This window comes from Dipodomys spectabilis, unplaced genomic scaffold (genome assembly GCF_019054845.1).
Source record: "Dipodomys spectabilis isolate Male_0828 unplaced genomic scaffold, ASM1905484v1 ptg000436l, whole genome shotgun sequence".
NCBI classification, from domain to species: Eukaryota; Metazoa; Chordata; class Mammalia; order Rodentia; family Heteromyidae; genus Dipodomys; species Dipodomys spectabilis.
The window spans coordinates 10,868,031-10,940,119 of record NW_024871113.1 but is presented as its reverse complement, the minus strand read 5'-3'; positions in this window follow the sequence as shown (position 1 = coordinate 10,940,119).

Genomic DNA, 72,089 nt, shown 5'->3' with positions numbered 1-72,089 from the left:
AAGTGGAATTTATTTTCTGTAACTGAATATGTTAAATGTTAAATTTTTCAGGTTAAAGAGAAATATCATTGAATGGAAATTGCATTTACACAAAGGAGTGAAGAATTCAATGAAGAGTAAAACTGAAAATATGGAATACTGTTCCAGATTTTTCTTAACTTTAGAAAGTAAAAATGACTGGAGTTTTATTTATAAAACACAGAACCAACTTTTTTGTCAAAAAACAGCACAAGCATTAAGAACAACAAAATAGATACACATGGTTTGTAAAGCTATCACATGTATATCAAGCAAATTTTTACACAAACTTACTATATATACACATGTTTATATTCAGTACTTTACATATATATGTACAAACTATAATTTTACCAAATGTTTGTTAATAGATTATGTAAATATTTTAATGAATCAGTGAAATATGAAAACAAATAGACTAGAAAAGAATGAAAATGTTAAAACTGTCTAAACCTACAGTTAAGAAGTTGAATAGTGGGCTAGGAAGGTGGCTCAGTGGCAGAGTGCTTGCCTTGCATGCATGAGGCCCTGGGTTTGATTCCTCAGCACCACATAAGCAAAAAGAAAAAAGCTGAAAGTGGCACTGTGTCTCAAGTGGTAGAGAGCTAGCCTTGAGCTGAAGAGCTGAGGGACAGCGCCCAGGCCCAGAGTTCAGGCCCCACGACCAGACCACCCCCCCCCCAAAAAAAAAGTTGAATAGTGAAGTCCCAGCTAGTGTTCTGTATAATTCTCTTACATGGATAAACATGTTCTCTCCTGATGGCACATTGGTTACATGCATGAACTGCATATATAATTTCTTGATCTTTCTAACATATATTTATTAAGTAAAGGAATTCTTTAGATCTAGTTAAGATTTAGTTATATACATGAATTGACTAAATCATACCTTGTACTTATTCCAGCAAGGCAACAGTATGCTAAAAAAAATAATATGTCAAAATTTAGAACCTATACATTAAATCTATGCATATAAATCTATAAGTTTAGAATCTTACATCAAATTGTCTTTTTATAAACCTATTATTTCTCCAATATCAAATGTTATATCATTATTTTATCAATAATGATAGTTACATTACTTAAACATGACCAACATTATCTAAATGATTAGATACTAATCATATATAAAATATCATGTATGATATTTCATTTGTTAAATTATATATTTTTTTAAAATTTATTGAGAAATTCTCTGTCTACTGGCAATGCATATTGTAAAGAAGATGTGGTAAATCTTTCATTTTGAACCTTATCTACTATTGTTTTCCTACTTCTTTTGATTCAGTTTTTACCTTGAGATCTTTTTCAAATTTAAGAACAGAACCTGTGAAGTTATGTATGGAATAAACCACTCAGATTGGAAGCCAGCACACCTATTCACCTGTTCCTTTAAACACAGTTTTATTCAGGTGTGCTATCATTTTTGATACTCATTTTTTTGTATTTGGATTGTTAATTTATTATTTTTTAGCTGTCAGTTTCTTAAAACTGGAGAGTTTTTAAAGAGAGTATAAGAGATAAGACTCACATTATTAACATAATAAGCAAAACATCAGTTTAAATGTACAAGCCCTGCTTAATTTCTGTTAAATAAAGTACTTAAATTCATTTTCCTATTTTTTCTAGGGCAATTTAATAAGGGCTTACACTCAAATTTTCATACAAGAATAATTATATTACCTTTACTATCTAGTGATAAAAGTTCAAATAACAGTCAAAGTTCTCTTTTATTTTGTCTTGTTTCTGTGGCTTGAACTCAGGGCTTCATATTCTTGCTTGACTTTTTTACTCATGGCTAGTGCTCTCCACTTGAGCCACAGCTACACTTCTGGCTAAATAGTGGTTAATAGGAGAGATGAGTACCTCAGTGTTTTTTTTACCAGTGCTGGCTTTGATCCAAAATCCTGAAGTCTTGCCTCCTAAGTAGCTGGGATGACAGATATGAGCTACCAGTACTCAGTTGTTAGTCAAACATCTCTTAAAAAAACATGCAGTTTTCCCTGAGCCAAAAGAAAGTCATTTTCGGAGGAATAATTCATTCACTAGTACTCACAATGACTAGTGTAGTCTTTTCTGAAGGCCATGGTTCCAATCTGAAGACTTTGGGAGATCCTGTGTGAATATGGATCTAATGAACTACTTTAGAGAAGGAGGCAGAGTCTTTGTTCCTATCATGTGATAACAATGAGTCCTGATTCAAAAAATTCTAAAATTATTAATTTGAGTCACTGTAACAATTGATCTACTGAAGCATATTGTGCAATTTTAAGTGTAATTAGATAATTAATAGGGATGTAATAAAAGAGCCAAATGCTGATTGAATACCAAACCAAATATCTGAGCAAACATTAAGATTTGAACACTGTTTCTTTGGTTTTTACCAATCTCATTTGACCTGAAGGCAGTATTATTCATCTTAGGGACAGCCATGAGATATGCTATGTGATCACATGCAGATGTGTATCCATGTATGTGTTTGATGAACAAGTATTCAAACAGCTTAGAAAAGAAACAACATTTCACTAACAATATGTAAGTACTGGCAAAACCAGCTACAAACACCAAATATAAATGAACTGAAATTCCAAGTGGTTCAAAGCAGAAGAAAAAAAATAAAAGCAAGAAAATCATTATGTATCACTATGTTTTTTTAGAGGAAATTCTAGCTATACACAGATTCTATCTATACACAGATACAAAACACTCACATAAACACACTGACATAGGTAAGTGGTACAATAAGAATATGAATATCAAAACAACTTCATTAGTATGGGACCACTTATAAGACATTTTTATTTATACTCAGCAATATGTTTATTAAACTTCATTTCAAAAGTGTGTCCTTGGTTTTCCAAACTTAACTTTACCTTTTCTACAAAGATAAATGCCAAAGGAATGAGGAAATTGGGTTTGAATAAGCAGATCTATATGTTTGAAATAGTCTATCTTTATTATACACATTTTGGAAAAATAAGAGCTCTTTTTCCTTTCAGTCTAATACTATAATTGAAGATAGAATTAATGAAACAAACTCATACCAGTATTTGAATCAAGAAAGCATATTGAGGTGAATTTTCACATTAAGAAATTCCTGAATGAGACATGGTAATTTTTCTGCATGTAAAGCTAACCTATCTTGGTACTATAAACACTATAAAATTGTATCAAATTTAAAGTTCCTTTCTCTTAACAGGTACTATCCTATGTATGTAACATCTCAAAGCATGACATTTGGTCTTGTCAATTTCTCACTCAATGTCAACCAGTTTTATGTCCTACAAGCTTCAACCCCCTGGTCATTTCCTAATTTCTGGCCTGTGGCTCTTAAACTTGGGGCCTGGGCACTGTCCCTGAGTTTTTTTACCCAAAGCTAACATTCTACCACTTTGAGCCACTGCACCACTTCCAGTTTTCGGGTGGTAAATTGGAGATAAAAGTCTCACAGACTTTTCTGCCTGTGATGGCTTTGAACCCCAATCTTCCAATCTCATCCTCCTGAGTAGTTAGGTGTGAACCACCAGAGCCTAGTTCATTTCCTAAATTTTACTGCCAAAATCTTTCAGTTAGTACATTGTTGGCCTCCAACTTAAGACTTTCTGGCATCTAGTGATATGATGGAGAATTAGAGATAAATTATAGTATTTGACTTGTACTATATCAGGTGAAAAATGAATGCATTTAATGATATGTGGGGGGATTAGAAATGAACTGTAGTATTTGACTTAAACTGTACAGTAAATGATGAATGGATTTAAAATATGAATGTACCTAAGCTTCCTTTGGATAAGACTTTCTTGGTACCTAACTGGTTATTTTAGCTTTTATAACCCTACCCCTGCCTTTTCCTGAACCATGTGTGCCCCAACTAAGCTGAGCCACTAACATCCTTTGTTTTGTTCCTTAATCTTCTCACTGAATCCCAGGTACTCCCAGCTCCAATGAAGCGAATGAGAGCCTTGGGTGGGTAGCTCATACTTAAAACTGGCTGTCATCAGTTGAAATGTGAAAAACAGATTTATTGCTATGATTCTACTTCCCCTTCTCCTCCCCTTCCCCCACCCTTGCCAAGTAATGTTTAAAAAGCCAATGTGGGCTGAACGCCAATGTCTCACACCTGTAATCCTAGCTACTCAGGAGGCTGAGATCTGAGCATCACGGTTTAAAGTCAGCTAGTGCAGGAAAGTCCGTGAGAATCTTACCTCTAATAAATCACTTGAAAACCAGAAGTGGCGCTGTGGCTCAAGTGGTAGAGCACTCGCCTTGAACTGAAGAGCTCAGGGACATCGCCCAAGCCCAGGGTTCAAGCCCCACACGACCGACCAAAAAAAAAAAAAAAAGCCAACGTGGGTCAGCACCCAAAGCCATCTCCTGAGACCCCCTACCTCAGGTGCCATCCTGCTGCATCAATACTCCATCTCTCAATAATCTTCTAAGTTTTAATTGCAAATTGTGTGGTCTTGCTGTTGCCATTCCCCCACTACACTAGGGAGTCTTCACATCAGAAGAGAATGTTCATTTTTAATCTCACCTATTGAATTAACAATTTGTCAATAGCTACATGAAACTAACAAAAACATTTCAAAACTGTAAAATCATCTCAATTCCTTAAAATCTTATCTACCACTTTAGCCTCACCTCATTGACTTCTTCTATTTCTCTTACATCTTTTTCTTTTCCACTCAATTGTCTAAATTACTCAATAATTGTTTCTTTTTGCCACTAGTATTTAGATATCTTCAACCTGTTTCCTGAATAAAGCTACTGAGAGGTGGTTTGAATCCATTGTCTAACAATTCACCCATTACATTATTAAATGTTAATAATGTTCCTTTCCTTCTAAAATTTTTAAGCACTATACTATGTATTGCTCATTGTTAAAACAATGTCTTTATAGACATTAAACACTATGAAACCTGAATTTGTGTCTTGTTTATGTGGACATTTACACATTTGATAGTTCATACACAATATAAGATACATTATAAATTAAATATATAAGTTAAATGTTTATTTTTGTACTTAAGGATATTTTTTTTACATAAAAATTTTAAAAAGTTAAGAATTATAACAAAAACAAAGGCAAAGTAATGTTTATCAAAATGAAGTTCTAGTAAACAGATTATATATTGGGAAAATGCTGAATTCTTTAATATTTGTGAATTTTGTCTTGTAAATAGTGCAAATACTGTATAATCACCAACATCAGGCTACTAACATGACATTCTTCAGGCCAACCTAGAAAGAATATGCAAATATTTTGCTCTCACTGTGCATTATTAAACAGATTTTCCTCACTACTGCCTATATATATATATATATATATATATATATATATATATATATATATATATATATTTGGTTTTGGGGCTTGAACTCTGGGCCTGGGAGCTGTCCCTCAGCTCTTCAGCTCAAGGCTATCACTCTACCACTTGAGCCACAGCACCGCTTCCAGTTTTCTAGTGGTTTATTGAAGATAAGGGTCTCATGGATATTCCTGCCTGGGCTGGCTTTGAACCGCAATCCTCAGATCTCACCCTCTAGAGTAGCTAGGATTACAGGCATGAGCCACCAACGCCAGGCTGGCCTATAATTTTATATCACTATTTACCTCTTCCTTGGTGCCAGTAGTTCATACTTATCCTATCTACTCAGGAGGATGAGAGCCAAGATTGCAGTTAGAATGTCACCCCGGATGGAGGTGAGATTTAGTGAAACTTCCCTTTAAAATAGGAACTCTTTACTTAGGGTCCTTGACTTGATTGTAGAATAAGAATTTCTGGACAAGTCACAATGGTGAGAAACCAGATAAAGCTTTATTGGATAAGTAAACCAGCAGGCAAGCAGACAGACAGACAAAACAGACAAATAGAAGGACAGAGGCACACTCTAGCAGTGTGGATACTCTCATAAGGAGATAGAGACAAAGAGAGACAAACACAAACAGACCCAAACCCAGACCCAGACCCAGACCCCACCCCACACACACACAAGGAAACACCCAGAGAGACACACTGCTCCTTGGGCTGTTGGGATATTTGTATCCTAAAGATAGGGGGTCTGACAATAAGTTATTCAAAGCTAGGTGCTTTGTCTTTGCTCTAATCACACTGTTGTTAATTCTTGGGGTGAGGAATGCATCCTTCAGGAAGGAATGTATCCTTTTGTCTCTGCAAAGATAGCATTTCCAAGTTTCTAAATATATTCCTCAGTTGCTTGCACCATGCCTCAGTTACCTTAAGTTATCCTATTTCATTTCCCCTAAAATGACTTTTGTTTCTGTTAGGTTTTTAAAAAGAGGTATCCGAGTAAGAACAGCACTAGCATGCACGTGGTATTCAGGTAAGGGGTGGGTTTATTCAGTAGACCTGCTGGGACCAGGCAAGATTGGCACTCCACGTGGCTAGGAAAGGCCTGGGAATGAGAGAGAGCTGGGAAAGAGAGGAAAGAGAGAGGAAAGAGCTAGAAAAGAGCAGAGAGAGCAGAGAGAGAGCAGAGAGAGCTAGAAAAGAGCAGTGAGAGAGATAGAGAGAGCTAGAAAAGAGCAGCAAGAGCAGCAAGAGAGATAGAGCTACAAAAGAGCAGGAAGAGAGAGGGGTAAGAACAGTAGCACTCACGTGGTATTCAGGTAAGGGGTAGGTTTATTCAGTACACCTGCTGGGACCAGGCAAGGTTGGCACTCCACGTGGCTGGGAAAGGCCTGGGAATGAGAGAGAGCTGGGAAAGAGAGAGGAAAGAGCTAGAGAGAAAGCAGAGAGAGCTAGAAAGGAACAGAGAGAGAACTAGAATAGAACAGAGCAGAGAGCTAGAAATGAACAGAGAGAGCAGAGAGCTAGAAACGAACAGAGAGAGCAGAGGTAAGAACAGAGAGAGAGAGCTAGAATAGAACAGAGAGAGCGCGTCTGGGCCTGCGCTAGGCCTTATCTAGGGTATGGGCGGGGAAAGGTGTGGCCACATCAAATTCAGATGTGACCTCAGCGGATGCAGATGTGACCTCTTCCAGGTGTCCCAGTTGTCTAGGTAACGCAGGTACTGGGTGGAGACTTTGCTGCGAGGAGAGTGGAGTCTGGTAGCCATCCAGGAGAGGACCTTACATTCCAGCCTTTTAATAATCATGAAATAGGGCGAGGATTCTCTCTGGCTACTTCCTGCTGACAATGGGTGTCGACAATAGGGGTAAAAGGCTGGAATTTGGTGCCCTCCCAGAGAAGGCACGTAGCAGCAGGTGTCCCTTGGTGGCGTGAGTCCTTAGATGAAATCTGGAGAAGTCTCCTGAGCATTGAGGAGCTGGAAAAAAAAATACTAGAGAGCAAATAAATGGCAAAAGGAAGGACTTGGGGCTGAAAATGTTGGTAGAAATGTCCCTAGCTACTTCTGACATCTGGCAACTAGGTAGAGAAGTCAGGTGACAAAGGCAAGAATATAAATTCCTGTTCAGTTAACAGGTAGACAGGTATAGACATTGGATGGGCAGGCTTCTTACTTCTACTGACCTCCCGGTTCAGGTTAATTTTGAAAGGGCAGGCACAAAGTTGCTCATTTGACATCATCTCTTACTCCTCTCCATGGTCCCTTGTTCCCCAGACGGGCTGAGTCTAGGTGCTCATTGCTGGGATGGCTTGTCCCAGTTAGTATTCAAGGAGGTTTGAACTCAAGGCCTGGGTACTGTCCCTGAGCACTTCTGCTCAAGGCTAGCACTGAACCACTTTGAGTTATAGTACCACTAGTATTCAAGGAGGTTTGAACTCAAGGCCTGGGCACTGTCCCCAAGCACTTCTGCTCAAGGCTACTGCTCTACCACTTTGAGTAATATTACCACTACTATTCAAGGAGGTTTGAACTCAAGGCCTGGGCACTGTCCCTGAGCACTTCTGCTCAAGGCTAGCACTGAACCACGTTGAGTTATAGTACCACTTGCAGAGTTTAGCTGGGAGATGGAGTCTTAGGGATTTTTCAGCCCGGGGTTGGCTTTGAACTGAAATCTTTGCCACAAAAGCCCTTTATTATTTCCAATTAAGGCAACAAGGAGATCAAGTAGAACAAGTAGAGCTTACCTGCTCCTATCAAGAACTGACCAACAAATATTGTGCAATGACAAAACTCATTAGATATGATGAGAATTTTAGCATAGATATGCCCAGTATTTTAGAACCATGTAGTCAGTAGTAGAATACACAATACAGAACAAAAAAGGCAAAACTCAAAACCTAAAATTTTGGCAACATTTAGACATCTTTGCTAACAAAGCACATCAGATGGTTGGGCCTCAGTTACCAGGGCCTGTGAAAAGAGCAACTTGTTAGCAAGGCACCTTAGAATATATGGAGTAGTAAACTTAGTGGAAGGTTAAGGGTCAGACGAGGCCAAATCCTTAACCCACCACGTGGCCAAGATGGCGAATTCAAGATGGCGAATTTCTGAAAGAATGCAAAGAAAGCCTGAACAAACAGATCAAGCCTACATTGGCTAGCCTTTGAGAGGGAACCTAGAGGGGAGTCCCTGGGACCCAGCCTGCATTGCACTCTTCAGGGCACAAGCCCAAAATGTTGTAGAAAAAAGGGCAGAAAGTTGGACATGAATGGCAGAGAGAGAGCAAAGAGAGCCTGAAATTAAACAGACTTCTGACCATTTACCATTGCAGTAGCAAAAACTGTGTACTTCTGAGAATGGCATAAAATTAGGCTCTCTGGCTTTCCAGGGATCGCAGGAGGCATTTCAAAGGGGTTTCACGGCTCAGGCGTGATTCGCAGCACCCCATTAAATGAGTAGAGTCAGTCTGGTGAGTGAAGGAGAGCTGACCAGGCAGAAGCAGCGTCCTGACTTCCCCCAGCAGGAAGTAGCCAGAGAGAGTCTTCGCCCTTTTTCATAATTATCAAAAGGCTGGAATGTAAGGTCCATTCCTGGACGGCAAACAGACCTCGCCCAGTACCTGCATTACCTAGGCAACTGGGACACCTGGAAGAGGTCACATCCACATCTGCTGAGGTCACATCTTAACCTGATGTGGCCACACCTTTCTCCCACCTGACCCCACTTCCCTTTACCTGGACACACCCTTCCCCACCCCCTACCCTATATAAGGCCTAAACCGGGGCCAGACGTTCCTTTTCCTTTGCCAGCCGCGTGGAGTGCCAACCTTGCCTGGTCCCAGCAGGTCTACTGAATAAACCTACCCCTTACCTGAATACCACGTGTGTGGTGCAGTTCTTACTCGGTTACCTCTTTTAAAAACCTAACAGTTTCCTTAATCTTAAGGGAAGTACAGGAAGGAATATCTCCTGTATTTACTGTAAGCTGATCATACCTCCTTTTCCTTTATTCTATCTGGCTTCATTTCTCCTACAATGACTGTGTTCCCTTAATCTTAAGGTAAGAAGATGGACAAGCTTTAAGCTTGAGTCTTTGAATCCCTGACAGCCAGTTGTCATACTTCATTTTCCTTAGGTTATCATGCTTCAAGAAGTCATCCCAGGCAGGAAAACGCTTATCTCCAATTAACAAAACAATAACAAAAAAAAAAGGGAAAAAAATGTCAGTAGTAGTGGTGTGGTTCAAGTGATAGAGTACAAACCTTGAGCAAAACATTTCAAGGACAGTGTCCGGGCTCCAAGTTCAAGGCAAAAATTCAAGGACCAGCTTTTAAATGAATTAACCAAAAACAAAAAAAACAAAAAACAAAACAAAGCAAAAAAACACGACCACCACCAACAAAAACAGTCCTATTTATTTGGTGTATGTTGAAAGTGAGAAAGTTATAGTGTCTTCAAACTTAATAAGCCACTAAATATGTTTCCTCTGTTTATTCTAAAGTGAGGAAACTGAGTCTAAATAATGGCATAGCCTTCGCTATCCTGGCTAGGTGATGGGGCTGTTGCTATCACAGCCATTCTGGTGCCTAGTCAAGAGTTGGGAGCTGTGCACTAGCTCTAAGGCCTAGAAGTGAGTGAGGCAGGCCATCCTTTGAATTGCAGTTGCCTCCAGCAATGGGCAGAGTTAGGAGGGTCCTGCTTTGAGGAATATGTAGATTCATTGTGTTGTTTAGCTCCAGGGGAGCCCTGATCCTGGTGCTGTGTTTACCTATAATGCTTTGCTGAGGCTTAGTCTCCACCCAACATGTGGCTGTTGTCTTTAAAAGTTTGGTTCCAGCTTTGTTTGGGGCTGCAGTTCTCTGCGATAATTGCCTGCCTGCAGTCTGCTAGCACTCCAATAAAGACTCCAAATTAGAATTCTCAAAATGTGGCTTTTCTGTTTCCTCGTGAATGGATTTGTATCTAATTTATGGTAAAACAATTCTCGTTTGATTTTTCTGACCTCTTAGAATGCATATTTTTTTTAAATAAAATGTTTTTTTTCCCCCCACAAACCTAGACAGATAATACATTGACATCATTAAATGCTTTAACATGAGTGAAGTCGTCTCTGATAAACTAAAAGGGATTTATTTTGCATGGATTTTTTATTAGAATTAAAGCATGTATTAAATTTTTAAAAATTTTGTGGTATCAGGGCTGGGAAGGTGGCTCAGTGGTAGAGCACTTGCCTTGCATGCATGAGGCCCTGGGTTCGATTCCTCAGCACCACATAAGCAAAAAAAGAAAAAAGCTGGAAGTGGTGCTGTGGCTCAAGTGGTAGAGTGCTAGCCTTGAGCTGAAGAGCTGAGGGACAGCTCCCAGGCCCAGAGTTCAAACTCCACAACTAAAAAAAAAAAAAAAATGAGGTATCTTCAAAGGACTCTAAATATAAGCTTTGGTATTTATCCAGATGAAATGGACTATTATGGAAAGTAGGAAAGTCACCAAAAAGTTAACACACAAATAAACACATACTTCAGACTGCCTCTGCTAAGCACCTTTTGGTAAATTAGGCAGACACATTTAGCAGTCATTTGTTCTGGTAACTTGCTTACAGCAGTAACTTCATTTTAGCCCTGTGTCATCCACCCTTGGATATTCCAGATATAAGTGCTCTCAAACTAGCTTTGAAAGAAAGGAAATTCATGGCTTATGGTCAAGCTTTGCTTCACCTTTGAATGGTGGTTGCTAAATCTAGAGGAAGCTAGGTCCAAAGAAGTGTAAATGTTACATCTTCAAAATCACTAAGATTTTCTGGCATATTTCATTCTCCTTTTCAGAACTTTCATCTAAAGTCCTTTTCTCTCCTTGATAATTTAATCATTGACTTTCTGTATCACTTGTAAAATTTCTTGTAATTTATTGAAACATATTAGAAATTCCCAGCACTGATAATGAACAGCCTCAACCTTACCTTAGGCAGCAAACAAATGGATGGGATAAAGGTTACATTTTAGTGGCATAATAAAATAGATCTTTGTCAACATAAAACTAAAAGAATGAGTCATCTATTAACTTAAAGCAAAGTAAAATCTTAAAAATAAAACTGATCATTATGCACATATGCCACATAATGTAAGTGAAAAATGACTTTTTGGTTTTAACTGAATGAAACAGCAAGCCAGTGATATTTGCCAATCGGCAGAAGTTTTGCTTGCACTTTTATGTTTCAGTAATCTAAAAGTGTCAATGTGGACTTCAAATGGCTAATTGTATAGTTAGCAAATCATTTCTGCCAAAATATTTTTGGCCAAAATATTTTTAGTAAATTTTAGCTTATGCTATGTTCTATTATTTTGTTCTCTTACATAATTGAGCCTAATTTTAAATGGTATTACAGTTAGATTGTATTAGTAATTATAGTACAGTTGGTAAGGCCTCAGACTATTGATCCTAGGGATATTTGTACTTACCTTTTATTCAGTGTACTGTTTTCAAAATGATTTATTATTGCCTGAGGTTAGTGTTGATAAAATGAATGCGCTGAACTTAGAAGGTCCATTAACAGCCTTTTGGGACCAGCCTGAAAAGCTGTTTTGATCTTTGTATTAAGATCCTTGTAAACACAGTAATGAAGGAAATAGATTCTTGTTTCCTATCATTTCAAATGTGAATGGTTTTGTTTTAAATAACTAGCAGGAAAAATCAGAAGACAAAGGACAGAAGAGAAAAAAAGGTAGTAGAGAGAGAAGAAAGAAATAAAAACAGTAAAGGAGGGAGCTGAAGACAGAGGAAGAAGAATATAAATTTATGACATAGATGAAGGCAAAAAGAAGCAATAGAAAAGAAGAAGGGGCAACAGGTGGTGGTAGAATTTTATAGTTATTTTAATTGATGTTAGGCACTATAACTTTCTAACTAAATCCATATAAATGGACAGTTAATTTTTTCCCCTGTAAGACCTATTTCCAAATAAAGATAAAATCAGATTTTAGGTATGATAAATTATAATAGACTTATCTCTTTATTTTTGAGGCTTACATTTATTTGTTGATTACCATTGACTGATTGCAAAATATTTAACTATTAAAAACTTTGAAAACTTGTATTCTCTAAAGATATTCACAAATACTAGATTGTTATAATTTTAATCCTATAACTGTCTCCTGGATGCCTTAACTACATTCCAATTACAGAAAAAAGATGATATTGAACACAGAAAGGAGTGGCCAATATTTTATGCTATAAAGCAGTTAAATAAATAGGTATATGAAAGGATCCATCACATCCATCCCACAGGACCACGCAGAGGCAGGCAGGCACAGGAGAAAGATTATTACAAGGTTTATTAGAGAAGCCATATTTGCCCTGGAGAGAGAACACATGGCAGCCTCCACTATCAAGGTAGCAGCAGTGTCTGGGGGGGGGTAGGAATTGAGGTAGATGGGAGTTCAGGTTGGTCTGGGTGGAGAGAGGGAGGGGCCAGCTGTATGGTTGGAACTTAAGGGCAGGGAGAAGCTCAGGTCTGGGTGGAGCCGAGGACCAAAGGTGGGCATAATGCTTACATTCCCTGCTCTGTTGTTTAATAAAAATAGGGGGTACCAGGCCAGGGGGTATGGGAAGAGGTTATTTCTTCTGGAGCTACTTCCTGCTGTAAAGGGGCAAAGTAGACAGGGTCTCTGCTCATTGCTTGTCTGGGTAACATCTAAGAAGCATCTGCTTGACAGTTTGGTTGGTAAAGTTCTTTTCCATGACAATAATTATCTAACATCTAAGACAATTAACAAAAGACATAATTGCTGTTAAGGCAAAAATTGCTGTTAGCAGCCTAAGAGAGGAATATGCCATGGAAGGACTGATTCCTAGAAGGAACTATCAAAGACTTGAAATTGCTTTTATTGTCTTGGTTTGGAGACATAGCATGGTATCTGATTCCTGGTCTCCTGGAGAAGGGGGGGAAAGACTTTTCCTGCTTTAGGTTCACAGTAACCTAAGGAGGAGATAGCAGAGATATTTAAAGGTACCAGAGCCAGCGTGTGTCATGGGCTCTTTTGGCTCCTTCCTGCTGGCCTTGGAGCATCAAGGAATCCCTGGAACTTGAGTTTTTAGGGTCCAGGTCTTTGCTAGGCAAGGCAGGGCAGTGTAAGTGATGTCTCCAGTTGTCTGTAGGAACAGGATGGCCTTGACTTGTACCCAAGTGGTATCCTGGGCGGGGGATGTTATCCTGTTGAAAGAGACTTTTGGAAAGATCAGGCAAAAAGCTGACAAGATCAGTTAACATAAATGACATAGGAGAACATACATTGGCATGGACCAGAAAAGTTCCATTTGGAGTATAAGCACAATTGCAGCCGATTACAGGGAAGGAAGAATAACCAGACTTGGGGCAAAGAAGGCAGAAAGAGTATCTCTGGCCTTTTGGGCAATTGAGTAGGGGAGAGCATAATGGACTGGGTGGAAGTACTAGTCAGAGGCTACTATAAATTCAAATAGCAGGTAACAAAAATTTTCTGTCCAGTTAGATGGTAGTCAGGTATGGACATTAGGTGGGCAAGCAACTATTTCTCTCTATCTCCCGGCTCTGATTAATTTGAAAGGGCGAGTATAAGGTGACTCCATTTAGGATATCATCTCCTCTTACTCCTCTCCATTGTTTTCCATTGTCAGGGCTGACTGACTTTGTCCTGACAGGTGTCTCAGTGTCCCATTGCTGGGATAGATTGTCCCAGTTGGTATTTAACGGGTTTGGACTCAAGGCCTGGTCACTGTCCCTGAGCACTTCCGCTCAAGGCTAGTGCTTTTCCATTTACAGTCACAAAGCCACTTTTAGCTTTCAGCTGGATACTTTGTGGTGAGTCTGGAGCGATTCCGCCAGCCTGGCTCTGTGCTGATTAGCTGGGAGATAGAGTTTTAGAGGGATTCTTTGTACCTGTGTTGGCTTTTTTTAAAACTTTTTTTTATTGTGAAAATACTGTACAGAGGAGTTGCAGTTACATGAGAAAGGTAATGAATATATTTCTTTTTTTTAATAAGTTTTTTATAGTGAAAATACCATACAGAGGGGTTACAATTACATGAGAAAGGTAATAAGTACATTTCTTATCAAGCACTGTTCCCTCCTCCTTTGTTCTTCCCCTACCATCCCTTCCCTCCCATCTCCACAACTACACTCCCCACCCCACCCCGGCCTAAATTGTAGAGTTTGTTTTTCAACATAGCATCTTGTACATATCATTGTTGCAATGAGGTAAACTGTATCCCTATTTAAAAATTTGTTTTTTTTCCCTTCCCCTCCCGAAATTATACCAACATCAAATACAGTGAAAATAGGGATTATACTGTGGGGGAGGGACATACAAAGCAAAAAAAAAAAAAAAAATCACGTGATACCTTATAAATACATTAGAAACAATAACAAGAAAGAGAAAACCACTTGTGTCCTTATCTTGGGGCTTATTTCACTTAACATCATCTTTTTTCTTCTTCTTCTTCTTTTTTTTTTTTTTTTTGTCTGTCTTGGGGCTTGAACTCTGGGTTTGGGTGCTGTCCCTGTGCTCTTCAACTCAAGGGGAATGATCTACCACTTGAGCCACAGTACCATTTCCAGTTTTCTAGTGGTTTTTATTGGGGCTAAGACTCTCCTGGACTTTCCTGCCCTGCTGGCTTTGAACCATGAACCTCAGATTTCAGTCTCCTGAGTATCTAGGATTAGAGGCATGAGCCACTGGCTCTGAGCTTCGCTTAACATCATCTTATCTGTCCTTTTCTGCTTGTCTCAGATATATACTAGTTATTGCAAATAAGGGAAACCATGGGACCGATGTTTCTTTGGGCCTGGCTTACTTCACTTAATATAATTTTTTCCAAGCCTTTCCATTTTCTAACAAATGGGGCAATGCCATTCTTTCTGATGGAGGCATAGAATTCCATTGTGCATATATACCACATTTTCTTGATCCATTCATCTACTGAGAGGCATCTAGCTTGGTTCTATGTCTTAGCTATGGTAAAAAATGCTGCAATAAACATAGTTGTGCTGGTAGCTTTAGTATGGTCTTGTTTGTGATCATTGGGGTAAATGCCCCAAAGTGGGATTGCTGGGTCATAGGGGAGCTCTTGTGGAGTCTTTTAAGGAACCTCTATACTCTTTCCAAAGTGGTTGAACAAGTTTATACTCCCACCAACAATGCAGTAGGGTTCCCTTTGGTCCACACACACACACACACACACCGCATCTGTTGTTAGATTTCTTGATTATAGCCATTCTAACTGGGGTGAGGTGGTATCTCAATGTTGTTTTGATTTGCATTTCTTTTATGGCTAAAGAAGTTGAGCATTTCTTCATGTGTCTATTGGCCATTCTTATTTCTTCAGAGTTTATTTCCCTTTAAGTGTTTAGCCCACTTATTTATTGAGCAGTTGTTTCTTTGAGGATTAGTTATTGGAGGATTTAGGGGGTTTTTTTGAGTTCCAGGTGTATTTTAGATATGAGACCCTTGTCTGTTGTATGGCTAGTGAAGATCTTCTCCCAATCCGTGGTCTTTCTATTCATCTTGTTAGCTATGTCCTTTGCCATGCAGAAGCTCTGCAACTTCATGCAATCCCATTTGTCCAGCCTTTCTTTGATTTGTTGTGTTTCTGGGTCTCTATTAGGAAAATTTCGACCTGTGCCAAGGAGACCAATCATTTCTCCTATTCCTTCTTGTAATATTTTCAGAGTGTCTGCTTTGACTCCGAGGTCTTTGATCTATTTGGAGTAGATTCTGGTGCAGGGTGAAATATGAGGATCTAGCTTTAGTTTTCTGCAAGTGATTAACCAATTTTGCCAGCACCATTTTCTGAAGAGACTGTCTTAATTCTATTTTTTAGCTTCCTTATCAAATATTAGATGGCTATAGGTCTGTGGGTTCATTTCTGGGTTTTCAATTGTATTCCCTTGGTCCTGAGGTCTCTTCTTATGCCAGTACCAAGTTGTTTTGATTACTATGCTTTGTAGTAGAGTTTGAAATTTGGTATTGATATTCCTCCAGCACTAGTATTTCTGTTAAGGGTCATTTTTACTATTCAGGGTCTTTTATTGTTCCATATGAATTTTGGATTGACTCTTCTATTTCCTTGAAGAATGAGGTTGGAATATTGATAGGTATCACATTGAATTTGTAGATAGCCTTGGGAAGTATTGCTGAGATGCCTTTTAACTATGGACAAAGAAGTCTTTTTTTTAATTTCCAATTAAATCAACAAGTAGATCAATGAGATAGAGCTTGCCTATAACTTGTTAACAATTGACTAACAATTACTTGCCAGAGTTTTTAATAAACCCCAGTAGATGTTTTTTAAACTGGGACTGGTTGGCACTCTAAGTACCATCCATTGCATCTGGAAAGCCTGTTTAATGTGGTTTATATCTTGGGCTACAGCAGGGTAGCCTGTTTAAAACTCTGGTTTATAAAAGCCTTTTTCTGGCTGGCTGAGGAACCTGATTCAGGCAGATCTTAATAGAGACATAATCACAGGTCTACAAACTTTTTACTTAATACTTTAAAGAAACCTTTAAGAGAATTTTTTTTGGGTCAAGTCATAGGGCCTGAACTGTGGGTCTGGGCACTGTCCCTCAGCTCTTCAGCTCAAGGCTAGCGCTCTACCACTTGAACCACAGTGCCACTTCCGGCTTTTTTCTTTTTGCTTATGTGGTGCTGAGGAATCAAACCGAGGGCCTCATGCATGCAAGGCAAGCGCTCTACCACTGAGCCACCTTCCCAGCCCCCCTTTAAGAGAATTTTAACTTTAAAATTGGGAGGTCCAGCCACTCCTTACAACTTCCCAAATTTTCACAAAGGGGACACAATTTTTAATCCCTTTTCCTAAATTTACTTTTAATTTGCAGTTAAATGCTTCATTGAAACACTTGGGCTACACTCTCTACCTCTATGCCAAAGATTACACTGACTGCAGGAAATTAGCAGTTTTTCTTACTAGCACTGTAGTATCTCTTTTCCTTTAGAAATACATCCAATTGTAAAATACCATAGAAGTCAACTTATACCCCCCCCCCTTTATGGTCTAACTTGTGGAGATTAACATTACAGAAACAAATATCTGAGGTGGCTTGTGTTTTACCCCAAATTAGCAGGCTTTTAGTCATGTGTAATGGAGCAAGGCCAGAACTTGGTCAAGGCTGTGGCATCTGTCTCACCTCCTGCTGGTTACCTGCAAAAATTTCTAAAGAACTGGTTTGTACTTGCTTTTGCAGGCTGGTGCCACTAGTTTCACTCTGGTCCCTTGATCTTAAAGGGAGTTGATAGCCACAGGGGAGATAATGGAGAATTAAAACCTTAACCTTAGTTTACTAGCCATGATCAAAAGAACAATATTTAACTCTTAGCATAGATGTACATAGGATTGACATAAATCACAGCCAACTTATTACCATTTTCACTTACTTTGTAAAGGAAACCATCTTTTCTAACTCCTTTCCCAAGGCCTTTTAAAAAATTCTCTATTTTTTCTTAGTCTTATAGTCAGTTCACAAAGTTTTAAAGCAATTTAGATTAAATCACAGCTTCCATTGACAAAGATTTTTAGTAATCAGAATACTTGGTAACCTTGAAAACACAACCATTTACATATAGACCAATAGACAGACAGATATGTTTGTGCACAGATTATAGAGTATGCTTAGATTTTAAAATCGGCTGTTTAACGTTTTATGGAATTACTTTGCCTAATTATGGTGGAACTACGTGGTCAGTTTAAAACACAAAACTTTGCCAACAACAAGAAACTTTAGTGAACAGGAGACAAGACACGAACAGACATGAACATGACATGATATAGTGGTGACAGTGGTAAGTTGAGACAGCATGAAATCAACTTGGCACAAAATCAAGTTGGTGTGAAATAGCAGCTGAGCTCCCATGATGCCAAGATGGCACACCCACCACATGGTCAATGCTAGAGACAGCTAAAGATTCTGACAGTGAGGGTGCATTGCTTCTGGCACAACTGGAGCTTCAGGTTCCAACCCCAAATACAAAGGTAGAGGAGGAATCCCATAGGGGAGGGATTCTGCAGGGGCGGGGCCTCACAGAGGGAGGAGCCCTTCAGAGGGGGCCACAGATGAGGGGGTCCTGCAAAAGACTCTGCAAAGGTGAGGGACCTCATAGGGGAAGCTGCAAAAGAAGGGGTACATTGAAGGAAGGCCACAAAAGAGGGGCTACCTCACAGTGGAGGCTAAAAATAGGGCGGGCCTCACAGAGGAGGCTGCAAAAAAGGGGGTACCTCATGGAGGAGGCTTCAAAGGGGGTGCCTTGTTGGAGAGGCTGCAAAAGAGAGGGTGCCTCCCAGGGGAGACCACCTTACAGGGGAGGCCACAAAGGTGGTGGCTTGTGGAGGAAAGGGGCTCACAGGAGAAGGGGTCTGCAGAGGAGGAGTTTAAACTTAAACTCATCCATACTTTTTTACCTTCAGTTGGAAGGGAGAGGTTAAGAGAGAGAGAGAGAATTCTACCTGTTCGAGCTCACGTAAGTGGAGTTTTAAATTTGGGGCCAAATTTGATTGTAAGGAAATTTAGTTCTGTTCTTTCCTATGGTAAGTGATGGTGAACCAAAATCTGACTGTGAGCATCTCTGGCAGTGAATTTGGCTCAAAACGTGAGAAACAAACAGTGGGAAATGTCATCATATTTCTCCGCAGAGCCCCTCAGCCACAGAGGCCATCAGCTAGGTACTTGGCCAAGTTCTTTGGGGGGGGGGCTGAGGCCCCCCGACAGAGGCTAGGAGCCTGAAGAGTGATCACTTACCTGGAGGAAGGAGTTAATTAGCCGGTGTTGGGCAGCAGGTAGAGTGCTTGGTCAGGAGAAAGTTACCTAGTTGGTCCTCTGGCAATTGGAGTGTAGATCTCAAGCTAGGTCTTGGGGAAGCTGGTCGGACCCTCATCCAAAGTGGAGGGGGGTCGGGGAGCAAATCCACTGGGGAACCTATCCCCTTAGAGCTGCCAATGAAAGGATACATCACAGGATCCCTCATATCCATCCAAGGGGACCATGCAGAGGCAGCCAGGCACAGGAGAAAGATTATTACAAGGTTTATTAGAGGAGCCATATTTGCCCTGGAGAGAGAACACACGGTGGCCTCTACTATCTAGATAGCAGCAGGGTCTGGAGGGTAGGAAGTGAGATAGATGGGAGTTCAGGTGGGTCTGGGTGGAGAGAAGGAGGGGTGAACTGTACCGTGGGAACTCCAGGGCAAGGAAGGGCTCAGGTCTGGGTGGAACTGAGTGCCACAGGTGGGCATAATGCTTACACTATAAAGTAATGGGAAATTTGAGTTTTGTGTTTTTGTAATCTGGCATAAGTAGTAATCTGTAATCTCCCATTTATTGTTCATGTTATTTAATTTTAAGTGTCAGATAAATAGAATGTAGAAATAAAATATTCCATTAGTAAATTAAAATTATGTACCTCAGTACAATTGTAAAAACCTAGTAGATTTAGTTTAATAAAATTAAATCTTTCAAAAAGAACCTAGTAGATTATGAAAATAATCTGAAAAATTCAGTATTGTCATAAACATCTTAGTTTTTATTTAAACATCATTTCTGTTATTATCCCCACCTTTCCTCCTCCACCTAGACCTGAGCTCCTCCTTGCCCTGAACTTCCCGCCCTACAGCTGGCCAGTCCCTCTCTCTGTCCAGACCCACCCACCCACGAATTTATCTCACATCCACCCTTGCTTCCCGCAGACGGACCCACTTGGATGGGGGCAGACATGATATCTCACCTCCTGGACCCAGCTCGCTCCCCCCCTCCCCCCACGGAAGATATGGCCCCTCTAATGAACCTTACAATAATGTTTCTCCTGTGCCTGCCTGCCTCTGTGTAGTCCCCTGAGAGGGTCCTGAAGGATCATTTCAAGTACAAAATTACATTTCATTTTAGTTTTTTAAAAAAATTATTTCATTGTAAAAGTGATGTACAGAGGGCTTACAGTTACATAAGTTAACAGTGTTATTCTGTTTTAAACAGTGTTACATTTTTCTCCTTTTCTTGCACTTTTCCTCCCTCCTGACTCCTGCAAGTTGTTTCATTGACCACTTAGTTCATCATTTGTCCTACCATTTCTGTGATTCACCTTCCCTTCATCAAATCAGATAAACTATATATAAAACAAAGAGTACCCAAATCAGAAACAATGAGCACAGGGAATAAACCAGAGGTGAAAAAAATGAAAGATAAAATAACTACAAGAGTACATGAGCAAGAAAGATAAATAAAACAAAAGAACTCTCTTGCTTCCATATCATGGAATATGGTTATATATATGTAGCTATAGAGCTATTGTGATCCTCTGCTAGGACTACTCTATGGATATATTAATGATTAAAAATGAGGGAAATCATGGAACCTGTGCTTCTTTGAGTCTGTCTTACTTCAATTAATATGATTTTTTCCCGTCTTTGCATTTTCTTATGAATGGAGCAATGCCATTTCTTCTGATGAAAGAGTAGAATTCAATTGTGTTCATATGCCACATTTTTTGATCCGTTTATCTACTGAGAGGCATCTGGGTTGATTCCATATCTTAGCTATGGGAAATATGCTTCAATGAACATGGCTGTGCCAGTGACTTTACTGCAGCCTATTTGTGGTCGTTTGGGTAAATGCCCAGAAGTGGGATTGCTGGGTCAAATGGATTCTGTATGTTTAGTATTTTGAGGAACTTCCATACTGCTTTCCAGAGTGGTTGAACAAGTTCACATTCCCACAAACAGGGTAGTAGCATTTCCCTTTGGCCACATCCCTACCAGCATCTGTTATTATTTGTTTTCTTGGTAATGATCATTCTAACTAGGGTGATGTGGAATCTCAATGTAGTTTTGATTTGCATATCTTTTATGGCCAGAGATATTGAACATTTCTTCATGTATCAATTGGCTATTCTTATTTCCTCTCCACAAGTCTCTTTCTAATTCTTTAGCCCACAAATTAGTGGGGTTGTTTGTTTGAGGATTTGCTTTTGGGGGTTTTAATTTTTTTGAGCTCTAAGTGGATTTTGGATATAAGGACCTTGTCTATTGTATAGTTAATGATGATTTTTCCCAATGTTTGGGCTTTCTATTTATCTTGCTAGGTATGTCCTTTGTCATGCAGAAGCTCTGAAGTTTAATGCAATCCCATTTATCTAGTCTTTCTTTGATTTGTTGTGTTTCTGGATCTTTATTTAGGACATTTTCATCTGTGCCAAGGAGCCCCTAGTGTTTCCTCTAACCCTTCCTGTAATATTTTCAGGGTATCTGCTCTTACCTAGAGGTCTTTGATCAATTTGGAATTGATTCTTGTGCAGGATGATATATCAGAATGTAATTTCAAGGTTCTACACTTCCATAGCAAAAAATTACATTTTAACTCAACATTTTTTTAATCATTATTACATATGATTTTGTTCCCAAATCAAATGTCATTGAATGACAATTTTTTTATTATACTTTCCCTGAAAACCAGGGAGTGAGCTGTTCTTCTTATTAGACAGTACCCACAGAAATGGTGGGACAAAAGGTCAACAAATGCAGCAGTGACATTTATTAGACATTATGTTGAAAATGAAGTACACAACTTGTGTAGGAGGGGATTCAGGAGGTATAAATTGGAAGAAAACAAGAGAAAAGATGGTACACTTCAAAAAAGTAATGTACTCATTAGCTGACTTATGTAACTATAACTCCTGTAGACATTACCTTTTCAAGTAACAATTTTAAAAATTGAAAGTTCTAGAGTTAATTAAACGTCCAATTTTTTAAATGACACCAACTCTTTCACCAGAATTATACAAAAAGAGAGAATCCTATCACTGAAGCACAATGGCACACAGTGACCTGAAATCAGACCATTGTTTGTTGTGGTATGTTGTATGCATCAAGGATCCACAGGTGAATCTCGAGGATTCAGCTCAGCTGTATTCCTGTGTAGACTAAACTCTGGGCCCAAATTGGCTCTGTATCCTTAACTGGAACTGATTCTGCATTTTATCATCTACACATTTATATTCTCTGAGTTCACAACCTACCTGACTCTCTCTCTTTCAGTCTCCCCCTTCTGTTTTTCCAAGGCCTCTTTGATCCTTGTAGCTGCTTTGACTCTTTTGTAGCTATCCAACAACCTTTATATTATTGTGAAATGCTCTGTGTGATGTGAGAATCTTATAATAGTATTAGTAATTAAGATTGGCATAAACCTAGGCTATCAAATGACTTTAGTAGTAATTAATGCCAACAAAATTTACATGGCTTATGAATTTGTTGTTATTCAATAACTTCTGACATTGCAGAAAGACACAAGCATACTTGTCTGTTTGTAGTATTTCTTTCTTATGAAAATGAGATACAGCACATAGATAAAGCACTGAGAAATAGTTCCATGCTTCACAGGCTTTCCCTGGTGCATGTCCTTGTATTTAGGATTTTGTTCTTTCTCATGGTTCCTTTTCTAGACATAAAGAGAACCACATATTCCCTTTTGCTAAAACCTCTTCAGAAAATATGGATGTGGTTGATTTGGAAACTACATTTGCTCCTAGTGCAACAGAACTTTTGAGGGTAAAATCATACTTTCTAGAATTAGAGTGAAGGATACTATAAAACCCCTTTCTACAACTAGCATGCACTTCAACAACAACAAAAACAAAACAAATTTTAGGAAATTGAAGGGAAAACAAATGTAAAGAAAAGAGTCCCATGAAAGGATTCAGAGAACAGGCATGCAAAATAAAATCTTTCATTTGGCCCATCTTTGAGTTTTAGGAATAAGGGTAATTATCTGTTAGTATTGATTTAGGTCTATGAAGATAGTTACTTGCAAATGAGTCCTGGGACTTTTATCTCCTCCCATGGTAATTAGCAAGAAGATTTTTTAAGGTGGCTGTTTTGTTGTAGATCAAAGCTACAGAACTAGGTCATTTCTGTAAGGAATTGACTTGAGTTTTTGATTAAAAAGCATGCCTGTCATTATTTGAAGAGGAGGAGAAACTAAAATCCTTTGCCTTCAATGAGAACATGTTCATCTTGGAACTTAAAAGAAAAGCCAGAGGGGTCTTAATTTATGTGGCAAATGGTATTTCTAGATGGGAAACCACTACCCCATTATCCAAGAAATGAAACACCAAAGGACCATGAAATTATACTAATGAATTGAATATAAGAGAGGCTAGAGTAGCTTTCAATCGCATTTGAAAGCAAAGACAATTTACTAGTTGAAATATGGCAAGCATATATTTCAGAGCAGGAAAAACAATTATCTAAGGCAGAGATGCTAGATATAGAAAAAGGCAAAAGCTTTCTAAATGTAAGTTTTATTTAACTTGTTTTTGAAACATATAAAGGAATTATAAGTGAAAATTGACATTAAATTTTAATGAAAAAGCAACTAGAACACTTCAAACACTTCAGTGCTTTTATATTACCTAACATGGCACAGATAACAATGAATGCTCCCATTTGTAAGAAAGCTTATTTACTTTCTTCATATTTCCCAATTCCTGTTTGTATACCTTTGTCTATTCTTTTAATTATTTTTTTCTTCTACCCTTTAAAGTCTTAGAAAAGCAGATTCCTAATTAAAAAAACATACTTATTTTCATAATAAAGTTTTTCAAATTATTTGTTACTATTCACAGTATTTGATATTGATTTGTATTTTTCATTTTAATAAATATTTCTCATGCATAACAATATTTCCTGAAATTGTAATTAGCAAAAATGTGTTGTGCTTCGGGACAAACAAGAATTTTAACTACAAGCAGGATTATTTTCTGCTATCAAAAGGAAAAACAGGTAGTGATCAATCATTTGGCATTGGATTTGAAATTTCAGAGTACCCTGAGCCCAAAGAAGGTTAATTAAAAGCATTTTAGCTTTGGCTTAAATACTGCAGCATTCACAAGTTTCTCAGAGCCATGTTTATCTAATTATTTTTCACAGTACTTTTTTCTCCAATCACTTGCTTTCTTTCAAAACATTTTTTTTTCTATTAGTGAGGCTTCTACAGATAATTTTGAAAATTGGTGTAGAATGTTAACCCTACTCTGAAAACTATTCATAAGGCTTACTCATGCATTGAAATATATTCCTTGCCTGCACTCTTCAGATAGTTTGGCAAGATTTCTTCCTTTTCTGTATTTAAGTCTATTCACTTTTCTTTTTAGGAAATCCAAGATTAATTTGAAGTGCTGTGTTGGGTCTTTGTCTGTCCCACGAAAGACAGACAAGGTAGGTATGCCCCTTGCCCGTTCCCCAGCCTCCTTTAGCCCGGGAGACAAGCAGACACAGCAGGGAGTTAAGTCAAGCAGGAAATCATTTATTACCACACAGCAAGCACTTTTTAAAGCAAAAGACCACGTGGAAGGGGAGGAGAAGGAACCAACCAATCACTGTAAAGGTCACATCCTATCATGCATCTAAGCTTCCATGAGCTGTTTATGCACTGAACATAAACAAATTGGGCTCTGCCCACTCAACTTCCTCTCAGGGCATCTTTGCTGCCTGTGTGCCCTACATATTCCACCTTTTTGTTTTAATGGCAGACCCACCTCCCAGTTAGTTATCCTTTTCCCCTCCTCTGTAAAGGTTATTTTAACAGGATTACATTGGTAAGAATAGCATTGGCCACATAGGGGGTTTGAGGCAAGTCGAGGGAGAGATTCGCCAGACAAGAATAGGGAGGGCCCTTGTGCATGATCCAAGAACCTGTCTCAGTTACCTCACATCTCCACCTAACACAGTAATAAACATCAGTCCCATCAGTTAGAAATGTCCAAAGCAGTTCGATTAATTCTGGGGCATATATAAAGTCAGTATCTCATAAGGTCGTCCTCTTCAGAACACGGGAGCAGCCTGGGTATTGGGAGTTCCACACATGTGGCACAGTGCATCCTCGTGGGTCCACTCAGGTCATTCTACTATAGTCCAGAAAAGCAAAATTTCAGTAGAAAGAGAGTGCAGTAAAAACAAGACAAGATCAACTGGTTGAAAGTAAAACAAACTCTGCAGACATAACAAAGCAATCTTGGGCACCTGGTGTCTTTTAAGTAAGCCAGTTTCTTGTACGTGTCTTCAAGCAAGCACAGGGGTCAAGATGACCTTTGAACTTTACTGTCGGCTCCTAACACCACGTCTTTGTTAAAAGAAGCAAACCCTCCTGTCTTAGGTTGGGTGGGTCACCTTGTCTGCTTTACCCGTCATCGGGAACTTCTTCAGAGTGAAGCTGAAGGCCTTGTCTTAGGTGGGTCAGACTGGCGCTCCCTCTTACCCATCTCTGGCTGAGGTTCCTCTCAGGGCAAATGTATTCACTTGGAGCTTGATCTTATGTAACTGGCTGGCTAAACTCATAAGAGTTTTGCAGTGCACGTATAATGCAAGGAAGGCATAGAAAAACTATCAGCAAAAGCATTCCCAGGCCAAGCAATGTCATTAGCAGTCCTTTAACATTAGTCAGGGATAGGATATCTGTCTTTGCCACTTCAAAGTCCAGAGGTGGGGCTTATTCTAGAGCAGGTTTTAGACATGTTTACAGGAAGCATAACAAAAGGTGGTTGCTTAACAATATGTATAGATTCAGTAATGCCGCTATACAAGCAATTAGTAAAAGGACAATTAGAGCAGGTAACATTAAAATAATTAGCTCCTACAGAAATATTAAATGGTCCATACATAATGACATAGGGTGGTGATCAAAATGAAGATCAGGCCACCAGGTCGAAGGGACAGCTTCTTTTGTGGTGCTATTGAAGATTTCTGCATTGCCAGCGCTGATCACTGCCCAGATTGGCCAGCCAACAGCTGGAGTATCACCATCTGCAATTGTTAGAGAACACAAGAGCTTCTCAAGGGCTGTTTGCCCTTGGGGATGGTTAGTAGTTATTTTTTTAGTTTTCCTTCCTTTAAACACAAGCCTCAGCTACCATAGCCATTTTCTTTTCTTGTTGCTTAGTTTATCCTTGGGCATCCTCCTGTATAGAGGAAATGGGTAAAAACTTAAGGTTCCTGGCAGGGATCCAAATGGGGGCTGTCTCACCTATGTGAAAAACACATCCAAATCCCCTGCCCGTGGTAACTAGGGGGTCAGGTCCTCTCCATTGTTGTGTCAGGGGGTCCTTCCACCTGACTTTCACTTGGAGCTTAGGGTTTTGTTGTCCCCAGTGCTTCTGAAATCTGGATTCATTTTTCCCTTTTGAAAAATTTAAAATGTTAACTGTATATGGGGGCTAACTCCCCCTTTTTGTTCCTTAAGACAATGGTGATTTCTTTCTATAATTGCTTGGCCTTGGGGATTATAGGGAATTCGTGTAGTACGATTAATATGCCATTTGTCAAAAAACTCTGACATTGCTTTACTAACATTATCAGTTTTAACTTGTGCTGGTAGACCCAAGATGGCAAAGCATTGAAGAAAATGTGCTTGTGAATATTTAGTTTTTTCTCCTGTATGTGCTGTGGCCCAGCATGCTCCTGAGTAAGTATCTATAGAGACAAAGATATATTTAAGCTTACTAAAGGCTGGGAAATGAATAACATCCGTTTGCCTCTGAGATTTACCCCTGGTTGTTGTAACGGGGGTAATTCTTGTAGGGCAGTAGCTAACTGGTCCATCCAATTATTGCCTAGGGATAAAAACCCAGGAAGTTTTGAATGCCTTCTCAAATGTTGAAAATGAATAGGGGCTCCCCGCCCTTCTAATAGGCCCTTAAGGGTAACCGTAAGAGGGAAAATAGGATTTTACAAATTAAACAGTTTTTGAATGTCCTGAAGGGCCTTAATTATGGCCAGCATTTCTTTATATTGTGCTGACCCTTGATAAGGTTGAAATCTTTGTTGGCTCAGGGTCTTTTGTTGTTTCTCAAAGTCTGCATATGCAAAGCCTGCTTTACCACCATCAGTAAAAACATGGAGGGTGCCAGCATCAGCAAGTTGGTCTACCTGAGGTGTGCTCCCCAGGGGAGTGTTAACCCACTCTAATGGCTCCCCCCTTTGAGTTAAAACTGCAGAAATTAATGTGATACTCACAAACAACCAAAGGGAAATGGGCTCAAAAATAGCTTTAGGGACACACGGGTGATAAGCAATGTCCTGTAATAGGGTCTGGGCCCAAGGAGAGTTTGGGCCATCCTCTGCCACTGCCTTATGGAGCTCTCTAAGATCCTTAGCTTCCCATGGATATCATTCCAGGGGTCTGTTAGTTCCTGGTGCCAGATTGACTGGATACACTTGGGAAAGCAAATCCTATGGTCCAGGGTCTAGGCTCCCAGGTGGCGCTTTCTTTACAGGGTAGGCCTCCGTGTAGGTTACTTCCCCAGCACTCAGCCCCTCCATGGAAGGTCGGTAGGGGTCAGGGTCTCACAGGGTCTCACAGGGTCTCTCGCAGGTAGCATAGGGCACCGTACTTCCCCCCCCCAATTGAGGGAATAGGGTGGGGGCCTAGGACCATTAGGGGCACCTGAGTCAGAGTGGGTAAACTTCACCCTTGTTTTGATTTTGACTGTGCATGTTTCAGTGCGTTCTCGAATTTGACCCATTCCTTTTCCTTCTCACTTTCCAAGTCCTCCTTTACACCTTCTAGGCCTAATGTTGCCTTCTCCTCTTTCTTCTGTGAAATAGCATTACCCATACTAAGGGTTTCACTTATCCTGAGAGACCACTTAGCCTCAGCTGGTATGTTTTCCTTTCATGCCCCACATTGGGAGCCAGGTGTTGGGTCTTCGTCCATCCCATGAAAGACAGATGGGGTCCAAGGAAGTGTGCTGCTCGCCCATTCCCCAGCCTCACTTACCCTGGGAGATAATCAGATGCATTGGGGAGTCAAGTCAAGCAGGAACTTGTTTATTACTACACCGCAAGAACTTTTTTAAAGCAAAAGACCACGTGGGAGGGGAGGAAAAGGAACCAACCAATCACTGCAAAGGTCATACCCTATCATGCACCTAAGCTTCCATGAGCTGTTTACGCACTGAACATAAACAAATCGGGCTCTGCCCACTCAACTTCCTCTCAGGGCCATCTTTGTTGCCTGTGTGCCATACAGTGCTGTAAGTAGAAGACTTCTGAAAATCTTCAAATCAAGTTGACAAAAGCACATAGTGACACAAACCTAATTACAACGATATATAATCTTTCTTTATGAAGATCACATTTCTTAGATGTAGTATGAAAAAAGAGATCTTTTTATTTGTTTAATGCAACCCTATGTTACTGAAATTCAGTCTTTTGTGTGTGTGGGGGGGGGGTTCAGTCATGGGTCCTGAACTCTGGGCCTGGGCACTGTCCCTCAGCTCTTCAGTTCAAGGCTAGTGCTCTACCACTTGAGCCATAGCGCCATTTCTGGCTTTTTTTCTTTTTGCTTATGTGGTGCTGAGGAATTGAACCCAGGGCCTCATGCATGCAAGGCAAGCACTCTACCACTGAGCCAGCTTCCCAGCCCAATTCAGTCATTTTTGCTAGGAATACAAAAATTTATGTGTCTTTTCTTATTTGTTGGTGTTGTATGGAAATAGCTGTTACAGCTATTAATTTCAGCTTACTGTTCTCCTGGTATCTAGTTTATGTGTTCATGATGGTTGGATAAAGATGAGAATTATAGCCCTTGAGCTATGTTGGTAGCCAGTATTCCATTTGGAAAATAATAAAACATTGCTCCATTAATTGCCTTGATCAGATTCTCTTGTACTTTAGGAATATTTTTATCTTGCAAACTTATTGAAACAGAGATGTTTAATTCTGTAAAATGTGTTCAATGTACCCCAACTTTTAATGTTTACCCAGATGTGGATGACTCTCAGAGGGAGAAAGGGTGACCAAATGCAGCAGTGATAACACTAAACACTATGCTAAAAACGAACTACATAACTTGTAGGAGGGTGGGAAGGGGAAAAACTGGGAGAATAAAAAAGGAAGAGGTGAAATTGTTCAAAAAGAAGCCTACTCATTACCTGACTTGTGTAACTGTAACTGTTCTGTACACCCCCTTTACAATAACAATTGAAGAAGGAAATAAAATAAGAGAAGGGGTGAGGTAGGGAGAGATGCAGAAGAATAATGAATGGGAAGCCATGAACCAACATTCGTTATATTTATATACCACTTAATTGAATGGCAACGTCTTTGTACAACTAGTTAAATATAAAAATAAATTTTAGTAAGTATATAAAAATAAATAGAAATAAATAAATAAAACAATGAAGTAGATGATAGTAGAGACAACATGTGAATTAAGTGTACTTAAAAGTCAAACATTTATAACCACTTGCATACCACCCAGTGCTTACTTATAGATTTATAGACACATTCTAGCTAACATGATGAAAGAAGTCATACAACTTGTGTTTTCTGAGTCTAACATACATCATTTAATATAATTTTCTTCAAGTCTTTCCATTTCCTTATGAATGGTATAATATCAGTTTTCTGCTGCATGAGTAGAATTCCATTGTGTACATGTAACATATTTTTTGATCCATTCATCGAAGGAGGGACATCAGGGCTGATTCCATATCTTAACTATTGTAAATAATGCTACAATGAACATGGTTTTGTTGGTAGCTTTATTGTAGTCTTGTTTGTGCTCTGTTGGATAAATGCTCAGAAGTGCAATTGCTGTCTTTGAGTAGTTCTCTATGGAAAACCCAAATAATGTAATTTAGAAAGACTAAGTCAAAAGGGAGGTGTATGGGAAGGGATGGGAAGGAGAAACAACGAGGAGGCAACAATCTTGATAAGATATGTACATATCTTGCCCATGTAATTGTAACTACTCTATATGGTATTCTCACAATTTAAAAAAAAACTGTTAAAAAAAAAGAAAGACTAAGTCAAAGTACAACAAAATCAATACTCGGAAATAGGTACATGTAAGAGGGGATGGTAGGGTAAAGGGAAGGGGTAGAAGAATGAAGGTGGGAAGGTAGAGAATGCAGGCCAGAAATCCTTATTTACAACACAGAATTGAGAAAAATAAGGAAAGGGGTAGGCTGAAGGAGGGTAAAGATGAAGAGATGACATAGATCAATATGCATTATGTACATAAACTTCTTTGTTAAACAAAAAAAATAATGCACAACCTAATAATTAAAATAAAAATGAGGAAGGGGTGGGTTGGAAGAGGTGGGTGAGAATGTTGCAAGGTGCAACATTGATCAAGATGAATTGTTTTCATAAACTGTTTGTTGAATGAGAAATACTTTGTACCACTATTTAAAGAAAATTTTAAAAACAAAAATAAATTTAAAAACCAAACATGTAAAGAATGGAGAGATAATGAAGACAGAGAGAAAGAGGAGGAAGTAGGGAAAGAAGGAGTAAAGAAGAAGAGGAGGAGGAGGATGTGCAGGAATGAGGAAAAGCAGAGAATGAGACATGCTTGGAGGGAGGGAAGGCTGGCAGACAGGCAGATATGCAGGCAGCCAGAAAGTCAGGAAGATGGGAAGTCAGGAAGGGAGGAAAAGAGGAAGATAAACTTACCTGTTAAAATTATAGGAAATTGGGACTGGGAAGGTGGCTCAGTGGTAGAGCGCTTGCCTTGCATGCCTGAGGCCCTGGGTTCGATTCCTCCGCACCATATTAGCAAAAAGAAAAAAAGCCGGAAGTGGCACTGTGGCTCAAGTGGTAGAGCGCTAGCCTTGAGCTGAAGAGCTGAGGGACAACGCCCAGGCCCAGAGTTCAGGCCCCATGACTGGACCCCCCCAAAAAAAATTATAGGAAATTGCTTTGTTTTTAACTAACTTTACATTAATTATAGCTCCCAAATAATGAAAATAATAAAGCACAACTGCAACTATAAAATATATCTCAAATAAATGAAAATTATTATCATTTATCAGAGTATCAAATGAATATCACCAATCTCTAAATTTTTTATTATTTTGAACAATTTTACTTCTTCCAAAACGCTTACTATGGACCCAATGTATTTCTCCAAACCATATATGACGGGATTTAGAGGCTGAGCCATGCAGGATACTCAAGTGTGGGTCTCTGTGACTGGTGGCTTTGTAAAAGGAGGAGAGACATATGCTGACACGTAGATCTTGGCATATAATACCCTCTAGCATGCATTATAATGCAACATGAAGGACTGAGAAGGCAAGCTAGACTTCCCAACCTTTACTCTTCTCCTTTCCATCCTCTAGAAATATGAACTAGAATTTTATTATTGACTGACTGAGTGATTGATTGATTGATTAAATGTTCAATATTTAGGCTTGAATTCAAAGCCTGGGTGCTCTCCCTTAACTTTTTGCTCAAGGCTGGAAGTTTAACATTTTGTTCCACTTTTAGCTTTTTGATGGCTAATTGAAAAGTCTCATGAGCTTTCCCGCTAGTGATGCCTTCAAACTCTGATCCTCAGATCTTAGCTTTCTGAGTACTTAGGATTATAGGAGTGAGCCACCAATGCCCAACTAAGTTATATTTTATTCTTTATAAATTACTTTATCTTAGATATTTTTATAGTAACAAAAAAAGACTAAGTTAATACTTATCCTGAAAGTTTATTGAAAAACAGGAACAAAAACTATATCCAGGATGAAATTTAAAATGTTTCATCTGTCAATGTGTTTGAAGGCTTGAACTCCATCCTATTGTTCCAGGCCTATACACACAACAGGCACAATTCCACGGATGTGTGAACTTGTTTGATGTGCTGACAGGACAATCCACTAAGCCCAGCTGTAAACATCCCATTGTAGGTCTAACTGTAAAGCCCCCACCTCCCTTGACTAGTGGCTTTTTCATTAACCTCTGCCTCCTTGCCCAGACCTCATATGAAAACCCAGCTCCTTTCCCAACTCTTTGGCACAACCTCCAAACCCTCAGAAATGTCTGTGACCCTCCCTGTTCCTCAATAAACAGTCCTCTCCTGTTGATGATTGAGTCTGGCCTATTCCTTTTCTGTTCCCCTTCATTTTCCTAACAGTGTTTACATTTCTCTTATATTCCACTACTTATACTTTTAAATTGTGTATCTTTCCCTTTCTTAATGTAGAGGTAATGTACAGAAGGATTACAGTTACATAAGTAAGATACTAAGTATATTTCCCTTGTTTTCTCCTGCTTTCTCCCCTCCCCACTCCCCTCCAAGTTATAAAGTTCATTTCTAACAGTGTTTAGTGAGTGTCACTGTTGCATTGATGCACTCCTTTTTACTTTTAAATTGTTAATGTTTTATTTGAGTAAAAAACATCATTTATATCTCATGAACTGGTTTTGTAGGCCACCTTCCTTTTAAGCACAAATCAGGAGAATAACTTTACTGAGCACAAATCAGTCCATTAAAAACTGTCCATAAAGATCAAAACTAGTTGTCAGATCAAACCCAGGGGTGGTCTGAGAGGGTTGAGTGAGAATGTTGAAAGGGGTGATAGTAAACAAGTGCATTGTGCTCATAAACTTTTTTTTTTTTGGAATGGCAATTACTTAAAGATAATAAAAAAAAAACCTTGCTTCTTTAAAATAGTTCTTACAAATTCATGTATTATGATTTAAATTTCATTTGTAATGTCAAAGAGAAAGATAATATGAATATTATACCAGAAATAAATGAAATAGTTTTTTCTAAAAAACACTTGTTGCTATAGAAATATCATTCAATGGTTAAAACGTAATTGAAAATTTAGTTAATGTTCAAGCAACCCCATAGAAAGAAAATATTTGAAACAATCTAATGTACAATATATTGCCTAACTAAAGGTAGTAGAAGTAGAGATAAAATTGGACAATTATTTGTATAATTAAACATTAATGTTTTTTATTCTTCTAACTGTATGTGTCTGTGTATGTATGTGTGTGTGTGTATACATGGAAGATGTATTGGAATAATATTTATATGATAATTAAATAGAACAAACATATTTGAAGAATCTTACTAGAATTGATTATGTAAATCACAGATGTACAAAAGGGTCTTCATTATGGTAATCTTTATGACTTGAAAGTAAAACAATAAATTACAGTTTATAATTACATAAAGTTCAAAATGTTCTGAGATATTTGCTATACTGAAAACTATGAAAGGTGAATTTTACATTACTAAGTTGTATACTATTTTAATCAATGTGTTTCTGTAGGTAAATAAACGTCTTGACATTTTATCAACAGTACATAATATTTACTACTTGCTGAATAACTCAACCATCTTTAATACTATTCTTAGATGTCAAGCATTTATCCTGTTCTAATGGATAAAATCAGACTTGATACAGGACATTAGTTGCTGTCTTTTAGTAGGTCATGCCCCAAAGGAGGAAATATGCATGAGAGAAGAACTGTGAGGTACTTTTTAATTTATAAAATAATCTCTTCTATACTTTCATATTTAATGCAGTGTGTATACTGATGACTTATCAGGATATGTCATGTCTAAGATCACACATAACATCACTTTGAAGTCCCTCTAATGTTTCCCTTTTCTCCTATTGGTGATTTTAAGGCTTCACATGTAAACTGATGACTGGTCTCTGTGAGTATACCTGGATTAAGAATTTCTCATTTTAGGGGCTGGGAAGATGGCTCAGTGGTAGAGCGCTTGCCTTGCATGCAGCACCACATAAGCAAAAAAAAAAAAAAAAGCTGGAAGTGGCACTGTGGCTCAAGTGGTAGAGCGCTAGCCTTGAGCTGAAGAGCTGAAGGACAGCGCCCGGGCTCAGAGTTCAGGCTCCACGACCAGACCCCCCTCCCAAAAAAAAAAAAAGTATTTCTCATTTTATAGATATTGTTTTACCTCTGCTTTGCAACCAGAATAACAACCACTGAAAATCTTATATACTCCTACTTCCTTTTAGATAGTGATTTTTTTTCAAGAAATGTCAAACTGTACATCATTTTAGGTACAGGCTTATATTTAAAAATTCTTTTTGGTAAAAATAAATGTCATCTATAACCAGAAAAGAAATATTATCTTCATGACAAGAAAATGAAATTATCCCAAAGGAACAGCAAAGCCTTGAGGACAGACCACCCTCAAATGAGGACAATTACTTCTAATGACCAGACTGCACTCTGGGGCAGAAGGACCATCTCATGGGAATCAGATTGTTCACCTCAAGTGATAACAATGATAATTAATTACTTACTCTAAATCCCCAAATGCTAGTAGGAGCTAATGAACAACCAGGCTGTAAGCCAGGCCCAAAGAAACATATCTGCAATAACTAGTATATGTCTAGGACAAGCAGAAAATTTCACAAGCTATGTACTTATGACCATATAAGATGATGTTAAGCAAAATGAACCCAGATAGGGACACAAAAGGTTTTATGTTTGTTGCTGTTGTTTATAATGTACTTACAATGTTCTATGTGATTTTTTTGTTTCTCTTGTATGTTCTTCCCCCATGGTACATTCCTGTTGTAATTGATTCTGGTGCCTGCATCTGTATATACATTTTTCTAATTTGTGGAGGGGAAAGGAAATAACAAAAAGCTGAAATGAGGATATTGGTTGACCCATTGTAACAATGAGATGTACAAGACATTATGTTGAAAACTTCACAACTTTAGGGGGGAAGGGAGGAGTTGGGGAAGTGGGGAGGGAAGGGATAGTAGGGGAAAGACAAAGGAGGGGTGAAAATGCTCAACAGGAAATGTACTCATTAACTTACTCATGTAACTGCAACCCCTCTGTACAATGTTTTTACAATAATATATATACATATATTTAAAAAAAAATCAAACATTTAAAAGTAAAAAAAAAAAAATGACTAACCAGCCTACAGGACTGTTTAACTGGGTATACTTTTGCTCTAACTCCTAATTCTTTACCTATTTAACCTAGCATTCTTGACTGTATTGGGAAGATGGCTGAAAATGAGCTGAAGTGATGACAATTTTATGACATGTTCCTGTTATGACTAACTGTCCTTTATCCAGTCTTTACTGCATCTCGTTTTTTAAAAATAGAAGACAAAAGCCCAAAACAGTAAGCAGCAGGACCAGGAAACCTGCTAATTTTTAATTACAAAATTAGAATATGGAAATGAATATAAATTTTCTACCTTTCTCCTAAATCCGACTCATTTCAGACACAACTACTTAAAATATCCCTTCTGTTATTTTATGTTGTAAGTTTTAAAGTTTGTTTATATGAATGAATTAATTAAATTTAACTAATAAATAATTATTTAATACTAATTAATTAATATATAGTAATTAATTAGCTGTATTAGGAAGGAATTTTTCCCATAAATACATGTAATATAATTTGACCATACTTAATACCTCTATTGCATTTTTTAATCTTATTCCTCTTAAGTGGTCCCTTTTAAACTTTCCTTCAGAATATTTTAAAATGAGTTATATTGTGTGAAGGGTTACAACACCTATGGTCTTTTCCTTAGCTATAGTTAAGTGTTATGTGATATAATTTTGTGTGTATATAAGCATTGGAAACACAGTTATAGTAAGGCATTCAACACCATAAACAAGTATCTTAAGTGGTTCAGCAAAGGTCTAGTGTTTACTAGAGACTTTTCTCACACATCCATTCCCATGAATTTATTTTTAATTTCTTTTCTTCTTTTAGGATGTTTCAACTTTCTAGTCCATCTCCTTTCAATTTTATCTTCTTTTTAGGGGAAATTTTTTCTTCTTTCTAGGGTGCTTGGATTGTTAAAGTTTTTATTCATGAACTACTACAGATATTCAAATTTACTTTGTGTGAGGATGGTAAATTTCAACTCTTGTAATTAGGAGTTCAGATTGTTATTTTATTGTAACTTGCAAAGTTTGAATCATGGTATCTACTCTCCAGTGCTGGTGGTCAGATAACAGATTTTTGTTTAATTGTTCTCACATCTTGGTGCAGTTCACTTTTTTCCTGGTATCTTAGAAGATCTCTCTTCATTTTCAGGTCAGGTCACTGATATTTAGGCATTGTCTGTGAGTCTCCCTTCAGCAGTCAGTGGGTCCCATAAACATAAAAACTTATACCTTCTCCAGCTCATAGTGGACATCTTATTAAAATGTTTTATCAAATCTAATGTACTGTTAACTCTGCATCATGCCAAATGGGGGTACTATTATGAAAAAGAAATTGCTGTCAGATAACGTGAAATTTCCCAGTGCTTGCACAATCAGAGAGAGCAAAACTGTAAAACAGAAAATCCATTCTAGAATGAAGAAATACGATGTTACTCTTCACTGTTGTCCATATTCTCTGTCTGTGTATTGTCAGTTATGGAAAATACTCGATAATTCTGTTCTACATAGCCACCTTTTTCATTACTCAACCTTTTTTCCTCATTAGTACTATCAAATAACATGCTTTAAATTGTTAGCAATTCATTATGTGGTGTCTCTTTTGTGGTAAACTTTATGAAATGTTTTATTTTTTTACCTCACAGGAAGTCTATTGTGCCTCACAAAATAAATCCTATGTTTACTTAAGATGTAAATGTTAAAAGATTCTAGAAGAAAAAAATATATGGAAGATTCTATAAATTCATGTCAGTTAAAGTACTTTTAAAAGCACTGGTAGCCACAAATAATCAAAAAGGGTTACAAAAATATATACAAATGGCTACTAGGCATATGGAAAAATGCAATATTGCTAATCATCCAGGAAATGTAAGCCAAAAAGCATAATGAGTTTTTACCTCATATTTTTCAGAGAAGAACAAGTGTTGGGACAAATGGCCAGAGATGTTGTGCATTTCTTCATGTGTTTATTGGACATTCTTTTTTTTTCTTTGTCAGTTATGGTTCTTGAACACTGGGCCTGGGCACTGTCTCTGAGCTCTTTAGCTCAAGGGAAGCACACAACTATTTGAGCCACAGCGCACAGCACCACTTCCAGTTTTGTAGTGGTTAATTTGCAGATAAGAGTCTCATGGACTTTCTTGCCCAGGCTGGCTTTAAACTGTGATTCCCAGATCTCAGCCTCCTAAGTAGCTAGGATTACAGGTGTGAGCCACTGGCGCCTGGATAATTAGCCATTCTTATTTCCTCTTCAGAAAAGTCTCTCTTTAAGTCTTTAGCCCACTTATTAATGGGGTGGTTATTTCTCTGAGGATTTGCTTTTGTGGGATTTAATATTTTCAGCTCTAAGTATATTTTAGATATGAGGCCTGTTGTATGGTTAGTGAACATCTTCTAATCAATGGGTTTTCCATAGATCTTGCTAGCTATGTATGTCCTTTGCCATGCAGAAAGCTCTGCAGATTCATGCAATCACATTTGTCCAAACTTTTTTTTGATTTGTTGTGTTTTTTGGTCTTTATTAAGAAAATTTTGGCCCCTGTCAAGGAGACCTAGAGTGTCTCTTATTCCCTCCTGTAATGTTTTCAGGGTGTCTGTATTCCCTCAAGGTCTTTGATCCATTTGGAGTTGATTCTGGTGCAGGGTGATATATAAGGTTCTAAATTCAGTTTTCTACAAGGAGCAATTTTTATTACATTCAATTATAAAATAGTCTAAAGCTCAGATGTAAAACATTTGTTGTCTGATCCCATAATTATTACTTCAGTCAAGTTGTACTTGTTTCTTAGAATATATGTTATTTCATTCATATGAATTCTCTTATAAGTGCTTTGACACATATTGGAAAGAATTCTGGAAGTGTATCTTTTGAGTCACAGTTAATTCTTCCGAAGAATTAGCTAGTTGAGGGAATACAAGGATTCTGAGTATCTCCAGATTATGTGATTTTTAAGTGTTTTATATAAGCAGTGCATACTAGCAATGGTGTACAGTACATTTACTTACATTGTTTTAGCTTGTATGTGGAATCCAGAAGTGGTTTAATTTGTCAGGTGTAGGAGGATAGACTGTATACAAATACACTGGTTCTCATGAGTGATCTGAATATCCATGGATTTTGTTAATCATAGGATACTGGAAAGAATTTTACATGGAGAATCCAAGACAACTGGGTTATAAATTTTGCAATCTGAGGCTGGTTGTTCTTTTTTATTTTATTATTATTGTTCAAGCTCTTCATAATTATTCATTCTCTCCTGATTTAGAAATTACATTTAATTTGTGCACATTTGAAAAGAAAAAGCTAATATTGTATACTTTATATATGCAAACATGTTTCTTACAAATTCAGAATAAATATTTAACACCATTTTGAATGTGAGACAGTGTTGATGTTTTCCTTCAAAATAGGCATGTGGTTATTAAACATGCAGTGCTATTTTTCAGAGAAAAGAAATTCAGAGGTTTCATTGTTGGGTGGCCTGGGCCTATTAGCTGAGAAAGTTTGTTCTATTTATTTTGCATCTGTAGTAGAGTAGTTAGAACACATCCGCATTCAAACTCACATGACCATTCTCTGGTAGACCAAATAGAGTGGAATCAAGAAGATGCAGATGTCTGGGCTGGGAAGTTAGCTCAGTGGTAGAGCGCTTGCCTTGCATGCCTGAGGCCCTGGATTCGATTCCTCAGCACCACATAAGCAAAAAGAAAAAAGCCAGAAGTGGTGCTGTGGCTCAAGTGGTAGAGCGCTAGCCTTGAGCTGAAGAGCTGAGGGACAGCTCCCAGGCCCAGAGTTCAGGCCCCTCGACCAGAACCTCCCAAAAAATAAATAAATAAAAAAGGAAGATGCAGCTGTGATGCTCTTGGAGTCACACAGCCTTTACTTGGGCACACCTGTTCCTAAGCCCTTTGTTTTTTCTTGTATTCACAGCTACATACTAAAAGACTTTGTGAAGTCTCTCGCACTACTTATCAATTCAATATCCATTATAGCCTTCTTCTGTAGTAATGGAAACTACAAAACTTTAGTTAGGCCACAAAATGCATACAGCTAAACAAAGAAAAATGAAACTGTTTCAAAGGCATTCTTCTGAGAATTATTGCTATAGTACAAACTTTAGGCTGAAGAGCTGTATAATAATGGAAATCATTTGAAAATAAGCCACCTAACAAAGGCTACTACATTGTCCATTTTATTATCTCTTCCTTACTGCTACTTGTAGTATAGTCTTCATCTCTGCAGAAAGAGGCATAGTACTACTTAGAGAATGAGGTCCTTGAAAAAGTTCCAGGAAGATGGCAGAGGAGAAGCTGGAGGGTAAACAAGCTCTCGCATAGAAAGCAATTTTAATGTTCCAGTGAATAGTCCTAGGCCAAAGAATCATACCAAGTGTGCCATCACAGTATAGAGAGTTTGGCCAAAGAAGGAAAATCCAGGCAAGGAGACAGATCTGAGCACTTGCCAGTAGCCTGGGCTGCAGCAGCTGTGGTGGCTGTGGTGTTGGCCATAGCCACCATACCTACAATACAGAGAGTCTAGGACAAAGGCACCAGACACAACAGGTAAGTGGATTCTATTCAATACCAGCAAGAACTGATAAGGAGCAGAGATCTTCATCCCACAGATTTCAGACGAGAGACGACCCAGGAACCAACACTCTGGCATGAGTAGAACCCTGACAACTTCAACTCTTTCTAAGTGGGCAGAGGAGGGAAGGCCACCTCTCCCTCTCCCCCATCCCACTAAAGGAGATCTCCATCTTTGATACTGACGAAGCCCCGGCTGAGCAGCTAGCTCTAACTCAAGCCTTGGAAGAAAACAAAAGAGTCATTTAGCAAGTCACAGGAACCTGACCTGACCTGCCAGGCTAAGCTCCACACAGAGGAAAGTAACCCAGCCCAGGCAGAGAAGCTCCTCTCCAGGAGGAGGGGCTTTCTTTTTGGGGTTAACATGCCAGAGGCTGCCCCTCCCTACAGCAGCCTAGACAATCAATTGAAATTCAGTAAACATAAACACTGAGAATGGCTCCAGGCTGGGCTCTGTGAGTGTCTTAGAAGCTACTCCCTCAGAGAAATACTACTGTTTGCTGATAGGCCTCACCTCTACCCAGAACCTAGCCTCATCACAGCATCTCCAAACTAGAGGAAACAGCCATCTCCCTCTTTTGTGATGCTCAAAGCAGATCTCCCTTCCACTGAACTAGCCTGGGAGGAGGATCACAAAATCCTGGGTAAAGCAGAGCATTTATCTGCCTGCCCAAACAAAGAAACCAATCTAGCCACAGGAAAACAAAACACCACAAGCAGACCAGAGACTCCATAAAGAGACTGGTTACTGACACAAGGGAGATACAGGATTTTCTCATCCTTTCCCCTAAAAATCAAAGAATTTTTTTTGTACCTATTTTTAAATTTTTAATTTTTTTAAAAAATTGTTTTCTATTAATCTTTTTTTTCCTCTTATAGCTTTTATTTTAGGTGTATATTTGTGTGTGTGCTTTTTTAAAAATCTCTATTGACATTTTGGTCCTTTTTTTTCTTTCTAGCTTCTCATTCTTGTTACTTTTTCTTCTCTTTCGTTCTTTTCTGTGTAACTTAATTTCTGTTCTGCTCATCCTCAGATATACTCGTCATCGATTATTATACCTATCCCCCATTGTGTACACACTAAATCCAGAAAATTATTACTCAATTCAAAACCTCTTAGGCATAATTCTTTAATAGCAGTATTATCACTTTATACTTATACAATACTTTAAGTATTTTTATTTTTTATTTTTCCATGTCTCCTTGCCATCCCTCCCCTCCTCTGTTCCTATCTCTGTTTTTCTCTCAATATTACTTCTTTAAACTTGCATAAATTTTGTGTTTCACTTTTAAACTTCAATTTTTGTTTTTCCAATTTTTCTTGTTTCTTTTTTTTCTTTTTCTTCTCTTCCTCCTATCATTCTATCCAATCACATTTCCCGCTTTGAGATTAGGACTTGGTAAATTTCACTCTCCTTTTACCCTTCCACATCCTTCTAACAATAATTTTGTCCACATTTCGCCTAAACCTAATAATTTGTGGTTTTCTAACTTCTTCTTTGCTGTTCATAGTTAATACATAGTTATTTGATGTTGAATAGACTGTATCTGTTGAACTAGGTTTTATCTGCAGACTTTTGACTATGCAATTACAGGACTTTGGTTGACACGCCTTAAAATAGTGTTCTAGCACAAAATTGGTGTTATTTTCATACCAATTGGGCAGAACAAGCCAGAAAAACACAGGAAAAATGGCAAGTCCGGATATATCAACTCCCAGTCATGATAATCAGGAGACAGAACAGATAATGAATAATCCAGAGGACAGTTCCCAAAAGCTCTACAAACACTACTGGCAAAAACGGTGACTGAGAAGATTGAACCTGCAAAGGATTCAGTGGGACCATGATAGAGAGAGAGAGGAAGCAAACCAAAGATCAACACAGGAAGCTCATGAGCATGAGGAAGCTACTCAAAGATTGATACAGGAATCTCATGAGCAGTTTGAGAACACTCAAAGAGAAATAAAGGAATTGCATGAGCAGGCTGAGAACAGTCAAAGAGATAGACAGGAATTGAGGGAGCAGGCTGAGAACAGACAAAGAGATAGACAGGAATTGCATGAGCAGGCTGAGAATATTCAAAGAGAACTACAGGAATTGCAAGAACATGAGGAAACTAATCAAAGAGTAATATAGGAATTGCAAGAGCAGGATGAGACTAGACATAGATCAATAGAAGCATTCATGGAATCCAAAAAGAGACAGCTGAAAGAAGTCAGAGAGACCAGAAAGGAAATGCTGAATGGAGCCACACAGAAGGAATGGGAGTCCAAGAAAACCATAATGAATGAAATAGGTGATTTGAGAATAAACACTGAACACCAAATTAAGGAAGTAAAGAAGTTCATACAAGATCTAAAACAAAGCTCCAACAAAGAATTTGAAGCCATCAAAGGTGACCAAGTAGAAGAAAAAGAAATAAAAAAAAAGTAGAAAGTCTTGACAGTAGGTTAGACCATGCAGAAGAACGAATCTTGGGGATTGAAGACAGCCTAGATATTATAGAGAAAGAAAATACAACTATCCAAGACAAATCCAGGAAATGGAAGACACCATTAGAAGGCCTAATCTGAGGATAATGGGTATAGAGGAGCACCTAGAGACAGAAGTTAATGGTCTTGGAAACTTGTTTAGCAGGAACCTAGCAGAAAACTTCCCAAACATGCAAAAAGACAGGCCTATTCAAATACAAGAAGCTTTTAGAACTCCAAATAGACCAGACCAGAGCAGGAAATCCCACTGTCACATTATAATCCACACAGGGTCAATTCAGACCAAGGAAAAGATACTTAATGCTGTCAAGGAGGAATGATCAATCACTTATAAAAGGAAACCAATTAGAATCCCCTCAGCAGAGCCGATCAAAGAAAGAAGAGCCTGGAATTATATAGGCCATGCCCTAAAGACAAACAACTATCAACCAAGAATATTGTACTCAGCTAAATTCTCCTTCATAACCGAAGGTCAAATAAAAACCTTCCATAGCAAAGAAAAAATTGAAACAATATGTATCCACCAAACCAGCCCTACAAAACATAATTAAAGATGTCCTACACATAGAAAACCAACAAGACCACAATAAAGGCCAAGAAACTGCATCCAAACTGAGAATCCAAGAACCATAGGAAGAACCCAGTTTTCATAGCCCCCAAGAAGGTGGGTTAAATGGCAGGAAGTCCCAAATACCTCTCAGTCCTATCTCTCAACATTAATGGAATTAACTCTCCAATTAAGCTACATAGACTATCTAGTTGGATTAAAAAGCAAGCTCCATCTATCTGCTGCCTCCAGGAGTCACACCTTGCCCATAAAAACAAACACATTTTGAAAGTGAAAGGCTGAAACAAAATCTACAAGCAAATGGGCCCCATAAACAGGTGGGAGTTGCAATCCTAATATCAGATAAAATAGACTTCAAAGTAAAATTTATCCAAGAAACACTACTTTCACTCAAATCTCACATACATCCAAAGACATAAAATTGTTGAGGACTTTAAAACACCATTATTCCCACTAGATATATCAACTCGGTAAAAACACAACAGAGAAACCACAGATCTAAACAACTGTATAGATCAACCAGATTTAACAGATATCTACCGAATATTTCACCCAGCAGCATCAGAATATACGTTTCTATCAGCAGCACATGGAACATATTCCAAAATAGACCACATTTTAGGTCACAAAGAAACCTTGTCCAAATTCAGAAAAATTGAATTTATACCTTGCATTCTCTCTGACCACTAGGGAATAAAATTAGAACTCACACAAAAAGCCACCAAAGAATGTCCTGTAACACATAAAGGCTGAGCAACATTCTGTTTAATCCCCAGTGGGTCATGGAAGAGATTAGAAAGGAAATTCAAATATTCATGATATTCAACAAAAATGAGCATACAAATTACTGGCTCCTCTGAGACACAGCAAAGGCAGTACTCAGAGGCAAGTTTATATTCTGAGTTCCTACATCAACAAATTAGAGAGATCTAAAACCAACAATTTAATGAGATATCTGAACCTCCTTGAAAAAGAGCAGCAGGATAAACCCCAATCCAGTAGACAGAAAGAAATAATTAAAATTAAATCAGAATTAAACGAATTAGAATAAAAAAAAAAAACACAGAAAGGATCAACAAAACAAAGAGTTGGTTCTTCGACAAAATTAACAAAATTGACTGACCCTAAGCAAATCTTAGAAAAAGAAGTGAACACACCCAAATAAACAAACTTAGACATGACAATGGAAATATCACCACAGAAACAACCAAGATTCAGAACATTATAAGGGAATACTTCTCAAACCTTTATGCTAATAAGTTTGAGAACTTGGCAGAAATGGAACTTTTCTTAGCAAATATCGACATGCTGAAACTAAACCAAGATGAGTTTAAAACCATCTTAACAGGCCCATATCAAGCATTGAAATAGAAACAGCTATAAGAGATCTACCATCTAAAAAAAGCCCAGGACCAGATGGATTTACAGCAGAATTCTACAAGGCCTTCAAAGCAGAGCTCACACCAATACTCCTCCAACTCTTCAATGAAGTTGAAAGAGAAAGTTTACTACCTCATGAGTTCACTAACCGTCATCCCACAATCAGGCAGGGACTCATCAAAGAAAGAGATGAACATTGATGAACATGGATGCAAAACTTCTCAACAAAATTTTGGCCAATCGACTTCAAAAATTCATCCAAAAAATCATACACCATGATCAAACAAGATTCATTTCAGGGACACAAAGCTGGTTCAATATACGCAAATCAATTAATATAATTCATCACATCAACAAAGCAAGGATAAGAACAACATGGTTATCTCAATAGATGCAGAAAAAGCATTTGACAAGATCCAACACCCCTTTATGATGAAGGTTCTGGAAAAACTAGGAATCCAGGGAGCATTCCTCAATACAATAAAGGCTGTATATGACAAACCTACTACAGCCAGCATTATACTAAATGGTGAATAAATAAAGCCATTTCCTCTTAACTCAGGAATGAGACAAGGATGTCCACCCTCTCCACTTCTCTTCAATCTAGTATTAGAATGCCTCGCTATAGCAATAAGAGTAGATGCAAACATAAAAGGAATCCAAATAGGGAAAAAAGAAGTAAAACTCTCCCTCTATGCAGATGATATGATTTTGTATTTAAAGAATCCCATGGACTTCACTCCCAAATTACTCAAGCTGATTCAAAACTTTGGCAAAGTAGAATTGTATAAAATAAACCCTAAAAATTCAATGGCTTTTCTGCATGCCAACAATGAGAAAAACATGGTTGAAATCAGGAAAGCATTTCCATGTGTAATATCCTACAAAAAACAAAATACTTAGGAATTAATTAACCAAAGAAGTGAAGGACCTTTAAAAACCTGAAAAAGGAAATCAAAACAGAACTTAGAAAGTGGCAAACCCTCCCATGCTCCTGGATTGCAAGGATCAACATCGTGAAAATAAATGGCAATACTTCCCAAGGCTATCTAAAAATTCAATGTGATACCTATCAATATTCCAACCTCATTCTTCAAGGAAATAGAAGAGGCAACCCAAATATTCACGTGAACAATAAAAGACCCAGAATAAAGGGAAAAAGATCCTTAACAGAAAGAACAGTGCTGGAGGAATATCAACACCAAATTTCAAACTCTACTACAAAGCCATAGTAACCAAAACATCTTGATAGTGGCACCAGAACAGACCTCAGGACCAATGGAATAGAATTGAAAACCCAGAAATGAACCTACAGATCTATAGCTATCTAATCTTCGATAAGGGAGCTAAAAAAATAGAATGGAAGAAAGACAGCATCTTCAGTAAATGGTGCTGGAAAAATTGGTTAACTAATTGTAGAAAACTTAAAAAAAGAAAAGAAAAAGGTACCAAAGAAAGGGTTATTTGATTTTTTTGGGGGGTGGTGGTAGATGGGAAGATCCTGTATCTCCCTTGTGTCAGCAACCAGTCTCTTTATGGAGTCTCTGGTCTGCTTGTGGTGTTTGTTTTCCTGTGGCTAGATTGGTTTCTTTGTTTGGGCAGGCAGATAAATGCTCTGCTTTACCCAGGATTTTGTGATCCTCCTCCCAGGCTAGTTCAGTGGGAGGGAGATCTGCTTTGAGCATCACAAAAGAGGGAGATGGCTGTTTCCTCTAGTTTGGAGATGCTGTGATGAGGCTAGGTTCTGGGTAGAGGTGAGGCCTATCAGCAAACAGTAGTATTTCCCTGAGGGAGTAGCTTCTGAGACACTCACAGAGCCCAGCCTGGATCCATTCTCAGTGTTTATGTTTACTGAATTTCAATTGATTGTCTAGGCTGCTGTAGGGAGGGGCTCTGTTAACCCCAAAAAGAAAGCCCCTCCTCCTGGAGCGGAGCTTCTCTGCCTGGGCTGGGTTAATTTCCCCTCGGTGGAGCTTAGCCTGGCAGGTCAGGTCAGGTTCCTGTGACTTGCTAAATGACTCTTTTGTTTTCTTTCAAGGCTTGAGTTAGAGCTAGCTGCTCAGCTGGGGCTTTGTCAGTATCAAAGATGGAGATCTCCTTTAGTGGGATGGGCGAGAGGGAGGGGTGGCCTTCCCTCCTCTGCCCCCTTAGAAAGAGTTGAAGTTGTCAGGGTTCTACTCATGCCAGAGTGTTGGTTCCTGGGTCGTCTCTGTTCTGAGATCTGTGGGATGAAGATCTCTGCTCCTTATCAGTTCTTGATGCTGTTGAATAGAATCCTCTCACCTGTTGCATCTGGCACATTTGTCCTGGACTCTCTGAGTTGTAGATATGGCTGCTACTGCCATAGCCGCAGCTGCTGGCAAGTGCTCAGATCTGTCTCCTTGCCTGGATTTTCCCTCTGTGGCCAAACTCCCTTTACTGTGATGGCACACTTGGTGTGATTCTCTGGCCTAGGACTGTTCACTGGAGCACTAAAACTGCTTTCTATGCGAGAGCTTGTTTAGCCTCCAGCTTCTCCTCTGCCATCTTCCCCTAACCTCCTAGAAATGTTATTTAATGTATGTTTTACATTTAGGGCCACATTAATCTCTAATATATACACATACACAATCTCAAATACACAGTGAAAGTTCCACTTTAGAAATATTGATATGCAATTAGTGTCACTCACAATGTCTATTTAAAAAGATAGGCCTTATTATGAGAAATTTCTCTTTAGTTCTATTGCTGTTATTTTGTTAGTCTAGTTGTGTGTGTGTGTGTGTGTGTGTATATGTGTGTGTGCGTGTCTATTAGTGCTGTATCTTGAGCTGTGCCTCCACTTCTGGTTTTTGCTTGTGTTTTTGTTTTTGTTTTAATCACTTTTGTTTTTGAGATGGATGTCTGGCTTGTTCTCCCCTGATTTGGCTCAGGTTTTCATTCCTTCATCCTGTGCAATGTCATGGGTCACACAAGTTTTTTTTTTTTCTGTTTGTTTGTTTGTTTTCTCACATATAGCAGGACAGTGTCTAGGATCCACATTCTGTTATATTGGTTTCTTTAGTGTGAGAAAACAGCATTTAATAAATCAAGCTATAGCCATGGTCTTCATAGACAGTAAATTCTCCCTCAGTATTTTTCTCTGCAAAAGTACATGGTTTATTTGGCTCTATGTCTTCCATTTAGCCTTTTATTTTTAAAGAACAAGTAAGAACCAGCCTATCAAACAAAACAAACGTAAGTAAACAAGAACTGTCTGGCCTTGGACTCTGATTATATCATATCAGTTAGAGATGTATTCCACTATTGCAGTCTTACCAACAATTAGTAGCAATTTACATATCAATCTGCAGTTATAACTCATTCCAAATTTAAAGATACCAGTACATTATTTTATTAGCTTGTAGATGCATTCAGAAAATCTGACTTCAACCTTTGCCTGAATTATTACCCAGAATTACCTTTTTCTTACCCATATTTAAGAGTTATTGAAAATATTTGGATAATCTTTCATCTTCATTTATGTAGTGTAATAAACTCCTATTTGATTCTTATTTTATAATGTAATGTCAGTTATCTTTATTGTGATATGGTATTTTAGTGTTAAGCAAATTTAATTTATAACCCTTTTCTGTCAATAGTTCATGTTTTATTTTTAATTTTTATTAGTGTACATTAATGGTAAAAGGGGAGTTTTACTGTCAAATTTCCACAAATGTAAACAATGATCCTAAATCAACTTTACTCCCTCTATTACATTCCCCCATTCTATTTTCTTTCTCAAAAAAAATTAAACAGATTTTATTGCACTACATGCATACATGCAAAATAAACTATAGTAACCAAAATATTTGTCCTTATTTATCTGCTTCATTCTTCTAGGGCCTCCCTCCACATCTGACTCTTTTTCACTTCTTTGTCATTCACTGCTTTTTTATAATGTATGCATTAATTACACCAGGGGATTTCATTATTATATTTCAAATGTTCCTACCTGGCAGTATATGTAGCTGGGATTGCAGACATAAACTATGGCACCTACTTTGTTAATTGAGATGAGATTTCACTAATTTTGTGTCTGGGGTAGATTCTTCTTGTGATCTCTACTTCTTGATTGGTAGGATTACAGGTATATTCCACCACAGTTTTCATATGTATTCTAATTTGGGTTTTCTCTTTTCTGCAAAATTATTTGTAATTTTTATTAGAACACATTGAATGTGTATGTCAGGTTAGAAAGTTAATATCTTAATAGCCTTAGTCATTCAAACCACTAAACTATATGTTCATATTCTTCATTATCTTATCTTATTTATTTGATCAATGTTTTTTATTTTTCAGGCTAGAGATATTATACTTACCATAACACATACATTTTTAATACTTTCCATTTGATATTGTCTGTATTTTGTGCATTTGTTAGGTATTTGGGGTAGCATAACTGGATATTCAGATTAACTTTTGTGAACTATATAATGGATTATAAATTGAATAATTTGCTAATGATTTGGTAATAATTTACTACTAATACAAAGCAAATCTAAAGTAGTTATGAGATTTTTTTCTTTATAAAAATTTTCTGGATGTTGTTCATATATCCTGGTTATAGTCAAATAATTCTTTTTTTAACTTAATTTTACTGTCAAGGTGATGTACAGAGGGGTTACAGTTGTATACATAAGGTAATAAATATATTACTTGTCGAACACTGTTATCCCTCTCTCGTTTTGTTAGCTTCCTGATTTATGTGTAGCTTTTCCCCAAACACTTAGAGGCTTCTTTGGATTTATTTCAATGAAACATATTTGTTAAAAGAGTTTGGAAAGTCAGGCTTGTCTGTGGCTCACACCAGTAATGATAGCTGCTCAGGAGTTGTATATATGAAAATTTCAGTTCAAAGGTAGCCCTAGTGGGAAAGCCTCTGAGATTTTTACCTACAATTAATCACCAAACAGTGAGAAGTGGAGGTATGACTCAAGTGATACAGCTCCAGCCTTGAGTGAAAAAGCTAAGATTTGCCATTTGTCCTTGGCCTCACCATTTTATGTTCCCTTTCCCTTCTCCAATTCCAGAGACAGTAGGGGATAACAATGGGGGGGGGGGGGGAAATGAAAGAAACAAATAACTTCACACAGTACAATAAAAATAACAGCAATACTTAACAAGAATATATGTTTGAATTGAACTTTACAACTTTAGAGGGGATTAGAAGATAGGGAAGTGGAAGAAAAACAAGGGAGAGGATAACAATGTTTGCCAAGAAATGTACTTATTACGTAGGTAACCCCCTCTGTACACTATTTTTACAATAAAAAGTATTTTTAAAAAAATTAAATGGGATTTTTTTCCTTTTGTTGCAAATGCATCATTTACAGGTAAAAACAACCCTTTACACTTCAGAAAGAATTCATTCTTAGTAATTTTTATCTATTAATTTAATTTTACATTTTTATATGATTAGACTTGCTGGAAAGTAAACTTCCAAAATTTTTGTGAAATACATACCTTTAAGTTTTAGATTTCAAATATTAACAAAACAAAAAGGCCATTATTTCTAAAATTAGTGAAGATTCTTATTTCTTATAAAAATTTTATCTTACTCTGTTTCAAATTTAAATAGTTCTATAATTTATAAAATTAGCTATTTGTATTTTATATTTCTACATTAAATAGTAGCTGCTGAGTGTAATGTGAAACAACCTCTGAATAGCCAGTCTTGGTACCATGGAAGGTGGAGGAAGCTTGAGGAGACAAAGCCTATGAGAGGGAAATGAATTCATTGGAGGTGCACTACTGAAAGAGATTTTAGAACTCCAGCCTCCTCCAGTCTCTCTGTTTGCCTCTTGGCTCCCATGATTTGAGTTACTTCTTTTGCAATCCTGCACTGAATTGTTTCGCTCTGTTATGCCTTCCTGTGCCACTAAATGAGCTTTCTTCATGACTATTCGTAGTGACAATAAACTAAAATCTATAAAGTTGCAGACCAAAATTAATTCTTTCTCTATTTAAATTTACTTTCTTAGGTATTTTTTCACCATGAAGGAAAGATGATCACAACAACAATCAACTCTATCTATATAAAAATATTTGAGCAAAAACCTCACAATACAATAATTAAAAAACATGGTGAATATTAAGAAAATTATACACAATGAGTACAACAAACATTTAATGATATCAATTTTAATATGTTGGTTAGATACTTTCAGCATACCTGTACAGTATCATTAGGTCTTTTGTTGAGTAACATCTTTTCTTGGCTATCACAAACTTTTTGTTTTAGGTGTTTGTATCTCCTGGTCAGAGCTGAGAAACCAAGGTAGCTGAGAGGCATGACAGGATGAAGTGACAGTGGCAGCACATTGGTAGAGTCAATGCATTTGTGAAGCAGTGAGATGGACTTAATTGGCCAAGTATCATCCTTAATTAACTTCATGCTAAAGTCAATGAGAAGTCCTTTATCTTAGGTCAATATTCAGTGCTGTGTATATTGATATTCCCTGTTCATTGCAGCCCTAACACCAACCAGTTCTTGAGAGGACAAGACAGATTTTTTTTTTTCAGATCCTGCATCTATCATTATGCTGAGGGAGAGGGCAAAGCACAAAACCCCGTCCTTCATAAGCACAGGTGTCCCAACTGCCACAACCTGTTTTCTTCACGTAAAAGAATGCCTGCCTTATTCTTCTACATGCATCGATCACTTGGGTATCAGCATTTACCTACCAATAAATATTTCAGCTTTTTATAAAATTACTTAAAGTTATTCCTTTTTGAAACTCACTTTTTCTCCGAAGCATTGTTTATTCCTATATTTTAGGCTAGAGTGTGAAGCATTGGGCAGTTTCATGTCTCTTCTTTTATAGGATATTCTTTGAGACTTTCTTGTCACCTCCTCCACCTTTTTTATTGACATCTTACCCCTATTTGCTACTCTAGGCTATTTATCAGGGGATGAAAAACAGTGTATAGGTTATTCTCTGTTGTTCTACTGGGCTACAGTCCAGATGGTTCCCCTTAGTATCCTTTCTAGACTCTGCTCTTGAACTCCCAGCATTTTTTTTCTCTTCCTTCACTTGCCTTTAATCTCCACAAACTAAGGACTACAGTGTTTCTGCCTTTCTCTGACTAGATTTAGGCTTTGCTTCATTAATACATGGGGAAGAAGGATGGATGGGCCTCCTTGTCTCTCACTCATGGGCTGCTGTTCCTCTCTCTCTCAAATCACAAAACATTCTTTTAAAAGGGGTAATTTGGATTAAGAATTTTAGAAAGTTACTTTCACTTTGTGTTGGAAGGAGCCATTAGACAACCAGTAAAGTCAATGATCAAATGAAAACCAGGAAGATATCACAGATCAACAGAGAACATAGAAATGATAAATATCTAGAAGAAAACACATTTAGATAATTATCAAAGAAGTAAAATTGTTTGAGGAATTAATACATATTGTTACCTAAAAATATCTATATTTTTAATAATACCATGAAAAAAATTTTAAATGTAATAATCACACCATGGATTTGGGCCTTCTCAGAAAACATATGTTAAGGAAGATATTTTCTATAGACATATAAATATGTTGGTTCATTCCCAATGAAGGCTTTTTACTGGTCTTTCAGAACCCTATGTTATACAATGAACAGGTGTGTCTCTGACATTTCCTATGATATTAAAATAAGCAGGTGTGTCTTTGACATTTCTTTCCTATTCAGCACATACTAACCCACAATTTAGTGAGAAGTATCTCCAAGTCACAAATTTTCTAGATATAGGAATTTTATGGAGTGATTAAATACAACAAAGCAATATGTCAACTACTATAATCTTATTTAAAAAGAGACAAGACAGGAGTTCCGGGAAGATGGCGGAGGAGAAGCTGGAATCTGAACAAGCTCTTGCATAGAAAACAGTTTCAGAGTTCCAGTGAACAGTCCCAAGCCAGAGAATCACACCAAGTGTGCCATCACAGGACAGAGAGTTAGTCAAGAGAGGGGAAGCCAAGCAGACACATCTGAGCAGCTGCCGCTGCGGCGGCAGGGTCGCAGCGGCGACCACCGCCGCGGAGGCATACCTGAGACGCAGTCCGGGACGAAGGAGCCAGACGTAGCGGACAAGCGGATTCTACTCAACACCAGCAAGAACCGACAAGGAGCGGACAACTTCATCCTGCACTTTGCAGACCAGAGACGACCCGGTATCCAAGACTCCGCGTGAGTAGAGGCCCCACTTCCTCACTCCTTCTCTGCGAGCAGAGGAGGGAAGGCCACCCCTCCCCCCCCAGCACCGGTGATCTCCATCTTGGATACCGACAAAGCTCAGAGGAGCGGCTAGCTCCAGCTCAGGCCTTGGAATAAAACGAGTCATTTAGCAGGTCACAAGAACTTAACGGCGAAGTGACCTCACAGACTCAGTTCCATCCAGGGAAAAGTCACCCAGCTCAGGCGCCAGCCATTGGAGTGGCTCTCCTCACCTGGTAACCAGAGCCAGAGGCTGCCCCGCCCTCTAGCAGACACCACAATCAATTGAAAAACAGAAACCCTGAGAATGGCTCCAGGCTGGGTGCTGTGAGTTTTTTTTCACAAAATAGCCCCAGGGAAAAGCTGGGCCTTTCCTTGAAAGGCCTCAACTCTACCCAGAACCTAGCCTCATCACTGCATCCCCCTCTTTTGTGATTCTCAAAGCAGATCACCCTCCCAGTAAACTAACCTGGGAGGGGGATCTCAAAATCTTGGGTAAAGCAGAGCATTTTCCTGCCTGTTCCAACAAACTGACTTAAGAAACCAATCAAGCCACAGGACCTCAAGCTGACCAGAGACTCCAACCAGACTCTGGTTACAGACAAAAGGGAGATACAGGACACTTCCCACCCCTCCCAAAAAAAAAAAAAAAAAAAAATCAAAGAACTTTTTTTTTCTTCTTCTTCTTTTCTTTTTTTCTTTTTCTTGTTTTGTTTTTTTTCGTTTTTTGTTACCTTATATATATATAAAAAATTTTTTTTGCTTTTCTAAAACTTTTATTAATCTTTAATTTTTGCCTCTTCTGAAAAAATAATTGTTTTCCATTAACTTTTTTTTTTTCTCCTCTTATAATTTTTATTTTAGGAATACGTGAATGTGTGTTTTCTTTTCTTTTCTTGTCTTCTTTCTCTTTTTCTTTCATTCTTAATTATCTTTTTGTTTTTTTTTCTAGCTCTACTGAACTTCTGATCTTTTCTTCTCACTTTCCTATCCTTTCCATCTTTTCCTCTTTGTTCATCTTTATGTGACTTAACTCTTGTCCTGCACATCCTCAGATAAACCCGTAGTTAACCAGTAGACCCTATCCCCCATTGTGTACACACTTAATCCACAAACTTATTACTCAATTCAAAACCTCTGAGACTTAAATTCACTAATAGCAGTACTTTATACCTATACAATATTTTAAGCATTTTTTTAAAGTTTTTCTCATCTCCTCTATGTCCCTCCCTTTCTCTCAACATATTCATATTCCTCTATAAATAGATGGTCTTTTAATCTCTAAAATAACATTAATTTTTACGTTTGTATTTTTTTTCTGGTCTCTTTTCATTCCCCTTTCCCTTTCTTCTTTTTCTCTCTCTCTCTACTTACATCCTACCCAACCTATTTCCTGCATTGTGATTAGGACATAGTTAACTCTCCCTGTGCCTCCCCACACCAATCTATTCCTATTTTTTACCCACATCTCTTCCTAACCCTAATAATTTCTGGCTTTCCAAATTCTTCTCTGCGGTTCGAAGTTCTTTAACATATAGTTGTTTGATGTCGAATAGATGTATCTGTTGAACTAGATTGTATCTGTAGACTATTGACTGTACAAATGCAAACTTTGGTTGATGGTTGCCTTAAGATAGTGTTCTAGCACAAAACTGGTGCTATCTTCATCTCAAATGGGCAGAGTAAGCCGGAAAAACACAAGAAAAATGGCAAATTCGGGTATCTCAATTCCCAATCCTGATAATCAGGGGTTAGAACAGATAATGAATAATCCAGAGGAGAGTTCCCAAACAGCTCTACAAACACTGGTGGCAAACATGATAAATGAAAAGTTTGACAACGTACAAAGGACTCTGTATGAGCGTGATAGGGAGAGAGAGGAGGCATCCCAGAAGTTTATACAGGAATATCATAAGCGTGAGGAAGCTACTCAAAAACTGATACAGGATTTGCGTGAACAACTTGAGAATACTCAAAGAGAAAGGGAGGAATGGCGTGAGCAGGCTGAGAACACTCAAAGAGATCTGCAGGAATCCCACGAACGGGAGGAAGCTAATCAAAGAGTAATACAGGAATTGAGAGACCAGGTAGAGAACACACAAAGATCACTAAAGGCATTCATGGAATCCATTAACAAAGAGCTGAAGGAAGTCAGGGAGACCACAAAGGGAATGCTGAATGGAACCCAACAGAAGGAATGGGAGCCCAAAGAAACCATAACCAATCAACTAAGTGATTTGAGGACAAACACTGAACACCAAATTAAGGAAGTAAAGAAATTCATACAAGACCTAAAACAGAGCTTCAACAAAGAACTTGAAGCCATCAAAGCTGACCAACTAGAAGGAAAAGAGATAAAAAACAAAGTAGAGAGTCTTGACAGCAGGTTAGACCATGCAGAAGATCGAATCTCAGGGATTGAAGACAGCCTAGATATTATAGAGAAAGAACATACAACCATCCAAGACAAGTCCAAGAAATATGATAGATCTATCCAACACCTGGAAGACACCATCAGAAGGCCTAATCTAAGGATAATGGGTGTAGAGGAGCACGTAGAAACAGAAGTTAATGGTCTAGGAAATCTGTTTAACAGGATCCTAGCAGAGAACTTCCCAAACATGCAAAAAGATAGGCCTGTCCAGATACAAGAAGCCTTTAGAACCCCAAATAGACCAGACCAGAATAGGACATCCCACCGTCACATTATAATCCACACAGGATCAACTCAGAACAAGGAAAAGATCCTTAAAGCTGTCAGGGAGAAAAGGGTAATCACTTATAAAGGGAAACCAATTAGAATCACCTCAGATTTCTCAGCAGAGACAATCAAAGCAAGAAGAGCCTGGAATGATGTATGCCATGCCCTAAAAACAAACAACTATCAACCAAGAATACTGTACCCAGCAAAACTCTCCTAAATAACTGAAGGCCAAATTAAAACCTTCCATAGCAAAGAAAAATTGAAACAATACATCTCCACCAAACCAGCCCTACAAAAGATTCTTAAAGATGTCCTACACATAGAAAACCAACAAGACTGCAATAAAGGCCAAGAAACTGCACCCAAACTGAGAATCCAAGAACCATAGGAAGAACCCAGTTTTCGCAGCCCCCAAGAAGGTAGATAACATGGCAGGAACTCCCAAATACCTCTCAGTCCTATCTCTTAATGTTAACGGACTGAACTCTCCAATTAAGCGACATAGACTGTCTAGTTGGATTAAAAAACAAGACCCTTCTATCTGCTGCCTGCAGGAGTCACATCTTGCCCATAAAAACAAACACATTTTCAATGTTAAAGGCTGGAACAAAATCTACCAAGCAAACGGACCGCATAAACAGGCGGGAGTTGCAATCCTAATATCAGATAAAATAGACTTCAAATTAAAATTCATGAAAAGAGATAAAGAAGGTCGCTACATACTAATTAAAGGATCTCTCCTTCAGGAGGATATTACAATTCTAAATATCTATTCGCCAAACAATGGAGCACCCAAATTTATCAAAGAAACACTACTTTCCCTCAAATCCCATATAGATCCAAAGACATTAATCGTTGGGGATTTTAACACACCACTCTCCCCACTAGATAGATCAACTCGGCAAAAACTCAACAGAGAAACCGCAGATCTAAACAGCTGCATAGATCAACTAGACTTAACAGACATTTACCGAACATTCCACCCAGCAGCATCAGAATACACGTTTTTCTCAGCAGCACATGGAACGTTTTCTAAAATAGACCACATTTTAGGCCACAAAGCAAACTTGTCTAAATTCAGAAACATTGAAGTTATACCTTGCATTCTCTCTGACCACAAGGGAATAAAGTTAGAACTCAACACCAAAAGCCACCAAAGAAAGTCCGGTATCACATGGAGGCTGAACAACGCACTGCTGAATCATGAGTGGGTCATCGAAGAGATTAGAAAGGAAATTCAAATGTTCATGCTATTCAACAAAAATGAACACACAAAATACCAGCTCCTCTGGGACACAGCAAAGGCAGTACTCAGAGGCAAGTTTATAGCTCTGAGCTCCTACATCAACAAATTGGAGAGATCTGAAACTAACAATTTAATGACACATCTAAACCTCCTTGAAAAAGAGCAGCAAGATAAACCGCAATCCAGTAGACGGAAAGAAATAATCAAAATTAAATCAGAATTAAATGAATTAGAATCCAAAAAAACTATAGAAAGAATCAACAAAACAAAGAGTTGGTTCTTCGAAAAACTTAACAAAATTGACAGACCCTTAGCAAATCTTATCAGAAAAAGAAGAGAACACACCCAAATTAATAAACTCAGAGATGAGAATGGAAACATCACCACGGAAACAAGCAAGATTCAGAACATTATAAGGGAATACGTCTCAAAACTTTATGCTAATAAGTTTGAGAACTTGACAGAAATGGACCTCTTCCTAGCAAATATTGACATGCCAAAACTAAACCAAGATGAGGTAAACTATCTTAACAGGCCCATATCAAGCATTGAAATAGAAACAGCAATAAGAGACCTCCCAGCTAAGAAAAGTCCAGGACCAGATGGTTTTACAGAGGAATTTTACAAGGCTTTAAAAGCAGAGCTCACACCAATTCTCCTCCAACTCTTCAATGAAATTGAAAGAGAAATCTCACTACTGAACACATTCTATGAAGCCATCATAACCCTCATCCCAAAACCAGGTAGGGACTCATCAAAGAAAGAGAACTATAGACCCATTTCTTTGATGAACATTGATGCGAAACTTCTCAACAAAATTTTGGCCAATCGACTTCAACAATTCATCCAAAAAATCATACACCACGATCAAACAGGATTCATTTCAGGGATGCAAAGCTGGTTCAATATACGCAAATCAATTAATATTATTCATCACATCAACAGGAGCAAGAATAAGAACCACATGGTTATCTCAATAGACGCAGAAAAAGCATTTGACAAGATCCAACACCCCTTTATGATGAAGGTTTTGGAAAAATTAGGAATCCATGGAACATTCCTCAATACAATAAAGGCTGTATATGACAAACCTACAGCCAGCATTATACTCAATGGTGAAAAACTAAAGCCATTTCCTCTTAACTCAGGAACAAGACAAGGATGCCCACTCTCTCCACTTCTCTTCAATCTAGTATTAGAATGCCTAGCTACAGCAATAAGACAAGATGCAGACATAAAGGGGATCCAAATAGGGAAAGAAGAAATAAAACTCTCCCTCTTTGCAGATGACATGATCTTGTATTTAAAGAATCCCATAGACTCCACTCCCAAATTACTCAAGCTGATTCAAAACTTTGGCAAAGTAGCAGGTTATAAAATTAACCCCCAAAAATCAATGGCTTTTCTGTATGCCAACAATGAGAAAAGTGTGGCTGAAATTAGGAAAGCAACTCCATTTGTAATAGCCTCACAAAAAATAAAATACCTAGGAATTAACTTAACTAAAGAAGTGAAGGACCTCTATGATGAAAACTTTAAAATCTTGAAAAAGGAAATCAACACAGAACTTAAAAAATGGCAAAACCTCCCATGCTCCTGGATTGGAAAGATTAACATCGTGAAAATGGCAATACTGCCCAAGGCTATCTACAAATTCAACGCAATACGTATCAAAATTCCACCCTCATTCTTCAAGGAAATAGAAGAGGCAATCCAAAAATTCATATGGAACAATAAAAGACCCCGAATAGCAAAAACGCTCCTCAACGGAAAGAACACGGCTGGAGGAATATCAATACCAAATTTCAAACTCTACTATAAAGCCATAGTAATCAAAACAGCTTGGTATTGGCATAAGAACAGACCTCAGGACCAATGGAATAGAATTGAAAACCCAGAAATGAACCTACAGACCTATAGCCATCTAATCTTCGATAAGGGAGCTAAAACAATAGAATGGAAGACAGACAGCCTCTTCAGTAAATGGTGCTGGCAAAACTGGTTAACTACATGTAGAAAACTAAAGCTAGATCCTTTTATATCACCCTGCACCAGAATCAACTCCAAATGGATCAAAGACCTTGAACTCAAAGCAGACACTCTGAAAACATTACAGGATGGAATAGGAGAAACCCTGGGTCTCCTTGGCTCAGGCCGAAATTTTCTGAATAGAGACCCGGAAACACAACAAATCAAAGAAAGGCTGGACAAATGGGATTGTATAAGGTTGCAGAGCTTCTGCAGGGCAAATGACATAGCTAGCAAGATCAATAGAAAGCCCACGGACTGGGAGAAGATCTTTACTAGCCATACAACGGACAAGGGTCTCATATCTAAAATATACTTGGAACTCAAAAAATTAAACCACCCAACAACAAATCCTCAAAGAAACAACTGCCCAATAAGTAAGTGGGCGAAAGACTTAAAGAGAAGCTTCTCTGAAGAAGAAAGAAGGATGGCCAATAGACACATGAAGAAATGTTCAACATCCCTAGCCATAAAAGAAATGCAAATCAAAACAACATTGAGATATCACCTCACTCCAGTTAGAACAGCAAAAATCAAGAACTCTAACAACAACAGATGCTGGAGGGGATGTGGACAGAAAGGAACCTTACTTCATTGTTGGTGGGAATGTAAACTTGTTCAACCACTTTGGAAAGCAGTATGGAGGTTCCTCAAAAGACTCCACATAGAGCTCCCCAACGACCCAGCAATCCCACTTTTGTGCATTTACCCAAATGATCACAAACAAGGCCACACTAAAGCTACCAGCACAACTATGTTTATTGCAGCATTATTTACCATAGCTAAGACATGGAACCAACCCAGATGCCCCTCAGTAGATGAATGGATCAAGAAGATGTGGTATATATACACAATGGAATTCTATGCCTCCATCAGAAAGAATGACATTGCCCCATTTGTTAGGAAATGGAAAGGCTTGGAAAAAATTATATTAAGTGAAGTAAGCCAGGCCCAAAGAAACATAGGTCCCATGGTTTCCCTTATTTGCAATATCTAGTATAGGTATGAGTCAAGCGGAAAAAGTCAGATAATGTGATGTTAGGAAAACAAAACCTCAAATATGTATTTTAATGTTTTTGTTTCTTTCATGCATGTGTTTCTAATGCATTTATAAGATTATTTCTTTGTTGCTTTGTGTGTCCCTCCCCCACAGTGTAACCCCTGCTTTCACTATATTTGATGTCAGTATAACATGTGGAGGAGACGGGGACAAACAAGTCGTTTAAGGATTCAGGTGGACCTGTTGCAACAATGAGAAGTACAAAATGTCATGTCAAAACCAGCTTTACAATGTCGGTGGGGGGGGGGGTATGATTGGGTGGGAGGGAGGGGGGAGGCTGGGAAGGGAGGTGAAGGGTAAACAAAGGAGGAGGATGCAATGCTTGGTAAGAAATGTATGCATTATCCTGCCCATGTAATTGTAACCCCTCTGTACAGTATGTTCTCAAATAAAATAAAATAAAATTTAAAAAAAAAAAAAAGAGAAAAAAAAAAAAAAAAGAGACAAGACAAGCAACTAAATAGAGACTATGACATTATGTATTGATAAGAACAATGAACAAGTAGGATAAATTCTAATTCAGAAGTAGGAATGATGGAGCATGTCCTGAGATTTGGTACTGGAATATATAAAGTGAAATATAAATATATAAAATGAAATAAAGGAACAGATGAAGATACATTGAAAAAAGTGTGTCCCAAAATAGAGAATCCAAATATCCAAGAAAAAAGTAAACAGAGCAAGGCAAGAATTGCAGGAAAAAAATGTAATAGAAAAAATGTAAACACCTTTAATAACACTACAAGGTAAAACTGTTACTTATTTACAGATGAGAAAAGAAAAACTTGTTAGTAACTCACCCAGGTCACACATTACATAAATCCCTGAATTTCAGTTCCAATCTAACCTGCTTCTAGAAGCATTGGCATTAGTTCCAATGTTCTGAACTGCTTCACCAAGTTCACTCTTTCCTTCTCTAATCAATCAGCGTGCTTTTAGAACCTTGTTTCATCAGGGTCTTAAATTATTCTTCACACTTATCACACCTATGCAATCTCTAAAAGCCTTTACAGATAGCTCTGAGGGCCTTGTGACACTTCTGCAACACCTTAAAATTACCTATTTTTTGATATTTATTTGTTTATTTTCTTGCTTGTATTTATTTCAAGGAAAAAATGAGTTTTTCTGCTATAGCTAGTTAAAGCATATTTTCACACATAAATATTTGAATTTAATGTGAGAATGAAAGTATTTGTACAGTATATATAGTTCTTAAGATTAAAACAAATTTAAAAGTTGCAAGGTACATTTGGATGGTGGTGAGTATAGCCTGAGCAATGTATGGAGAAGGGAGGTGGTACATGTGAATCTGTGTGGTGTCTTGCAGGAATTGTGAGAGCATACTATAAAACATGCCCTGAGAGATGCAAGTTTTAAAAATATTTCAGGGCGAAATTCATTATGGGTGAAACTTGTCTTGGAACGATGGAGGCTTCATTCAGAAGACACATTGTATATGTTCTGCTACTGAGAGTGAAACCCTGACTCACAAGGCCAAGGGGAAAAAGAAGACAAAATTTGAAAGTTCAAGCACCTGCTAGTGAGGAAATGTATGACTTCAAACAAATACTATATTCCCAACTCAGGTAATAAAATATGGAGTTAAATTGAATGTTTTTATCTGATTATTTTTCCTGTTATACACTAAGCTTTATTCTGCAAGTTTTATTCTCTGCCTAGACTTATTCTGTTACTACAAACTATGAATTATCAAAACAATTAATGTGCAATCTATAAAAGTAGCTATATAAGGATCACAGATGTGTAATTGCAGAAAGAGTTTTCCAATGATAACCAGGACAAAAATTAAAATCCTACACTGTATTAACAAAGGAATTTTCATCATGTCTTCTCAACCTAGTAAGATTAACATTACAAACCATGTCAAACAATATACTTAGTTGGCTGGAGTCCGTGTTACTGTAGGTGTGGTCCTTCTCAGAGGATTCCCTTTCAGAACTACTAGTATAGTGGTGAACTGTGCTCAGGGTCTGATGTGTCTTAGTCACTCAGAGCTTCTCTGAATTTTGTTACTGCTTTGGAGCCTTGGCTGAGATAAAGCAGTGGCCTTTACTGAGAGAAAACAGAGGACCAACATTGTTCTGATTAGTTTCTTACCTCCCAGGAGGCTGGCCTGTGGTAATTGCCATCAACAATGTAAGTGAAAGCAGCAGGGGCCGGTCAAGACCTCTTAGAATGAAGCCAAACTAAGAATTCATAAGGAAATGGAAGACTTGGAAAAAATCATATTAAGTGAAGTGAGCCAACCCAAAGAAACTTAGCCTCCATGTTTTTCATTTGTAACAATTAGTATATGCCTAGGATAGTCTTAGCAGAGGATCACAATAGCCCAATAACTATGTATATATGATATAAAATGATGCTAATCAAAATGAACTCCAAGAGATGGAAACAAAGGGTTTATTCTTTTCTTTTCTTTTTAGTGTACTGTTTGCCTCATTATTTCTACCCCTCCTCCCTTCACTCTCTGGTTTATTCCCTGTGGTCACTATTTATGATTTTGGTACCATTTCTCTTGTACATACGTTTATCTGATTTGGGGCAGGAAAAGGGAGTCACAGAAACAGTGGGACAAAGGTTAAACCCATGCAACAGCGATACCCACTAGACATTTGTTGGAAATGAACTTTACAACTTGGTGAAGTGGGGGAGGGAAAGTGGGAGAAAATGAGGGAGCGGGTAACACTGTTCGAAAAGAAATGTACTCATGATCTTGTGTAATTGTAACCCCTCTGTACATCACCATTACAATAAAATAAAACTAAGGTAAAACCACTTATTCCATATTGGTCAAAGCAAATCATCAGAACATTCCAGACTTAGAAAAGAAAAAAAAAATCAACTCTTTAAAATACATCTACAGATTTCTCAACAAAGAGCATGCCCCAAAAATGTATATCACCTGATCTTCCAATCTATCATAAATGGACTTATATTTTTATGCATTTGCACAAAACCTACTAGCAACATCCCTAGACTAAATGCTCTGAAGTTTTTCTTTAAAATCAAAGGTATTTTATTTATAATACCATTGCATTGAAATAGTTTATCACATGCAATTTCAAGTTATTTGCATATCATCGCTTTTCTGCTATCTCTGTGCAATATTAACAATGTGCACCTGTGGGATTTGTCTCTTCTGGACATTCCTAACCAGTAGTAAAGTGTTTTCATCTTTCTTTTGTTGTTATTGAATTGTGTTACTTGTCACCCTCAGTGAAGGTCATCCTACCTCTGCTTCTATCTTGGCAGGAATCTAATAGTATTTTAAAAAAAAAAAACAAAACAAGTACTCAATCGCTATATTTGGTTTTCTTGTTTTCTATTTTTCTCTCCTTACATTTTAATAAACAGAGACACACATCAGACCTTATAGTAACAAATTAGAATGTCTTCCCTTGTAAATAAGTTATTGATAGTGAAGTCATTAACCTTTCATTAAGACTTGGTATAAAAATTCTTCCCTCCATATATCTATGTTTATTACTCAAACCTCAAAGGAAAAATATATCAAACACAGGATAGTTTGTTTTTAAAAACCTTTTGCAAATCAGAGACTCATAAAATTTGGAATTACAGAGCTGGGAAGGTGGCTCAGTGGTAGAGGGCTTGCCTCACATCCATGAGGCACTGGGTTTGATTCCTCAGCACCATATAAGGAGAAAAAAGCCAGAAGTGGTGGTGTGGATCAAGTGGTAGATTGCTAGCCTTGAGCTGAAAAGCTGAGGGACAGCGCCCAGGCCCAGAGTTCAGGCCACATGACCAACAACAACAATAAAAATCTGGAATTATCTCACTTTCCTTCATGCTTTTCTATATCACATTGAAAGAGACAAAGTGACATCTACTGTGACTCACCTATCTTCAGGTAGAATAATCTAAGGTACAGTTATATAATATGCAAATACAAGCTGTGAATAAATCTTACATACCATTAAAATGTAACTTTTTTTTGCCTTTTAAATCAATGTCATGCCTAACTTTACACATGTCTTATCACTACTGCTCTATAACAGCATCAACACATACTGCTGAAGAAACTCAGTGATTTTAGAACAGAGTAGCCTACATTTAAGATAGTGCCATGATCTTTGTAAGCCAGAAAGGCATATGCCTTTTCAGAGGAGTCTTTCAAAGCTTTTGTCCCGTTACATTATTTGGAGTATTAATGTTCCTGTGATCAGCATACAGCAGTTGACCAACACACAGGCATAATGTTTTACTCTGCCTTCTGTTTTGACTCTACTTCTCTTTGACAGAATTCAACTTCCTGCGACTGCAAAGAGCAGCAGATTCTTTTGATGATTATCAAGTGGGCTATGTTGCCACTCATGTTATTGCCAGATCAGAGTCAGTGGCATCTATCAATCTCTTCTAAAGTCAAAAAGGATCAAGACCAAGATGACTAGGATCTATTTCATTAGCATGAAAATGACCACATTTTCTACACCAAAATGTGCTCATTCATTAAACATAATAGTGATGAAGGCCACAGCAAACACTCAGCTCATCTCTGTTCTAACTCCTTCACATTATTTATTTGTTATATTGAAGTTGGTTTGGGGAGGTAAGGCTGGTACTGGAGTTTGAATTCAGGATCTTGCACTTCCTCAGCTAGCTTTCTCAGCTGTTGCTCTGCCACTTATGTCACATTTTACAAGCTGGCTTTTTGATGATTATTTTAGAAATGGAGTTTACAGACTTCCAGCCTGAACTGATTTTGAACTACATCCATTGCATTTTCCCTGAGGAGATAAGATTGCAGGCATGAGCCACCAGTACTTAACTTCCTCCTGCACATTCATAACAGGAATAACGTAAATCTGGAGCAATCTAAATTTGAACACTATGTTATTCTTACAGGCTGATGATTGATGATCATTCTTAAATACAGAAATATAGGTTTCTTTCCTGGGTGATTTATCAGGCTTTGCTATTTGTAAATGGTAAAATTTTATGATACTTTCTGTTCAGGTTTATTGATAGTGAGAGTTGAACATTGCAGCATCCATTGAGATAATATTCATTAATAGTGCATGCTGTTGCCACCTAGGATGAGAAATACCCCTGCGCTTTAAGGAGAATTATGAGGCAGAAGACACTAAGTTCTCTTTGGAAGGACAGAAACAGTAGAGTAGTGAAGTGAAACTTAATTGAGGTGTGTTGCAATTCCTGGCTATGACATTCATATTGAATACCACATGGGATCTGAAGTTTGACTGTGAAAGGCAGAAAGACAGACAGTATGTGAAGATAAATGATGAACTTGGCAACACGTGTACAATGGCAAGGTGATGAGGGACTACTGGATGCAGTGCCTGCCTTTGGAATGTGTACAAAGAAAGGAGCAGAACAGATATTAATTAATTGACATGATGGTGCTCTATACAAATGAAAAAAGTTTACAACAAAGATAAAATACAGTGAATGAGACTGGGGAAAGTATGGTATAAATCTGTTGAAGTATCCACTACTAGATTTTACACCAACCCTAGGGAATGATTACATAATTAGAAATGATATTTGAAGTTGACCAATTATTCATTTAAATGATTCAACTAAAATTTGATGCTATCTCTTATTTTCCCTCTTACAAAGGGAAAGAAACACAAAAAATAACATAACCCAGAAAACACTAAAATTGATATTTGAAGTAATAAGAATTGTCAATTGATGTAAGCTTATCTACCAAACTATATATTTTTGAGTTGACTACTTCTTATTGTAAGAATTAAAGTAATCTTCTGTTATCAAAGCAATTTCTACTTAGCACAGAAACTGATAACTACAATAATTATAAGTAACTATGAAGTGTGACAGCACTTGGGAAAAGTGAAAATCTACACATACTATATTTAAAATGGTAGGAGAAGCTGGCTGCGCATAGTGGCTTTATGTCTATAATCCCTACTATGCAGGATGATTGTTATTTGAGACCAGCCTGGACAAAATGTTAGTAAGACTCCATTGAAACAAATAAGAACAACATGAGAGTATATACTTGTGATCCTAGATATCAAAAGAATAAGTAGGTGGATTTTTGCCTGCAGCCAGCATAGCAAAAAATTGAAGATTCTATCTGAAAAAACAAAGCAAAAATGGTTGGGGCATTGGCTCAAGTAATAGAGCAACATCCTGACACATGAAAGCCCTAATTTTAAAACCTAGGACTTCCTTTCCTCAACCAAAAAAAAAAAATAGTATGAAGAGCTGTTGATTTTCACTTTGTTATAAGAAAGCAGGTTATGTATTTGCGTATATATATGTATATTTATTTATTGTATATATTGTATATACTCATTTGTACATGTGTGTGCACATGCACATGTGTGTTGTGTACATATTAGGAATGGACTAGGCCTTGGCTTCAATCTCCAAGGGAGATAAAATAATTGATACAAGCAGCAGCTATGAACAATGATTTGTAAATTTGAGACAATCTTCTTCCTTATATGGAAACCAATGTTTAATTCCTGTACTAGACAACTGTCTTTTTCCACTTCTCATTTAGAAAAAAAATACAGAACAAATAAGGAGCAATGCCTGAAGAACTCACTCCTCTGCAAGGTTAAAATGTCTTTTGAACCCTAATGACCTGAATTGTAGCGTTGTTAGGAAACAGAAACTAAGAGAGATCTTCTTAACAAGTATTCATTTTTTCCCTACTCTCTCCACAGTTTTATAGGTACTTTAAGAACAAACACTTTATCTTTGATCTGTAGACGTAGGTACAATAAAGATTCACATGAACCCAGTGAAGAAAATAGTACATGGCAAGGAAAAAGGTTCTAAATGACAACAGGAAAGGGGGGAAATATGCTTGAAGAGATCATTCCCATGAACTGTACATGCACCAGACTGCACATAGAATTGAGTAAGAACTCCACATAAAATTGCATGTGTATATCTCTACAAATGTATGTTTTGTTTTTTTTTTTTATTTCAAGGACACATAAGCGCCTGTCTAGGAACTATAATTTGATTATTTCCACCTATAGAAGTTAAAATATTTTCTGTCAGAGTGATTCTTGACAGAAGCACTGACATTTTTAAGATTAGTCACCATCTTAGAAGAAGCTATTTTAATTAAGCCACCTCCCTTGTTTCCCTAACAAGTTCCTACTTTGGGCAAATGTCCTGGTTTTGAGCGATCACTTAAATAAACTTCAAAACTCTTTTAATGTAGCCAGCCATACAGGAATGTGAACTTAAGTTTGGACCAATCGAAACAAGGGGCAGTAATGCATGAGGGATAAAACCTGGGCAGACTCTCCCTTCCAGCACACTTGTTTACTTGGCTTCCAAATGTCAGTAATGTTAGGTTTTTAAAAAGAGGTAGCCGAGTAAGAACAGCACCACACACATGGTATTCAGGTAAGGGATAGTTTATTTAGTAGACCTGCTGGGACCAGGCAAGGTTAGCACTCTACGCCGCTGGCAAAAGAGGGTGTCTGGCCCTGGGTTAGGCCTTATAGAGGGTAGAGGTGGGGAAAGGTATGTCCAGGTAAAGGGAAGTGGTACAAAGTAAGAATTGGGACCAGGTAGGAGAAAGGTGTGGCCACATCAGATTCAGATGTGACCTCAGCGGATGCAGCTGTAACCTCTTCCAGGAGTCCCAGTTGCCTAGGTAATGCAGGTACTGGGTGGGGTCTGCTAGCCATCCAGGAACCGACCCTACAAGTGGCACACCCTTTTGCAGAACTAAAAGTAAAATTCAGGCTTGCTGAATTCCTCTTGACCTCAGAACTTCACGTCTATGTAGTACCCCAAAATCCTGAGACATTTTCAACATACTTCATTTCTAGAATGCATAGGCAACTGCTTTCTACAAAATTCCATTTTAGTTCTCAAAAGGAAATGGCTGTTTTTGAAGATCAATTTCATTTAGCAGCTTGAAAGATGATTTTTGAATGAAATTAACTTTAAAATAGCTATGAACTCTGAGCATTCTAGTTGCTTTCCTCAGTGTAGTTGGGCCTGACCCAAACAGCTGAAGACTGAGCAAGAGAGAATCTCTAGTCACTCTAGTTGTATGATTGCATATCTGTCTCTCTGTCTTTCTCTGTGTGTCTTTCTCCCTATGTCCCTGTCTCTGTTTCTCTCTGTGCCTTATGGATTGAAAGCACATCCATTATATGGTCTTGAACCTGCCATCTACACTGCAGATTTACATGTAATATTGTCCATAATCAAGCCATAGTCAATTCTTACAATAATTGCCTTAAGCTGTTTATTCAAACCCGTGTTCAGTTTCTTCCAAGGACCCTGACTAATAGGCTTTCCTGACCATTTTTTATCAATCTTTAGTGCACATGTATGCACAATTCTGCACAAAGATGTTGAGGATAATGTTTTAGGGTGCAAGAGCATTTCATAAAGTAGGGAAGCCTTAGTAATAAGCAGAGCTGCTTTTATTACTGTGAAATAAATTATTTACCTTGATTGTTTATTGTGTTTGTGGCTAACAATGTAGCATAATTTTATTTTTTATTTTATCTTCAGATTGCCTAGATTGTGTCAACAACTAATTATTAAGAATAATATAAATTGTTCTATATTTTTCCTGAGTCATTGTTTACATGAGAATTTTTCAGTCATATTCCCTCAAAAGAAAAATAAAACTAGCAGTATTTAAATGTGTAAGGCATAATTTTGTTTTCCTTAATAATTGATTTCCACAAAGGGCAGGAGTTGGATGCTGGTGAGCACTGTAGCACCACAAAGGAACCACTTAGAAAGTTTGCAAAAGAATAGAAGCCCAGAATCAACAAAGTCGATGTTGGCTTGTTGTTTCAGCAACTGCTATTAAGCAGTTGGCCAGTCTCACTAATATTAGTTTTAAATAATATTTATTTTCCAGATATTTGTATAAAATTTTGAGGCCTGGGGAGTTCCGGGAAGATGGCAGAAGAGAAGATGGAATCTAAACAAGATCTCACATAGAAAGCAGTTTTAGAGTTCCAGTGAACAGTCCTAAGCCAGAGAATCACACCAAGTGTGCCATCACAGAACAGAGAGACAGGCCAGAGAGGGAAAATCCAGGCAAGGAGACACATCTGAGCCCTTGCCGGCAGCCGCTGCGGCGGCAGCAGCGGTGGCGGTGGGGAGCGCAGGGCAACATACTTGAGCCACAGAGAGTCCGGGATGAAGGAGCCAGACACAGCGGGCGAGCGGAAAGAGCCAGACACAGCGGGCAAGCAGATTCTACTCAACACCAGCAAGAACCGACAAGGAGCAGACATCTTCATCCTGCAGTTCGCAGACCAGAGACGACCCAGGAACCAAGAATCGGCGTGAGAAGAAGCCCGACGTCCTCACTCCTTCTCAGGGAGCAAAGGAGGGAAGGCCACCCCTCCAAACCCCCCAGTACCGGAGATCTCCATCTTGGATACCGACAAAGCTCGGAGGAGCTGCTAGCTCCAGCTCAGGCCTTGGAATAAAACGAGTCATTTAGCAGGTCACAAGAACTTAACGGCGGCGTGACCTGCCAGACTCAACTCCACCCAGGGAAAAGTCACCCAGCTGGGGCGCCAGCCCTAGGATTGGCTTTCTTCACTGGGTAATCAGAACCAGAGGCTGCCCCTCCCTCTAGCAGCCTCAACAATCAATTGAAATTCAGTAAACAGAAACCCTGAGAATGGCTCCAGGCTGGGCTCTGTGAGTTTTTCACAAACTAGCCCCAGAGAAAAGCTGCTGTTTGTTGAAAGGCCTCAACTCTACCCAGAACCTAGCCTCATCATTGCATCCCTCTCTTTTGTGATTCTCAAAGCAGAGCAGCCTCCCATTAAACTAACCTAGGAGGAGGATCTCAAAATCCTGGGTAAAGTAGAGCATTTTTCTGCCTGTTCGAACAGATTTAAGAAACCAACCAAGCCACAGGACCACAAGCAGACCAGAGACTCCAACAAGAGGCTGGTTACAGGAATTTTTCCGACCCTCCTAAAAAATTCAAAGAATTTTTTTTTTGGTACCTTATATAAAAAAAATTTTTTTTCTTCTATAAAACTTTTTTTAATCTTTAATTTTTGCCTTTTTTTAAAAAAAATTTTTTTCCAGTAACTTTTTTTTCCTCTTATAATTTTTATTTTAGGGATATGTGAGTATGTGTTTTTCTTTCTTTTTTTGTTTTCTTTCTCTTTTTTTTCCTTTTTTAATTATCTTTTTGTTTTTTGTTTAGCTCTACTGAACTTCTCATCTTTTCTTCTTCCTTTCTTATCCTTTTCACCTTTTCCTCTCTTTTGTTCCTCTTTATGTGACTTAACTCTTGTCCTGCACATCCTCACATAAACCCGTAGTTGACTATTAGACCCTATCCCCCATTGTGTACACACTTAATCCACAAATTCATTATTCAATTCAAAACCTCTGAGACTTAAATTCCTTAATAGCAGTACTACCTTTTTATACCTATATAATATTTTAAGCATTTTTATTTTTAAGTTTTTCACATCTCCTCTATGTCCCTCCCCTTCTCTCAATATATTCATCTTCTTCTCTAAATAGATTGTTTTCGCAATTCCATAATATAATTAATTTTTACTTTTCTATTTTTTCTGGTCTCTTTTCTTTTCCCTTTCTCTTTCTTCTTTTTTTCTCTCTCTCTACTTTCATCCTACTCAACTTATTTCCTGCATTGAGATTAGGACTTAGTTAACTCTCCCTGTGACTCCCCACATCAATCTATTCCTATTTTTTACCCACATCTCTCCCTAAACCTAATAATTTCTGGTTTTCCAAATTCTTCTCTGTGGTTCGAAGCCCATTAACATTGTATCTGTAGACTATTGACTATACAAATTCAGACTTTGGTTGATGGTTGCCTTAAGATAGTGTTCGAGCTATTTTCATCTCAAATGGGCAGAGAAAACCGGAAAAACACAAGAAAAATGGCAAATCCGGGTATCTCAATTCCCAATCTTGATAATCAAGGAACAGAACAGATAATGAATAATCCAGAGGAGAGTTCCCAAATAGCTCTAAAAACACTGCTGGCAAACATGACAAATGAAAAGATAGAAAACATACAAAGGACTCTGTATGAGCATGATAGGGAGAGAGAGGAGACAATCCAAAAGTTTATATAGGAATATCAAAAGCGTGAGGAAGCTACTCAAAAACTGATACAGGATTTGTGTGAGCAGCTTGAGAATACTCAAAGAGAAAGGCAGGAATGGCCTGAGCAGGCTGAGAACACTCAAAGAGAACTACAGGAATCTCACAAACGGGAGGAAGCTAATCAAAGAGTGATACAGGAATTGAGAGAGCAGGATGAGAATACACAAAGATCACTAAAGGCATTCATAGAATCCATTAACAAAGAGCTGAAGGAAGTCAGGGAGACCACAAAGGGAATGCCGAATGGAACCCAACAGAAGGAATGGAAGTACAAAGAAACCATAACCAATCAACTAAGTGATTTGAGAATAAAAACTGAACACCAAATTAAGGAAGTAAAGAAATTCATACAAGATCTAAAACAGAGCTTCAACAAAGAATTTAAAGCCATCAAAGCTGAAAAATTAGAAGGAAAAGAGATAATAAACAAAGTAGAGAGTCTTGACAGCAGGTTAGACCATGCAGAAGATCGAATCTCAGGGATTGAAGACAGCCTAGATATTATAGAGAAAGAACATACAACCATCCAAGACAAGTCCAAGAAATATGATAGATCTATTCAACACTTGGAAGACACCATCAGAATGCCTAATCTAAGGATAATGGGTGTAGAAGAGCACCTAGAAACAGAAGTTAATGGTCTAGGAAAATTGTTTCAGAAGATCCTAGCAGAGAACTTCCCAAACATGCAAAAAGATAGACCTATTCAGATACAAGAAGCTTTTAGAACCCCAAATAGACCAGACCAGAATAGGATATCCCACCGTCACACTAGAATCCACACAGGATCAACTCAGAACAAGGAAAAGATCCTTAAAGCTGTCAAGGAGAAAAGATTAATCACCTATAAAGGAAAACCAATTAGAATCACCTCAGCTTTCTTAGCAGAGACAATCAAAGCAAGAAGAGCCTTGAATGATGTATGCCATGCCCTAAAAACAAACAACTATCAACCAAGAATACTGTACCCAGCTAAACTTTCCTTCATAACTGAAGGCCAAATAAAAACCTTCCATAGCAAAGAAAAATTGAAACAATACATCTCCACCAAACCAGCCCTACATAGAAAACCAACAAGACCACAATAAAGGCCAAGAAACTTCACCCAAACTAAGAATCCAAGCACCATAGGAAGAACCCAGTTTTCGCAGCCACCAAGAAAGTGGATAACATGGCAGGAACTCCCAAATACCTCTCAGTCCTTTCTCTTAACTTTAACGGACTTAACTCTCCAATTAAGCAAAATAGACTGTCTAGTTGGATTAAAAAACAAGACCCTTCTATCTGCTGCCTTCAGGAGTCACATCTTGCCCATAAAAACAAACACATTTTCAATGTTAAAGGCTGGAACAAAATCTACCAAGCAAACGGCCCCCATAAACAGGCGAGAGTTGCAATCCTAACACCAGATAAAATAGAATTCAAATTAAAATCCGTGAGAAGAGATAAAGAAGGTCGCTACATACAAATTAAGGGATCTCTCCTTCAGGAGGATATTACAATTCTAAATATCTATTTGCCAAACAGTGGAGCACCCAAATTTATCCAAGAAACACTACTTTCCCTCAAATCCCATATAGATCCAAAGACATTAATTGTTGGGGATTTTAACACACCACTCTCC